The sequence below is a fragment of the Glycine max genome, chromosome 16, assembly GCF_000004515.6.
Source record: "Glycine max cultivar Williams 82 chromosome 16, Glycine_max_v4.0, whole genome shotgun sequence".
Taxonomy (NCBI): domain Eukaryota; kingdom Viridiplantae; phylum Streptophyta; class Magnoliopsida; order Fabales; family Fabaceae; genus Glycine; species Glycine max.
The window spans coordinates 4,200,554-4,264,667 of record NC_038252.2 but is presented as its reverse complement, the minus strand read 5'-3'; the positions used below and the strand labels follow the sequence as shown (position 1 = coordinate 4,264,667).

Genomic DNA, 64,114 nt, shown 5'->3' with positions numbered 1-64,114 from the left:
GAGTTTAATTTTTATGTCAATATTAATATTCTTATACTATCAAGTATCAACTAATTAAAAATTACAATAAGTATAATTTTTACACACACAATAATGATAATTTTTACACGCAAAAAAAAAAAATACTATACAAGACTATATGTGATTGGATTGTAATGTAAAAAATCTGTTATTTTATCACTGCATTCTAATTAAATTCATGAGTTTATTTTTCTTTGTATCGTACACATAATATTACACTATTAATCAATAGAAAATTATGGTAGATATAATTTTTATGATTATTATTATAAAAGTTAACTTTCTGATTCATTCAGTATTATCAATCTATTTTTTTTTCTTGGGTCAAAGATTACAAATATTATTTAATTTATTGGGTCAGAAATTAATCTCACTCACAAGTGATTGTCATTATTTACTTTAAATACATTAAACAAACTCTTTTTATTATTTTTTGACAAACTGAAATATGCATAATGTGACGTTCTTATAGTTACCTATATATAAAATATATGAAATGAAAATAAAAATAAAAGAGCAAACCAAAACACGCTTTCACCCCCTTTTTAGAATTTTCTAATGCGAAGTTTGGCCCCGCCTTACATAGGAAATGATTTGAAATGTAAGATTGATTTGGCCACCCTAATAGGAAGTTAAGCGATGATAATGCCCTAAAAGTTAAAGAAACAAAAGAAAAGAGCATGCACGGGCCATTGCACCAAAACCAACAGACACTTGGTCCCAATCCCATCTGGTATTCTTCTTAAAAACTATATTTATTATTTTATTTGCCAAATGCATGTTCACAATTAATAAGAGTTTGTTTCTACGTCCAATTTCGATTTTGAAGTCCATTGTCTTGTAAATCCAAGCAAATCAGAAGATGAATACAAATTTACGGTTGTTTTTAGATAGTGCGTTGCAAATGTGGTCTCTTTCTGACATTGGCTCCTTATTCAATGGATGAGAGTCCTAAATTTCTTGAGACTTCAAGTATGATGAATTTTTCAATACAGTCCTGTTACTCATGTTTTCCTTATCCTCATAGCATATGCTTATTACTCTGTTATCTTATAGTTAATTAAAGGGTGATACGATTTTTTTAGAGATATAATCCAATAATCTTTATAGAAGGTGTGTAATGTTTTTTTTTTTGGAGAGAGAAGGTGTGTAATGTTGTGGTAATAAAACATGTGGCTTACATTACTCTCTTATTTATTTTACTTATTTATGTTAATTAACAAATTTAACAAACTTTTAATGAGTTAGAAGCAATATTTAAGATAATAAATTATTGAAATAATTACCATAAAAAACGTAAATCAATTAACAAAATTATTTTAACTTAATATGTGATTTCAAAGTTCAAAATTTAAGTCTTAAGCATACATTTAAGTTTAATATTGAGAGGGGTAACATTGTAGCCTATAATGATCATATTTGACTTGAATAAGATTATTTTTAATGAAAGATAGTTATGATCTTAATAAATCCTAAAAAAGATATTTACATAATTAAATAATTTATAAATTTGCATAATTAAACAAAAATATTTGATAAAAAATTTAACAACTTAATACTTTTTCATATAATAAATATAAGGTTTAATTGATTTTTTGTCCCCCAAAATTTTACACTCTTGCAAATTTTGCCTCCAATTTTATTTTTCAAATTGTTTTGCCCCCACATAAAAAAAATCATCACAATTCATAAATTTTGTGACGATTTTATCTTTAAACTATCACAATTAAGATAATTCTGTGACAATTATGTGAGGGCAAAACTCACTAAAAGAATTTTAGGAAACAAAATTCCCGAGATTGTAAAACTTTGGGAGCAAAAGGTGAAATTAGCCTAAATATAAATAAACGTACTCAGTTTCTTTGGCATATCATTCCCATCCATTTTCTTTCCAAGTCTCTATTTTTTTTCCATGGCATCACTTATACTATATTATTTATTTTATAATTATAATAATTATATTACTTTGAAGTTAAAATAATAAAAAAATTTATTAAATAAAAATTAAATTCACATAATAATCGTATTTAGAGAACTAAAATTGAAATTAACCCACGAAGTAATGGTATACAATATACATAATATATTTTTTATACTATAAAACTAAGGGTTTTGCGAATCAATACTCTTAAAAATATTGATTAATAAATTAAAAGGAAAAAATATTTATTGTAAAAATCACAAAAGAAGATAACAAAAATCATGAAAAACACAATTGTGTGCATCTAATAAAAACTTTTAATTTCTTAATCAGTGTTTTAACACCGATTAACATTTATCTACAATTAAGCACCCAACATGACTTAGTGACTTTGATAATAAAATAATTTAAGAGAAAGGTTGAAAGATAGGTTTAAACCCATGACCTCTACTTTTCTTATTACCACCAAAGTCACTAAAACCATTTAACTTATTTAGTATATAATATATAAAAAATAGATATTATACATACGATTACTACACGAGTTAATTACACATTTAGTTCTCAAGAATGATCATAAAGGAATTTATTTTTTATTTAATATTAAAGCTTTATTATCATATTTTATTTATTTAAAATAATTTTAATATTAAAATATTAAATAATAATATAGTATAAGTAATCTAATGAAAAATAAATAGAGAGATGTTTGTAAAATGAGGTGGAAAATGATATGAAATAAAATGTGAGTGCATATTTATATTCTTTGTAAGAAAAATATTAAAAGTTATTATGATAAATTTAATTATATACTTTGTTTCTTTAACTATATAAAATTATTTATTAAGTTATATAAACAATTTTTCATCTTAAATATTGCACCTAATTAAAAGTTTATTAAGTTTTTATAACTAAAATAAATAAATTAAATATTTAATGAATAAATAAACATAATTAATATTATATGTTATTATTTTCGTTAATATTTTAGTGTCATGTACATTACATCAATGGTTTTAAAATGTCTCATCAAAATCAACGATCTCATATCAAACTTACTTAATAAGTAAAATAATGAATGATCAACTAATAGATGAATTCAAATCGTTTATTCTTGAAAATTGAGAGACAAAACATATTAAATTAAAAATATATAGACTAAAATCATAAAATAAAAATTATAGAAAGATAAAAAAAAATATAATTAAGTGTAATTTTTTTCTTAAAAATATATTTTTTATACACATAAATATCAAGATGAAATTCATACTCACATGTATAAGAAACTGAAATTCACTTCACTTAAATCAATACACTTTTTTTTAATTCATTTTTTAATTCAATTGTGTATGTTTTCGTTTTAAAAATAATAAGAATACAAATTCGCTCTCTTACGGTCTTACTTTATACTTGTTAATTTTAACTATTAATAAAATGTCTACACTGCATGAGACAGTCCAATTCAGGTAAGAAATGATCGATACCTAATAATGAAGATAAATAGTATACGATCATGACCAATATCTGTTACTTCTAACTTTCTAATATCCCAATAATGAAGATAAGTAGTATACGATTATGACCAAGAAAGATAAATGTTTAGGAAATTAGAGGAGTGAAGAGTCAAACTTCCAAGGCAGGGTCTTGCATGTGTCTATATATATCCCATTGTAGCTACGAAGACTTGCACAACATCTTCAGCTTTTCCCTCGTTGAAATGAAAATGGGTTCTTCTTTGTGGACTTTGTGTCTAATTTTGGCTTCACTAGCCTCTTCTGCATTCTGTGCCTTTCCACGGAGGCCAGTGGATGTTCCATTCGGCAGAAACTACGTTCCCACTTGGGCTTTTGATCACATCAAATACTTCAATGGAGGTTCTGAGATTCAACTTCATCTTGACAAGTACACTGGTACGTAATATATTACCTCTTCTCCACATCACACCACATACATGTAGAATACAACAAACAAGTTTATGAAAACATCCCTTATTATATATTTAGTTGTTAACTTGGGTATGTTAATTTTTCATGTTTCATACAATTTTCATTAGGTACTGGCTTCCAGTCCAAAGGGTCATACTTGTTTGGTCACTTCAGCATGAACATAAAGATGGTTCCTGGCGATTCAGCTGGCACAGTCACTGCTTTTTATGTATGCACAATTTCTTTCTATTTTAATACATTGCATACTCTAAATATAATTTTTTTAAATAATTATTACAAAAGTGATCAATTTTATCACAGGCGACAATTCATAATTAGACAATAGTATAAAAACTTTATACTATTAATAATATTCTAATTAAATTATATATACTAGTTTTCAAATTTTTGCTTCAACCTTGTTTATTTGCTATGATTGGAATCCTATAGTTATCTTCTCAAAATGCGGAGCACGATGAGATAGATTTTGAGTTCTTGGGGAACAGAACAGGACAACCTTACATTTTGCAAACAAATGTGTTCACCGGAGGCAAGGGTGACAGAGAGCAAAGAATCTTTCTCTGGTTTGATCCCACAAAAGCATACCACAGATACTCTGTGCTGTGGAACATGTATCAAATTGTGTAAGTAGTCCCCTCAAAACCCCACATCTTGTCAATGAGTACTATACTATGCTTAATAACATAATAAACTAACAAAAGTGATAGAGTTGATAAGGGTTGTACTCAAATTCCACAAGAACGTGAGTTGAAATCTCATTGTCAATTTTAAGAATCTTATTATTAAATAATTTATAAGTATCTTTGTAAAGGTTGGTTGAGCTTAAAGTCCTGTTTTGATCCTGATGAATATTGAGGTTCACCTTATCTAAATTTTATTATTGTTATCAACCAAAAAAATAACATCATAATAAATCAAATTGTGGTTTGCACACAGGTTCCTAGTGGATAACATCCCAATAAGGGTGTTCAAAAACCTAAAGGGCTTGGGAGTGAAGTTCCCCTTTGACCAACCCATGAAGGTGTACAACAGCTTGTGGAATGCTGATGACTGGGCCACAAGGGGTGGTTTGGAGAAAACAGATTGGTCCAAAGCACCCTTCATAGCAGAATACAAAGGGTTCCACGTTGATGGGTGTGAAGCTTCAGTGAATGCAAAGTTCTGTGCTACACAAGGCAAGAGGTGGTGGGATCAAGCACAGTATCATGATCTTGATGCTTCTCAATGGAGATGGCTCAGGTGGGTGCGCAGGAAATACACCATCTACAACTACTGCACTGACAGAAGCCGCTACCCTCAGCTTCCACCTGAATGTAGAAGAAACCGTGACATTTAAATTCACATGTAGTACTATGTTTATGGTTGCTACCATAAGTTTCTTATTGTATTATTGATTCATCATTTACCATATACTTTATTCCTACCATTATTTATTATCATTGTATTGTTTGAGCTGTGTAATTGAGGAGTGAGGTTTGAATACAGAGCAGAGCCTCTATAATAAAATTATATATGTTGTGTAATTCTACTTTACTCATTCTTAATCTTAGCCTTGGCACCACCAATCCAATATTGAATTCTTAAAATTATACTCAGTGCATGTTCTATTCCTTAATGGTAACAACAACAGCTAGTTGCTGCATCTATTTCCGATCTCGAGGTCCATTAATTAATTCCTCGTTATTTTAATTTGCTCCTTTTAGTATAAAGTGAATATCCATTTAGATTAATAAAAACGCTGGGTTTACTTCAATTGATTCATGAAAGAAAGAATCAAAATGGATAAATTAAAATGACAAAACCGGTGCAATTAAAGAGAAACTGTTACTCTTGACTTAGAGAGAGAGGAGATTTTGGAGATATAACAATATTCTAATAAAACTTATTTGTCAATGTGAAATAAAATGTCCAGAGATTTTATGATAGATGTGTAACTTGTAGACAAGTTAAACCTAAAGTTCATCTTAATATTTTTTTAATCAGCAAATATTAATGATTAATTATTAGTTGTTTATTAACAGGAAAATTGAATTCATGTTCTTTTTCTCTTTTCATTTTTCTTTTATTATCCAACCAATCTTATAATTAGTCCCCTAATGATTTATATAACCCTCTCTTAAAACATAGTGAATCTTGGATCATTATATGAACTTTGTTTTAGGTTTACTAATATCCAAACGAGGGAGAGATTCAATATTTATGTTTATGGGTGAACTTTTTATGATGATCTATTTCATTCCATACTAATAAGAGAAAATAAACGTTATGTATGAGTGTAAAACGTTTTACATAATCATCCAATCACAATTTATCATGTATGATAAGTTTGTTGACTTTTAAAATAATTATCTTAAAGTAATTTAAATGATAATTTATGATTGAATGACGATATAAAACTGTTTTACACTTTTGCATGAACATTAAACTTTAATAATAATACTTCCGATATTGTATACTTGTATATTAGGTTTTCAAAAAAATTGAGACACTAAATGATATACTCAGGACTCTTTTATTTTTTTTATAGAGATACAAGTATTTAAACTACTTTTTGAAAAAGTATAGGCTAGATTAGGAATTAGTTATTATTTTCGATTACTTGTCATCCTTAAAAGAGATGGTCAATTGTGAATAGGATTTTCTACACTTTTTTGTAGATAATAATGTGAAAGAACATTAAAATTTAGAGGAATTTTTTTGTCACATATTAAATTTATAATTAGTATGTTTGCTCTTCCACTTAGTTCTCACTATTTGATTTTTTTATTATTATCTTAATCTTTTAACTCCACTATATTTAACATCAGTTAAATGGGTTAATTTAAATGTCAGGATTGAAATATATCAAAATTTAAGTTTTTTAAATGCTTCTAGATCATCATCATTGTGCATATTACAATCATGGTGAATATATATGTTAGGAGTCAACTTACTTAATTTCTAGTCCTATATTATAATCCTATTATCTCTCTTTTACTTTTCCTATTATGATTGTTGTTTATATTTATTTGGCTCTAAATAAATTAAAGGAAGAACTTCAACATATTGAATTTCTAAAGTAAAGTGGGAATACGGAATACATGATGAGTGTTTGTGCTAACATAGTAAATTATTAGAATAGTGAAAATTTCTCTCAAAACAAGAAAATTAAAACACAAACACAAGTTGTTAACATCAATTTGTATAAATTGTATGGATATATAGTAAATAGAGATATGAAGAAACTAAGTAATCACAAGAAAAAACATACAAAAAAATGTTGACTTTAAATATAGCACATATGATGCTAATTACAAACTATCTTAAACACAGTAAGGTAGAATTAAGCAAGAAGAGGAAGCACTTTTTTTTCCAAGGTAAAATAATGAAAGCTCAAATAATGAAGGTACTAAAGAACCTACATGTGTTCAATTTTAAGAAGAAAAAAAAAATGTAAATGTAAATCTAAAGCAATAGCGAATAAAAGAAACTTACAATGAGTATTTAGACATTAATAATTGACACTATGATATGCAATGAGTATTAAGACATTCATAATTAACTTACAAAGAATAATTGGCTCTTCCATGTAAACCATTATCCCCTATGGTTAAAAAAAAAACTGATCATTTATTTCTGTACCAAAAACCTCATCATTCATTTTTGTCTCTAAATCTTATCTCAATATTTTTCCCATTAAAAATTATGTTAAATATAATAAAAAAAATTATAATTGGAGTAAATAATCATCAAGTGTCGGGAAACAATTATTCGAAGTGATCTAAAAAATAGCCTAAAATGCATGCGAAAATGTATTATTATTGTAAATAAATAACAATTCTCTAATATGAAAATGATTGATGATTAGGCAGATTAGCTAGCAGTCAATTAAAATAAACGCGTAATAGTGTCTCAATATTAGTTGTTTCCAACACTAAATCCTAACTAAAGCAAAATGCAGGATTCTCTGTCCTCCCCCAACTCTCTCATCCTGATATAACCCCTCTCTCACCCTGATATAAAAAACAAATCTTAAATATATTGTTAATCATTATACTATAAAATTGATTTTTTTTTTTCAAATGATGCACCATGTATTTACATAAATTTAAATTATATTTAAAAGGATACAGAGTAGAGAGGGAAAGAGAGAGGAACAAGGGTTTTAGGGCAGGGTCTAGTGCTTATAAATACCCTGCATTAGCCACTAGATTTCACAAACTGAGGCACACAGAAAAAATGGGTTCTTCTTCTTCTATGTGGACGGTGTGTGTGATTTTGGCATCACTGGCCTCTGCAGCACTCTGTGCCAACCCACGCAGGCCAGTGGATGTACAATTTGGCCGAAACTACGTGCCCACATGGGCCTTTGATCACATCAAATATTTCAATGGTGGTTCTGACATTCAGCTTCATCTTGACAAGTACACTGGTGCGTATAACTTCTTCATTCCTATGTAGATGGCTTTAGAAATTTCATGAGTGATATGAGTATATGACCAAAATAGTGAAGACTAACTCTCACGAGTCGAGTTATGTTCAAACTTAAATTCTATCATTCTGTTTGGATACAGGCTAGAAATACTTTTGAGAGTTTTTTTAACTGGAAATATAAAACTTTTCCTGGTAGAAAAACTCTCAAAAGCACTTACTTAAAGTTTTGTATCCAGACAAAGTTCAAGACGACATTATTTTGGTCATGTCACTAGTAAACACGAGATTTTGATCTTGTAACAAAGTTAAGGTTAACTATCCCTTTATTGCTCATGTTCTATACAACTTTGTACAGGTACTGGCTTCCAGTCCAAAGGGTCTTACTTGTTTGGTCACTTCAGCATGTACATAAAGATGGTTCCTGGAGATTCTGCTGGCACAGTCACTGCTTTCTATGTATGCACAAAATGAAAAAAAAAAAAGTTTCTATTTTTATTTGCTTCAGTCATTGTGTAGTATGTGAACGTGACCTTTGTTTTGTTATGGTTGGAACTGTGCAGTTATCTTCCCAAAACGCGGAGCATGATGAGATAGACTTTGAGTTCTTGGGGAACAGAACAGGACAACCTTACATTCTGCAAACAAATGTGTTCACCGGAGGCAAGGGTGATAGAGAGCAAAGAATCTATCTCTGGTTTGATCCCACGAAAGAATACCACAGATACTCCATTCTCTGGAACTTGTATCAGATTGTGTAAGCACACTTCACTCAAACTCTTTCATACCCTTTTTTCATTTTTCACCCTTTCTTGGAAATCCCAGTCTTATACTTAAAAATAATGTATATAAATGGAGAACAAACACATTCTAAAATGAGTTAGTGTTGTAGTTAAATTCAACCTAAATCTAAACTTTAAAATGGAATCAGAACCTATAACAGTTGTTTGCAGGACATTCCGGCTTGCAAATTTTAAACTTTATGTTGAAACTTGGAAATGCTCACTCCTCCTCCATCTGCCAATGATGGGACCAAAATAACAAAGTGAAATTTTTTAAGATTAGACTTTAAAATCTAAGTAAAAACTTGCAGATATATGATTAACATTGATGGTTGGAAAGGAAAGGTTCAAATCTTTACTACTGATATTTTTACTAAAACTAGAAGAATAATATTTATTGGTTAAAAGGAAATAAAAAAAAGAACTTGTGAGATGTTTAAGGAGAAAGATTTGATGTTGGGGATGTGCAGGTTCTTTGTGGACGAGGTGCCAATCAGGGTGTTCAAGAACAGCAAGGACTTGGGAGTGAAATTCCCATTCGACCAGCCAATGAAGATCTACAACAGTTTGTGGAACGCTGATGACTGGGCAACGAGGGGTGGTTTGGAGAAAACGGATTGGTCGAAAGCACCCTTCATAGCAGCGTACAAGGGGTTTCACATCGACGGGTGCGAGGCTTCGGTGAACGCCAAGTTCTGCGACACGCAGGGCAAGAGGTGGTGGGACCAGCCTGAGTTCCGTGACCTTGACGCCGCCCAGTGGCGTAGGCTCAGATGGGTGCGCCAGAAATACACCATCTACAACTACTGCACTGACACTAAACGCTATCCTCATATCTCTCCTCCTGAGTGCAAAAGAGACCGTGACATTTAAATTTCGAGTGAATAGATATTTTAGTCCGTGATATTTAAATTTCTCATTCACTTTATTATTGTTGCTTCTCTTTTCATTTTTATCACCCTGCCACACATTCACATTTCCACTTCCTATGTACAATTTTATATAATTATATCCTATCATGTCAGTTTCTCCTTGAATTATTAATTATTTAATATGACCAAAATAATTATTCATCATCATGTTTATCCTTTCAAGCCGAGCCACATGCTACTATTGTTCTGTTGCTTTTGTTCTATAGGTTGAAGAGCCAGTTGTATTTTGCGAGATATCTATGTTCTTTCTGTATTTTGGGGGGAATCATAGATCTGCCATATGATGATCCTCTGGTCCCGGAAATGACAAAGTAGAAAGTGGTGGTGATTGAATTGAATATTGTTGCGGAAAAGACACTGGACCCGAAACGTGGCCCCACTGGGCACTCCCCATGTGAACGGGCATAAAAGATCAGTTTTTGCAGTAAATAATTTTTTAACTATAGAGTTTTTAAGTTGGCTCAATTCTCCTCTCTCTATGACAGTTCAAATCTTAAATGAATCTATATAGTATGTTGAAGAATTAGTCTCTAACTTTTAGATGAAATATATCTTGGACACATAATAAAAAAATGATTTTAATTTAAAATTATTTTTTTCTTCTGTATTGTTAGTAAAAATTTATTAACTCTCTCTACAACTAATTTGTGTTGAAAACTCATGTGCCAAGTTTAGAAGGAGGAATAATGCTTGTTTGATTCATGCTAAAGTTTTTTTATATTTAAATTATTTTTTATTTTATATAAATCATGTATTTTTATTTTTTTTTATCAAGTGGATTGAACCTCCAACCATACAAACTAGTGATCTTACTTTGAGTTAAATAGAATTATTATGATTGATAAAAGATTCTTTTAATTATTTAACAGTTATATAAGAAGTATTTAAACTCAAAATCACTAAAGAATAATACTACTTTCATAAGAATCATGTCAAAAGTTATATTTATCAATATTAGTTATTGGCAATGCATAAAATGTTGATATTTTGAAAGATTATTTCTGAATAATTTATGTTTGTTTCTTTCTAAGGAAATGAGTCGAGATTCTGCATAATGCTAAAATTAAAAAATGCTTCATTTTCAATTCTTTAACTGTTTAACAGGGATACCGATTAATACTAGTTTTGACTAAATTCAAAGGCTGTCTAGAAGAGCATCGTTATTCGATGTTTAACGTGGTTTCCTTGCACTTTGGCACGTGGGCATATATATTTTAAGGTGCATAATGACTTTTTTATTCCTTAAGATGTGCATAATGACTGAAGCATTAGCTAGGACAAAAAAATATTAAATTGTTATTGTAGCTTTGGAAACTTCAATTATTTTAATATGGGAAATATTATCCACGAAGATGGTGGGTGTAGTTGTAACTGGTAAATGTTATCCGTTATCGAATTACAATTTTATTTCAAAAAAAAAAGTGCAATTGCAATTTTGGTAAACAGTGTGACTCTAACGAGTTGGACTCTTCTTCAGTGACTCTTCTACCGATAATTTCCAGTATTGAATAGATTTTTTTTCCAACTTAACTCGTTTCAACTTTGACTGATAGATCAGAATAGCAATGTTAGCTGGTGACAATGTAAAATGATGATACAGTGCCTATGATGTCTGACATTGCTTGAAGCCCAGACGAACGGTTTAATGAAGAGATAAAAAGAAAGTGTAATTATAGTGTGTATGATTTATTGTTGGAAAAACTCCAAATAAAGGTTGAATAAAAAATTAAGAATTTTTATATTTCATAAAATATACATGAAAATGTGTATTTATTTGAGTTTTATAAAGGAAAAAAATAATTAGATTTTTTTTTTTACTATGAATTAGAACTTTTAACAAAACCAATCATTAATAAAATTAATAGATATTTTATTATGATATATGGTAATCCAAAAAATAACATCAAATAATCAAGGTTCTTTTCTTTTTTTATCCTTACCTGAAGCGTGTAAACATGAAAGTTATGTTTTGCAAATAAAACAAACCACCACGTGATTGCAGAGTTTTGTTGTTAATTTGGAAGTTTGAATATTGGTGGACATCCATTGCTGTGGACTATGGAGGACTTGTCTGCCACCTTACACCTATTTGATGGTCAAAAATCAAACGTGGTGGACCATCGTTTACCTACACAATCTAGGCGCCCATGACTTTTTTTGACGTTTCATAAAAAGTTGTTAGTAAACAACGTAAAAAAAGGAACAATGTTATGCAGCATGGGTTCAATTTACAATTATTGTGCAATCTGATTCTAATGTCAAATTATTTCACTTTGTCGGTGCGTTTGGATGTTAAGAGGAAAATTTGTTTTACTTTTGTGGAAGATTGTTTAATGGTTTGAAAATTCAAATTAAGAAGTTCGATCTACAGTCTGTTTATACATTTTTTTTTTATCTGTAATCTGTTTAAAATTTGAATATATAGAATATCAATTCTCCTTCTTTTCTTTTATTTTTTGTGATGAAAATATACATCAAACAAAATGGAGTTCTGCATTTTATCTCTAACGTAGTTCTGTACTCCTCCAAGGTGGCTGTAATGCAGGGTTTGCGAGAGGGGAAATTGGTCAATTTGGGTTGGGTCTATGTCATCTTCGGACTTAGATTACGTAAAAGATTAAGGGAGAAAATTGTGTGGCTAATTAGTTACAAGGCTTCTTGCTTCCAATGGGCTTAGGGCCTTATCTCTTGGATTTATCTCCTGTTGAATGTAGCTATGTTTCTTGCGATATAGTTTACCAAATAAAAAGGAAACTAGTATTGATTTAGTTTACACAATTTGTTAATTAATTCCTACATACGATTAGTATTTAATTACATTTTATGCACGGTGATAAAATAGCAGACATAATTAAATTGGCCAAACAGTGATAAGCTAGCCAACAACAAGTCTAACTGTCAAAGGGGCTAGCTAGGAAACTCAGCTTCCACTAAAGTGAGGACAAGAACACGTTAGTTCTTGATGAGGTGTAAACAAAGTGCAGTGTATCAGTTTTGGACAATCCAATTGTGACAAGAAAACTATGACCTCAGATTCAATGTTGTTATTACCCAGATATTTTACAAGAAGAGAGATAGAAAAATGTAGAAATAAGATGAGCAATGTAATGAAAAAAAAAATTAAAAAATGTTGTAAAAAATTATTGTAAGCACAATGTTCTTGTTTTTTTTTATCTTACTATTATAAAATGATTTTTATTTATAATTTAATGGAAAAGTTTTTTACAATAATTTTTATTTTAAAAATTAAACCAAAATATGTTATTTCTTAATCCAAGTAACTTTCTTTGTCACATGATGTATGTATAATAGGAAAGAAAATAGTTTATGCGAACAAGGATCACATATGTACTTTTTTTTAGGGTGACCATATATGTACTTCTCTCATCGGTTATTCTTATTTTAGTATTGAAACTTATCTAAAATGACAGAAAAAACTGAAATTTTAATTAACAATTAATATCAGTCTTAACAAATAAAGTATATATACATTATAAAATGAAAAACAATGATAAAAAATGGCCCGAAGAAAATATTAATTTTTTTAAGAGAAAGAAAATATTAGTTAATGCTTCCAACGTTCTATTTTTATAAATATCTTAAAATTAAACACATCGTGTAATATTAGTAGTCAGACATTGAGTAAAATAAATTATTTGATGTGCTACTTAAGTCTTGAGATTTTTCTACCTAATGAATGAACTAGTCTTTTGGGTTGAATTCTCCTCTCGTACTTAAGTCCTAACAATTTGTGTTTTCATTGAGAGTTAGGTCACAGAAAGAATTATCAATAGGATAAACTAAGGTGCAAATCGAATATCGATAGATGAGTGAAGTCGTCCATGAAAAAAAGACTATTATTGGTCAATGTTGATAGAGTGAAAGTTGACCCTCAAAGGGGGTAACAATGTTAAGAGTCCTACATTGAGTAGAATAAACTACTTGATATGGTATTTAGGCCTTAAGCCTTAGGCTCTTCCACCTAATGAACCAATCTTTTGGGTTGAGCTATCCTCTTGTGTGTTGGATCAGGCCGAGAATCTAGAAGGGAGGTTGAATAGATTCTTTCAAAATCTTTACTAAATCATTCTTAATACCGATTAAAAACAATCTTTCAAATCAATCAAAGTTTTCTCAAAAGATCTTTAGAAAATAAAAACTTTTATGATGGCCCTTTGAAATTGATTCCACTCCTAAGATGATTGCAAAACACATAGTTATAGAGAATAAGAGAATCACACAAGAGTTTATACTAGTTCAATCCAATCCGGACCTACATCCAGTTTGTTCCAAGTCTTCTTAAAACATCCACTATGTAGAGAACACTGGTACAAGCACTATGCTCATATAATTCTCTAATAGAAACAATCTTTCTCTTGAACCCTACAAGAAAAGATCTAGAAATAAAACCTATCAATTCTTCAACATCCCTAGTAATTCTAACCAAGAACAACACTTTAAAAAGATTAAAAAATAAGGATTGAATACACCCTAAAATGTGTAACCCTTTGATCTTCAATATTTCTTCACAAGTTGATCAATACATGATTGAAAAATGAGTGATTCTTTGATCAACTTCAATCTTCAAACTATTGCAGTCTTATTCTTCTTTAAGACTGTGTTGAAATGTTTTTCACAAATTCCAAACTAATCAAAAGTCTCTTTAAAAAAGAAAACACATAGGAATATTTATAAGTTTTAATAGTTAAAACAGATCTAATTGATTATAGAAACAAGTAATCGATTAATTTGTCAAAATCCCCTTTGTTTTGCAATTTCGAAAACTAGTCAATCGATTATCAAAAAGGGTAATCAATTAATTTATTTCAATATGAGAATATCATTTCCTTCTATGCTGACTGGATAATCGATTATCATGTCTGATAATCGATTATAGATTTAGACATAGAGATTCTCTTTGTTTCTAGGAGCTGAGTAATCAATTATCCTAAACTGCAAAACCTTCTTTCTTCTGAAACCGGCTTGAACAATTGATTACCAAGTGAGACAATCGATTAATTCAATGTTGCTAACCAAATTTCAAGTAGAAGTGAATTTTTAAGAAACTTAGAGACAAAAAATTATTCATCTATTTCATAACTGATCAAACTCAAGGCATGAAAAAGATTAAAAAAAAGAAAAGAAACTAAAACACACAAATGTCTATACTAAAAACAATCAATACAAATGTCTCACCTATCAAAATGGGTTAGACATTGTAAACTTATCAAACCAAAAACTAAACTAGGAGTTTCATACTCTTCAAGCTTTGTTCTAACATTGTGCTTAAGTCCTAACGCTACCTCTTATAAATCAACTCCTAAAGTTTACTTTTTCTATCCAACGCCAATGTTTTGTGAGGTTGTCATTCTATTGAACGTGTATTTGAAATGTGAGATTTTGGTGAAAGTGTGAAACAAATACTCAAGCTTGTGGATCAAAGTATTATTCAGTTATTTCAACTTGATCAATGATTTTGAATTTGAATCCTAAATATTATTTGCAGACCATAATGATTAATTGTCTCTCATGGATGATACCTATAATCTAAACAAATAAAATAAACAACCATGAAAGATCATGTTTAACTATTTTTATAAGAAATAGACAAAGTAGTTCATTAAAGTCTAAATCCAATTCACATTTTTTTAAAACACACGTAGGGTTGTTACTTTCTGCACTTTCAAGTTGTTTTATGCATCCTTTTTCGGCTTCTAGAATGACTAATCCAAAATATAAAATTATGTTCATGCACCTCGTTTTTGGCTTTTGGAATGACTAATAAAAAGGTAAAAAATCATTTTGGAAAAGGTATAGGAAGCAACAATCCAAATGTAGTATTAAATTTCTCATTTCTAATTTTATAATGGTTGTTGCTTCCTATACTTCCATTATTATTTCCTACACTTTTCCATTGCATCATGAAAAGTCCATTTTCCGTGTAGGAGTAATGGAAATGCAAGAAGTTTTACCCTTTTATAATTATATAAAATAACTAAAAGACTAGTCCAACCCATCATGAGCTAGCCAATTTAGCAAAATAAAAAGATGGGCTAATCCTGAACCAAAATATTTTCGAGTTTAGATTTTTAAGGCTCAACACTAAAACTTCCTACGCATCCAATTATTGCTTCGTGCACCCAATTACATTTTGAAAAACTCAATCCAACATGTAAATTATATTCTGGATTGGTTTTTCTAGAATACAATAAAACGCAACAAGCAATAATTGGAGGTACATGAAGCAACAACCTCAACTCAAAAAATGCATCAAGTCAATTGGACATTTGGACCAATCCATCTTACCAAACTCATTTTCACACCCCTAATTACATTTTCCCAAGCCTTTTTAGCATAAGATCACATGAATCTAACAACAGCTAGCTACTTACTACTACTTGCATAGTTGCATGTAGCATGTCTTGAAACATGATATCCTCCCTCCCCTTTATTTTGGCAATTGCTTATTGCCCCCTTTTTTGTCTTCTTGATTGGTCAATCTAAAATGTAAAAGTACATTCTGGATTAGTTAAGCGTTTTATATTCTGGATTTATCAATATGGAAGATAAAAAAAATGAAAAAATAAACATTCCAGAAAGGTGCAGAAGGCAATTTTTGGGGTGCATGAAGCACTTGCCTTATTTTTTTAAAGAAACTTGGTTATTTTTTGAATGACAAAGACAAAATTAACTGTTTAGAACCCAGTCGGGTCTGAAACTAAAAATTAGCTTAATAAAAAGAATGAAAAAATAACATGATGATAAAAAAATGAAATATTATAACATTCTACTATTTTTTTTCTCAAAAAATTCCAAATGCCATGACTAGTTTAGGCCTGAGGTCTCTCTCAAACCATTTAAGCCCAATATCTATATGAAAATTTATTGGTGTGACTGGCGCCAATGTGTGGGCCTTTTAACCAATAAATCTTCAGGAATAAAGCAATGTTTTAACTTTATAAAACAAACGATAAACTATATATTTCATCCTCATAAATATCAAAATATTTGAAGTCTATGTAAAAATTTTAATATATTTTTTTCTTATAAAATTAAAATATATTACTTTTAATCACAACATAGTTTTGGATGACTTTTTACACCAGTTATACATATAACCGTTATAAATGTGATATTTTTTATATTGATTGTGGATATAATTGATGTAAAATGTGATATTTTTTTTAATATAATTGATGTAAAAAGTCATCTGGGTAGGTTCGAATATTTAACCCAAAAATCAATGTATTTTAATTTTGTGAAAATAAAAAATATATTGAATTTTTTTGAAGAATTTTAAATATTTTTATATTTATGAGGATGAAAAATATATTTTAGCTAAAAATAAATTTAATCGTTAGGGTGAACTAGTTAAATGTAACTAACTTATATTTTTAGTTTAAATATCATTTATATTAAAACTGTTTAAATATAATTAATTGGGGCAGGCTAACTATGACTCAATTTTTATAAATTTAATCATTATTAAGTTTGATTATTAAAACATAACGCTAAAAGATAAAATACAGTTTTCCTTTTAAGTTTGGAGTCACTTTTTTTTTAACAATATAAAATAAACTTTTGAAACTCAGTTTGTTACGTAAAAGATCAATTACAACACTAAGGTATTATTATTAAAAATAACTTAATTTTTATCTTAATTAATTTAGTCATCGTGTTTCAAGGATTTTGTTATGATTAAACTTTTGATAACTACAACAGTCGTCATTCTATATGATTTTTTTTAATAACAGGAATACAAAAAGAAAGTTTTAATGGAGAAGAAAATCTCTGTGCCGTCCTTCTAAAGGCCTTCAAAATGCTGTCTCTAAAAAATTATATAGAAACTATTAATTATTTATCTATTAGGGGCACATTTTTTTTAAAGTTAAATAAAATAATTTAAATCTTTAAAAGTAATTAAGATGTGTATTCAAATTAATCTCAATTAAATTTTTTATATTAAAACATATAACTGTAGAAAGTAATTAATTATGTGTATTTTCTAAAGAGACGCTCAAGTTCTTATATATATAAAGAAGAGACACTCAAGTATTGATAAATTTTTGTTTTTCTCTCTTATTCGTTTGATAGAATTAGACTAACGTCGAAGGATTAGTCATTTATATTCAGTTAGATGTATCTTATACTTAAAAAAAAAAAATACTAATTTCGTCTTTGAAAATGTAATGGGATGTGAATTTAGTTATTCAAAAAGTATTTTTTTTAAATAATGTCTCCGAAAGTTCTTATACTGTTATTATTTTAGTTCTTAATTTTAATTATTTATTGTCATTTTAGTTATTAATATTTTTTTTCTCTACCCAAGAGATATTTGATACTTCTTAGATAATATCTAACTAATTTTCTTCTCATTGGATCGATACATTTTGGGATAAAATGATCAAAAGTATATTAATAATATTATTATTATTTAAGTCATACAATTTTTTTAATTTTGGATTAGAATGAGAGATGATTTACACTTTCAGAAATCTATTTAGAATTTTATTATTTTTGGGAACTAAATTGATAATGCCTCACTTTTAGGGTCATTTATCCTTTGATTTTAATTGATATATACTTTTTAATGTAAATTTTTTTATAGATTGTTAATCAGTTAAAAAATAGGTTTTGTATGATTTTAGAGTAGTTAACAAACTTAACAATAACATACTAGTTTGGAATTGAATGGTAGGAAACATTTTATACATATTATATTTTCTTATTAATTTTTAACATAATGACCTTTTAAGAAAACTAAACCTTAGACCAAAAGTTAATTTAGATCAATCTCGTAGTAGATTTATCTAAGCTCTATTATATTTATCTATACCACGAGGCAATTATACACTGGTCGTATCCAAGCTCTGTTATATTTTTCTATACCATTTCTCCATTTTCCATTTTTAATTAATTTCATTTTTTGCCTAAAGCAAACCGCAACCCCAAAAATATAGTAACTTACAGTAGTATAATTTACGTTAAACCAAATAGCCTTTGGTAAGTTTCAGAAAAAAATTAATTAATGAAGGTAAAGTTGGCTATTTATTTTATTATAAAAAATAAAGAGTTTAGAAGTAGTGTAAAAAAAATAGTGCAAGAAATATATGTTTGCATATTTAGGTAGTATTTAGTCAGAATAAAAATTAAGAATATTCAAATAATAAAAGTTTGGACACAATAAAGCATAAATATGCTGGCATTTTTCAACTAATTGTTTTCGCACTGATTAGTACTTTTGAGAGAATGTACGTTGATCTTCTCATATATGATATTTGCTTAAACATGCAATCATTATCCATCTTGTTCGTGACCCCAAGGCCTAGAATCATAATCAACATTCAGATTTCAAGGTAAGAATTTTATTGCACAATGAGAAGGCAGAGAAAATTGATGGTTCTGTTTCTCAGTACAAGTTTTAGAATGAAAAATGAAGCAACAAGTGTTTGTAGTGGTAGTAGTAGTAGTAGTAAGCATACAAAACTACAATGGCATGGTACATACATATAATAATTGAATTACCAATTCAGAATTTGATGGCTCTCACTTCCACTTGTTGGCAACAATGTCAGCCAAATCCACAACCCTTTGGGAGTAGCCCCACTCATTGTCATACCAAGCAATCACCTTAACCATGTCATCTCCCATGACCATGGTCAACGATGAGTCAACGGTTGAGGACACATCAGTGCACCTGAAGTCAACAGACACAAGTGGCTCATCACACACAGAGAGGATTCCCTGGAGCTCATTGTCTGCACTCTCTCTGAATGCTGCATTCACTTCTTCTGCAAAGGTCTTCTTTGAGACCTGAACAACGAGGTCCACCACTGAGACGTTTGGTGTTGGCACACGGAGTGCAATGCCATTGAGTTTGCCCTTGAGGGTTGGGAGGACAAGGGCCACTGCCTTTGCTGCTCCTGTTGAAGTGGGGACAATGTTGAGAGCTGCCGCCCTGGCGCGCCTCAGGTCACGGTGGCTCGCGTCGAGAAGCCTTTGGTCGCCGGTGTAGGAGTGAGTGGTGGTCATGGTGCCCTTGATGATACCTGTCATGGATTGTGTGAGTTTCTATTGGCATGCATAGTAGAGAATAATATGATCTTTAAAACATGTAAACCTTCACTTTAGTCTCTAATATTGTATTCCTATAGGTCTTTTTTTTTTTTTTTTTTAAATCCGAAACAAGGGTATTCTCTAGGGTCGAATGACTAATTATTCAAGGTATTGAGATTTATTTGACTATTGGCCTCAAAATATACCCTTGTTTCGAAACATGGATATTCTGTAAAGACTAACGTCTCTCAACAATTGTTATTCTATGCATATGGACCAAGAGATCGAATCCTGATCATATACTCAACAAACATGGTTATCTGTTAATCATACTACACCATGTTGATTCATTTTAGTTTTTAATTTCACTAAAAGTTTACTTTAATCTGTGACTTAAAAAAATGTCATTCATGTTATGTCCTTTTTACTCCCTTTTCCACCACCAGAAACAAGGATTAATTAAAGTGAGTGACATTTTTTAAAGTAAAGTTTTAGTTATTAAAGTGAGATTTTACTTGTTTTGTTTCATTTGAAGCACTCTTCAATTTCATGGATGGGGCAACTTGATAGAGAAAAAAAAATGTGGTTGTGACAAGGCACATTACCGAATTTCTGATCAAGGACCTTGACAAAGGGTGCAAGGCAGTTAGTGGTGCAAGATGCATTGCTGATGATGGGTTCATCAGGGCTGTAATCATACTCATTGACACCAACCACATATGTGGGGATGTCTCCTTTACCAGGAGCAGTAATGAGCACCTTCTTAGCTCCTGCTTGAATGTGTTTCCCTGCACCTTCTCTGTCTACAAACACCCCAGTTCCTTCAATCACCAAGTCTATCCCCAAATCCCTGCAACAATAGCACATAGTCACACCACTTTCTTCAAAAAATTGAGTTAACTAGTTGGCATGGAAATGAAAAAGAGGCTTACTTCGGAAATGTATGGTTGATCTAGTAGTTGTAGGGAGAAAGGAAGAGGGGAGAAGTCGCGGGTTCGAATTCCCCCGCTAACAAAAACTAACAACTAATATTTGTGGTTTTGTGGATGATAAAAAAAAAGAGGCTTACTTCCAAGGAAGGTTGGCAGGGTTGCGGTCAGAGACAACTTTGATTTCCTTTCCATCGACAGAGATGATGTCGCTGCCAACAGGCTTGACATCAGCATCGAAGGTTCCGAGGATCGAATCGTACTTGAGAAGGTGAGAGGCTTGTTTCACGCCACCGGTGTCGTTGATGGCAATGACATCAAGAGGGGAGTCTTTGCGACCGTGCCAGCACCTCAAGAAGTTCCTTCCAATCCTTCCAAATCCGTTTATGGCAACCTTCAGTTTTGCTTCTGTCACACCCTTCTTGTATCCTCCACTGCTTCCAACCTTCAAAAGTACATGTAATTGCAGCATTGTTAAAACACAGCACATTTTTACTTTTCTAATTAACTTTTTGGATACCATCATGTTTAATTAACAATTCATAGGTTCACCCTTTTGCTGTTTACTTTCCTTGTTTCATTCTATATTTATTCAAAAGAAAGGCCTAGATCAAACTCTGATCTATCTAGTTCCTAGACATGAAAGCAAGAACATGTACAAAATGATGATCACGAATTGAGGTATGCATTCTTGATGCAAACACATTAATGTGGTCTAATAACTTCTAGAAAAGTCAAAATATGAATCTAAAGGACCTTTTTTTATGAAAGTATGATGAAAACCATGGTTTTAAGATCATCTGGAAAAAAAGGTGTTGTTACATTAATGTGTTGAAAATTTTGGTCTTGTTACAAATTTCTGGATGTATATCTATATGATATATGATAACTTCTTGTATATCTATATTCACTAAATTAGTATTTTTATTTTACAATAAAATTAGGCACTCATTAATGGAAGCAATAACTTACTGCATAGGTCTGGAAGGCAATGACAGAATGGAAATCCTCTGAAGATTTTCTAGAAAAGGGAAGGAAGCCTGATGAGCTGCGGAGGCCAGAGAATTCAGAGAAGCCTTTCCCATTTGCCTGAATAAACCAAGGAATGAAAAAAAAAACACTATTATAAAAAGTTACCTTAACTTTTGCACAATATGGCACTGCTAAATGCTAATAGTACAACTTTCTGATGATGCATGTTATTAATGAAAGTTGAAACATGGAAAAGTGAATGAATGAGTAGCATGTTGAACCTGAAGGGCTGGTTTGGCTACAGAGAGAGTAGCCGAAGCCATGTATCACCACTGAATTTTCTAGAGCAGAAGGTGAAGCAGTAGAGTAGAGCCTTGTAAGAAACTAGATTTTCAGGTTCCATGTTATGTTATGGCTCGTAAAGTTTAATAGGGAAGCAAGAGGAGGCAACGTGGATGTGTGGCTGTGACTCATGAGCCTAAGTGAGGATGAGATTATGGATAGCCTCTCATTCAATGAATGGCTGTGATTGGTGTTTTGTTTTTGTGTGCTTCTAACTTCTAAGTTCAATAATCTCACTCTTTTTTTTTTTCTTTTTGATCTTAAATATGTTTTTCATTCTTTAAGTTTGTATTATTTAATTTTGATTGCTATCAAATTGTTTGTTTATTTTTAATTTTCATAAGTTTGTATTTTTTAAAATTTTATTTATGGTAAGATATTTTGTTAATTTTTAATTTTTGAAGTTTTTTTATTCCAATTTTGACTCATGTAATTATAAATTTATGAAAATTATAGATGAAAAAATTAAAATTTTAAAGGGATTAAAATTGAAAAAATACAAAATTACAAAAATTTAAAATGAAAAAATAAATTATAAGGACCAAAATTAGAAAAGCTTCAACTTATACAAACTAAAACTAAAAAAGTAAACTTACAACCAAAAAAAATGCTAATTTATGGGGACAAAAATATATTTATACTTTTTTCTCCGTATGTTGAGGGTTGGATCTGAACCTTGAGACCCTAACTGGGCCAGGTTATGGGCTTGCCACTTGCAGTGGAGAATAAAATTCACTGAGATTCTACCCTTCTCTTTTTTCTTGAAAGAAATTTGAATTTGTTTTTTAGAGAGTATCATGAAACACACATACAGAGAGATACGACAGATACAAATATGTGACAGGGGATACGAGTGGATAAATGAAGTCTATGGCCATTCTTCACTTGGGTTCATCTGCTTTTTATTGTTCAATACTTGACAGCAATTTAGATCCAACTTAGTTATTGAACACGGTTTATTTTCTGCGGAGGAATTATGTTTATAAAATATATTTATATAATATTTTATAACAAAGACATAAAAATAATAAAAATAAATGCATGACAAGATGATTGGTATGATTAGAAGATATTGAAAAGATTGGTGTAAAAGAGTGTTGTTTAAATAATAATTTTTTTAATTCGAAATATCTTTTGATAAAAAATTAAGAATTAATCTCTTGGGATACTAAAATTTATCTTGAGATTAATCTCTCAATTTTTTGTAAAAGAGGTATAACACGAGTTTGAGTCTAATCTCCTTTTAAGTATATGGACGGATTATTTAACCTATTTATTTGTCAATTTTTTTAAAAGATTTGAGTTTGAACTACATGAAAACTTAGTTTGACTTCTTTTTTTAAGAAACTTAATCTAACTTATAAACATATTTAATAGCTTATTTTATGATAATTTAACACCAATATAAAAGTGAAAATATACATGTTAAACTATATGGAAATCAAATTTATTTTGTTTGTACCATATAAACATAATTTGAAGAGTTTATTATAAATCATGATAACTGACAGAAAAAAAATATTTTGTAAATAAGACTTGTAAATAAGACATAAATTTGTCTTTTAATAAAATTAATTATAAGCTTTTGTTTGACTTTTTATTTAAATCTACATTTTTAATATTTGAATTGACAAAATAAATGTAAGATTTAATGTAATAAAATAATAATAATAATAAATACTTTTTTAGAAGAATAATAAATACTTGTTTATATTTTTTAAAAAAATAGGTTGATCTATTCGACCTAAATGACATGAATAACTTAAGATCTAACATTTTCAACTAAATAAGCTTTAATAAAAAGTTTTTACCTCATTTATTTTCTGAAAAAGCTTGACTATTCCCAATTTTTACCCTTATATATTTTTTGATTAACAACTAGTGTATTCATTGGGTTTGAGACTTAGTTACACTTAAGGTTTTTAACATCTCTCCAATAATATATTTTGCAGGGATCAAATTTAGATTTTTCTTTACAAAAATTCTTTTTCACAAATTCAATGTATGTTGTCAACTAAGTTGCACCAATTAGATGGTTTTCACTCCTATATATAATTGATTTCGGTGGTATATGCTTATTTTTTATGAATAAAATATTAAAATATGCTTATTTATTTTTAAACAAATCTCATGGTTGAGTTAATAATAATAATATACAATGTTTTAGTTGTACACGCGCTAAAATTTTATGCAAATTTCTCCTGTATATTCCCATTTGTTTCATCTTAGTCGTTGATGATTTTTCTAATTCAATGATTAATATATATGTTTTTCCTTTTCTACTTAAAAAATACTACATTTTTTTTATTGAACTTACTAGTATAGAAAAAAATCAATCTCATCATACTATGAATAATTTTTTATTTTATTTTGTTAAAAACAAGATATTCATATAGCTGAAAGTCATAGACTAACTCTCCAGACCGAAAAATCATCAAAGTCAGTTTTGCTTCTTTCAATAAAGTCTCTTTCCTAAGCACGATAAGGAAATCAAGTCTCTTCTCGGCATGTTTAAAAAACTTAACTATCTATCAAGTTTATTAAACCTTATTAATGTGATATTTTTAGTTTACTTCTTATGCAAAATATATGTGATTTTAAATAAAACAAAAAATTTGTGGGCCATATTAATGATTTTTTTATTTTCACTATTTTGATGAAATTTTATTATATTATTAATTTAGTATCTAACTTATTTATTATTCAAATGATTTTCTTCTCTTAGTTCACACAGTATATAGCCTGCTCTTTCAGGTCTCTAATTTTAAAAGTTTTAAATTCAATTTAAATTTAGAGAAAAAGCTCATATATAGATAGTGTAAAGATTTTTTACACAACCATCCAATAAAAAATTATCATGTACAATAAATTTATTACTTTTACAAAAATTACTTAAAAATCATACTTATCATAATTTGTGATTGATTGATAATATAATTCAATTTGAGTTTGATGGTCATGTACGGATAGTGTAAGACATTTTTATATCATCAATTAATTTTAATTTTTTTGTTTAACTAGAGATACATGTTATTTCTTATTTGACACTCAACTAATTCTTTTTCATCGGGTCAGTCAATTTTGAAGATAAAGTAATACCACTAGTTATGACAGTACGTTTAAGCCAAAGATTGAATCTGAGACCTTAACTAAAGAACTCAAGTATTAAACTACTTGTACTAAAAACTTTGGGTCTAAACCATCAATTAGTTATAAATTATCATTGGTATGACTTTTAAGAAAATTATTATAAAAGTTAACAAACTTATCATAGATGGTGATGGTTAATCAAAATTATGTTTAATGATAACTAGTTGTATAAAATGTTGATCCAAAAAGTTTAATAATAACTAATTCAAAATCTAAATAAATCAGTGGTTATGGTTAATCAAAATGTTGATTAGGTATTGATAGAAACTCAACAAAATAATCTTTAGGGCATAATATGTAGAACGTGCATAATATATGCAAAACATACAAAATATGTAAAATAAATTATCAAAGTATGCAAAATATCACCAACATTGTTAAGCAAGTCTTCAACATATATGGGTTCACAATAGGATACTTCAACCAACCTTATTAGAAAGATCCTATCTTTCAAGAATCGAATGGCAGATTCAGTTTGCTCACTCTTACAGGGAAGCCAGCATGTGTGTGGACTGGCTGGCAAAGCTTGGATCACCTTGTTTGATCGTGCCCTCCTTCAATATTGCCTCTATGCTGTGTTTGATTTAGAAGATAGAAATTGAAGAAAAATATTTATGTTAAAATGGAGTATAAAAGGTGCGAAATCCATATAAAATCAACATTATTTTTCTCCTATTTCTTCTCCCCTCCCCTACAACAAACAAAGCCTTAGTCTTAGCTAATGATGATGCTTTCGGCTTTTCTTATTTGAGACAGTAGTATGTTCTTTCATGTTTTATTCTTTTATATTCATAAAAAAAAAAAAAAAATCCTTATTTCATATACGCATCTTCAAATTATGTTTTTACCAAGAGGGTTGGAAATGCTATTTTTTTAAGTTTGCTGATGAAATAGGGAAATCAATTGTAAAACATTTGGCTAGATATCTAATATAATGTAGCAATTTCAGGATAGCAATTAATACTTAAAAATGAAATATTTTTCAATTTCGTAAACCAAAAACGCGTTTACATCGTTCACAACTTCTCCACTATGTTAGATTTTCACCTTAACTCAATTGGAAAAACATTTCCAAATGATCCCTCCTTACTTCATGCAGAAGTGAATGTCATGGTTCATCCTAGCAATGCAGCTACAAGATAATACAGCCATCCCATGTATTGTTACATTGCCCAGCTTTGTGCAGTTGTAGTTCTATTCCCCCTATTAAGTAACACCTTCACATAATTAAAATGCTATCAAGCACCAACACCTCTTTTATTTTAAGTGTTGTCGTATCGGACATATTTTCGACATCAACACATAGTGATACTTATTCAACACTTCCTATTAAATTTCTAATTTAAAAATAACTTTTTGTTGGTTTGAATACTTAAGTGGATATCTTTACACTTAAAAAGATGAATATATTATCAATTTAAATACTTTAGTCTATGCTATTCGTATTTCAATTCAAAAGATGAATATATTATCAATTTATGTATATTTGTGATGTGCCTGTCTGTTATATTTTAGACATTAGGTATTGAAGTACTCGTGTCTGTATCATGTCTGATATTCATGTATTTCATAGTTAAATGGAAGAGAAACCAAACGATTCCAAAATTACTAGTTAATTTATTCCTCCTTAGCAGTGAAATATAAGTATATATACCCCCTCAATACTTCTAGTGACTGTGAGGACCCTTTCAAGTATGTTCATATTTCAACGGTAGGGAAAAAAACTGGTAGGTTGATTTAGTTTGTCATCCAATAAATTACGGAGTATATAAAGGGCACATATACTCATGTGCACAAGCAACGTCATTCTACATTTTGTGGACAAGAAAAGAGATACGTGTCTGCTTAACTGGGCTACAATCATGTACTATATTATCATCCAGAAGCATATATATCATTTAAAAAATTTGCATCACACCTGGTTTGTGGAAAGCAACAAGTGATCAACTACAATAATCAGAATGGTCAAAACTGAGCCTCTCCAAGTTCGTGGCTATTAATAAGTTCACTGCCACTAAGATGGTTTAGATGGAGCCCATCATTGAATTCTATAATTTGACCAGTCTAATAGATATATAAAAAATTGGTAGTGGATTGATGTACTTGAACCAAGATATTCGATATAATACTAAACTAATTGTAATTGCAGGTCTCTAATTGGCTACATCCATAAATCCTTCCTTTCACATCCCTCTGAGAAGATTTATTGTTTGTCGCTATGATTTAGTTAAATGCTGTTGCAGGCAAAGACAGATAGATGCTTATACCAGCACAATTCCTTCAATTCTTCTGGCCAGGGAGCCACCATTCACCAAAAGATTATTTTCCAGATATACGGGTTAGCGAAAAAAAAATGATAGAAAATAACGTTTGAAAATCTAACAGCCGTTTTATATGGCTCATCTAGGGATCAAATGCTCTGCTCAAATTGACTTTTACTGGTTCAGTTTAGCACAAAGTTTGAAAATCTAAAAGCTATCACCATGAAGTTCACCCAAAGAGGAAATGATCTGGTATTCAGACAGAATGCTTAAACGAAGGGAAAAATCATCATTTCAAGTACAAGGCAACTCACCAGTTGAATTATTTAACATGATTTACAACAATCAAATTCTGCAGCATGCTTTTTATATTTTCATGAAAACAATTACAATATATAAGAATAATTTCTAGAACTTCAAAGAGAAGACATTTCCAGGGAAATCTTCCTGTGACCACCGATTGAGTGCCCAAATCCAACAGAGGTTTTATTAACTCCAATTTTTTCCCACTGCAAACAGCTTTCAAATCATCTGTCTTATGTATCAGTAGTTGCAAACAATCACAGTTTACTTGGTGCCAACTTAAAGAGAATAACAAGGAATATATTGTCCATATATATGGGAAGAGGTAGGTGTGTTCTTTACCTGTACCCGTAGGGAAAAGTAGTTAATTGGTTTAAATGCTTTCTTTCTTTGCAATAACAACAGTGGAAACCAAAAATCATTTGGAAAGAAATATAATTAATCAGGCAGGCATTGTTCTTAGGGCTAATCTTAAGTTGGAGGGTTTATCACATCAGTGCTTGAAACTCTTAAATTAGAGGGTCTTAAATGGGTCTAATGTTATTCAGTGTGCTTCTCTAAAGTCTAAAACTTTACCTTCGATAACCTTTAGTCTAGGGAGAAAAAGAAAAAGGTAGGAATCCAATAACAGAACCCTTTATCTTTATATTGTGCCATGTTGGTTTCTCTTAATCAGGGCCCCGAAAGATTAAATAATTAAGATATCAGAACATCCACACACACACGCGCAAATGCATCCATCATCCAAACAAACCAACACCAAACAGCTTAAGCACCAAACACCAACAAGAACCAAACCTTTTTCCCACTAGGTGGAGTCAGCTACAATGAATCTTTGTCATAACATTCAATCACCAGACAACAAGCAAAAGCCATCAAAACCCAAACCACAATTAGATGGCGTCAAACACACAGCGCAGCCCTTGCAGCACATAATAAGTGAATTTCTTTGAGTTAACGAGACACAGCAGAAACATAGACAAAAGTGACAACATTTACATACAAGCCCATTTCCTATTAAACAAGAATGCGACAAAAGCGACAAATAACATCAAGGTTTTAGACAGCATCACGTCAAACACAAAACATAACCCTTGTGGACAGTTGTGGTCATCACAAGTGAATTTCTTTGGTGTTAAAGAGTCACAGGTGGAAACATGGACAACACTGAAGTGAAAACATTTACATACAAGGTCATTTCATTTCCTAGTAAACAAGAATGCGACAAAAACATCAAGGTTTTAGACTCTCTAAAGCCCTATTTGTCCACAATTTCCTGCAATTATAACAATCGCAACAAAACTGCAAAATTTGCAGTCGCAGTTTCGCCTCAATCCTTGAAAATGCAGAAAATTATGGAAAAATGCGGCCACAGACAGTTTAAAAACCTTGATATCAAGGCCGAAATTGATAATGTCACAGACAATTTCTTTAAAATACTTGCAGACTAACTAACTTGGCAGAAACAAACTAAGGCTAGTTTAACACCCTAAACCCTAAACAAAACCACCATCGTCCCAAAGCCAGAAATCACGAAGGGGTTAGCATTAGTTTCAACAATAAAAAGAAACAACAATACAACTGTGTTTTGTTTTCAAATCTAAAGTATCCCCAATTTTCGTTTGCACATACAGGGAAACAGAAGTTTCAGAGAAATCAAATTTCAAACCCTAAGAATCTGAAGCTTGGTGGAGAAAGCAATAGCGACCCAATCAGGCTGCGAAGACGACCACTGAAGCTGCTCAATCTCCGCTCCGGCAGTGTACGCAAGAATAGGGTCAAGCCCACCCTCCACGGGTTGACCCATGGAAGAAAGGTCCCAAATCAGCGCCTGCGAATCATCCCCGGCCGTGCATATATGGCACGAGCTATGTGGGGCCCACGCAATCGCGTTCACACTCGCCTGGTGTCGCTGCAGCTCCACCACAGGGAGCGTGGGAAAACGAATATCCAACACCACCACCTTTGCACTGTCCATGATTATCGTCGCCATGTAGCGTGGGTCCTGCTTGTTCCACCCGAGCCGCACCAGAGGCGTGTCCGGCTCCGAGCTCTCGTAGATGATGGTGGAGTGTTCCTTGTCGCGGAGATCGAAAACCCTAACGGAACCGTCAGCGGAGACGGAGGCGAAGACTCCGACGCCACCCCATGCGATATCATAAACCTCTTTATCATGAGCGATTAGTTGAGTATCGACGGTTTCCTTCTCGATATCCCAGATAGTGCAGGTGGTATCGATGCTGGAGGTGCCTATGCGTCTGGGCTCGGCCTCGTTCCAGTCGAAGGAGGTGAGGGGCCCACAGTACTCGCTGTTCTTGTTGCCGTTGAGGAGGGACTTGAGTTCGACGGCGGATTCGGAGATGTGCCAGACGCGGAGGAAGTCAGAGGAGGTGGCGAGGAGATCGGGGCGGTGGCAGTCCTTGTCGGGGATGAAGATGGCCTTGGTGGGAGGGTAAGGGTGCTCGAAGGAGAGGGAGGGGTCGGAACGGATCTCGCCGTTGGAGTCGTCGAGCTGGACAATCTCCACGCGGTTAGGGTACTGCTCTAAGAGGGAGGCGATGGCGAGGCGATACTTCTTGTCGCGGCGGACGCTCCAGTTCATGGCGTAGATGTGCCAGGGGGCCTCGTAGGTGTAGATCTCCGAACGCTTCTGCTGCTCGTCGGAACCGTCTTGGGTGGGGTCGCTGCTCGCGCCCATCGTCGCTCTCACTCACTCACTCACACACACTGTCACAACGACTGAGGAAGGAACAAACAAACGCTGCTCGCTCGATCAGTAGTAATGTATGCGGAATGGATCACTTTTTATTTATTAAGGACTGTTCTTATTTATATTATTCTATCCTTAGTGGATAACTTAAACAACAAATATATATTAGGGTTCACCGATTAAAGAGTATAGCTTAGTTGTATAATTTGTTCTAAACTTTGGACTTTAATTTCCACCCATAAAAAAAATCAGGATTTAGTGGAGGGAATTAGTATCTCATAGTTAGGAATAAAATGAGTCAGGTGGCCTATCAAGAGCCTTTGATCTCATTCTGACTTGTTTATTATAGAGATTAGATTCAAGTTAAAAAAAAAAAAAAACCTATTAGGCTTGTGAGGCTGACAAATTTATTATTATTATTATTATTATATATTAAAACTTTTAAAAATAAATCAAATAAAATATTAAGAATAGATTATTAAATTATTTTGTTTGCAACATTTTGTTGAATACTTAAAGTGCATAATTATAATTTTTATTTGGGTCACGGTAATTAGTGAATTCTAATTTTATATTAGAGTGTTCAAATTAATTTTAACTTATTTTTTCTTTTCACACACAAATTAAAAGAAAAGTATGTTAAATTTTTAAAAATACTATAGGAATTCTCAAAATTCCATTATATAGTCATTAGACATGGCAATGAGACAGGGCGGGTACGAGTATTGTCTCCCCAATCCCTTACCCTGACTCTCCAACATATCTTCATACCTATATCCGATAACCGATGAGTTTAAGTTTATTATCTCATCCCCATACCCGTCGGGTACCCGTTGGATATCGGGTATCCCCGACCCCGTCCCATACCCAATCCAAATTAGAAAAATATTTTTTTTGTAAAAAAAATATTAAAATTTTGATTTTAGAAAAAATAAATTGATTGTTAAACATTTATTTTTAACTATTTATATATCAATAAATTTATTATAGCGCATGTGTCTACAAAAATCGTTAAGAAAATAATATTAAATTATGTAAAAATTCTAAAATAAAATTAACTAGTAATAAAAATTCTCTGTCTTTTGATTAAATTATGTAAAAATTCTAAAGATTTTAAGTGGCGGGGCACGTTTGGGACGGATCTAGTAATCCCATACCCGTATCCGTACCTGACTTTTGGTTATCGGGGAAAATTCGAACCCGAACTCATACCCGGTCAACTCGGATATTACCCATCAAAGTCGGAACGGATTAGGGCGAATACCCACGGGTACGAATTTTCTTGCCATGTTTAATAGTCATCATATTCCCTTTGTATATAATATTTATTGTAAAATAGGCATTTTAGTAGGCTCTTAGGCCAAGCCAGACTTTCAAATAGGTCATACCAAGCCTAAAAAAAAAGCCTATGATAGGTAAAAAGGCCAAGTCAAGCTTTATATTTTTAAGGGTAAATAGTTATTTTCGTCCCTAAATGTATAGAACGCTAACAAATTCGTCTCTTGAAAGATGAAAATTTAAATTTTAGTCCCTAAAAGAGAAAAAGTGTGACAAATTCATCCATCTGTTAACTCTTTCGTCTATTACTGTTAATGAAAGAGCCTATGTGATGTGTTCAGGAACAAATTTGTTAGCGCTCTACACATTCAGGGACAAAAATGATTATTTATCTAAAATATAATTTAATTTTAATCTTCTTCCCTTTTTTAATTGTTGCAAACATAAAATTACAATAAATACTTAAAAAAATAGGAAAACAAACATAAGTTAAAACAAACATAATAATAAATATAATATTGATTAATAAGCATCATTTGTTTAAGTGTAAAGCAAGATAAAAATTAAATTATATTTTGGGTAAATAGTCATTTTTGTTCCTAAATGTATAGAGCGTTGACAAATTTGTCCATAAATATACCATATAGGCTCTTGCATTAACAATAACAAACGAAAATTATCAGATTGATAGATTTGTCACACCTTTTTTACTTTCCAGGGTTAAAATTTGAATTTTTATCTTTTAGAAACGAATTTGTCAGCGTTTTACACATTTAAAAAAGAAAATGATTAGTTATCCTATTTTTCATTCAAGCCAAGGTCAGGCCTAGCTTGACCTGTTTCCATCCCTACTCAGAACATGACAAATCAAGGATTCACATTTACATGGAAAGAGATGTTCGCATTTAGTGTCCAACCATATTTCAAAGGGAATTTACTCTAAAAGAGACTTGTGAGAAAAAAAAAAACACAACAAAGGTATAAAAAATTGTTTATTACATAAAATGTTTACAAATAATTTAAAAAGATAAGACTAAAATATATTTTTTGTCTCCTATTTTCTCAAATTTGAGATTTTAGTCACTTCATTTTTTTATTGAGACATTTTGTTTCTCACTTTTAAAAAATTCACGATTTCAATTTCACATTTTTTAATTAAGACATACGTTCCCTGCTTTTACAAAACTCACAATTTTAGTTCTTGTGGCAAATTTTAGACGTGTTGATCTATGTTTTCCGTAAATGTTGATTGGCATATGTTTATTTATTATCCACATGACAAATATTTTTTTTAATTATTTAAATGTTAACAAACTTAATTTATTAAAAAAAGGAATTCAAAAAGTACACCGCAAAGTATGAAATTAATCAACGGGACTAAAATAATATATTTGTTAAAAGTAGGGAGATAAAATGTATCAATTAATAAATAGAGGAAAAAATAATAAATTTTTTAAAAGCGTGAGATAAACTGTCTCAATTAAAAAATAAAAAAGACTAAAATTGTAGATTTAAAAAAATAGGAGGACGAAAATTATATTTTAGACAAAAGATAAATACTAGTAAAAAAAATTAAATACATGCATTATTGTTGAATGTCGACTAAAATTTATTTAAAAATAAATAAATTTTGGTGAGTCTCACCTTTTAATTTAATTGATTTTTCTTAATTTTGTAGTTTTAAATAAATTATTTAATAATACAATGTGCAACTTGGGATGACGCGCGGCTTCAGGTTTTTTATTGTTTGTGAATCAGATTTAAGGATGGCTTTGGAATTAGTTCAGGACAACACAGATAAATTTCACCCTTACTTTCCTTTAATCAAGATGATTCATGATAGGCTAGCTCTTGACTGGGAGGTATGTTTGAGGAGGCACATTCTTCGTGAAGCTAATTCTTGAGAGATTGGCTTGCTAAATTCGAATCAATCATGACTTTGTCCTCCTCCTTTAACCTCCCTTATTCTCTCTTATGTAATGGGAGTTGTGCACCTTAAGTGTTAGTTTTCTGCTTTTATATTTCTGATGTATCGAAATGGAAAGAATGTCATATTGAGTATATTGCAATAAATCATTAAGGTCGACCACTGATGGAGTTTAGATGATAAGCATGTAATGAGATATGTTATGGAGATGTCTCTCCCTTAAATCTTGAGTCAATATTGCTTGCATTCCACTAAGACTGATTTGGGAGGAACTGCTATGGACAGTATCTTGACTACAACACTCTAGATAAGATAACAAATAAACTTGATCACAATTCTAAGTTGTTCACTAAATAATAGACTTAAGAAATATTTGATCACATGGCAACATGGTGCTTCGGGAAAATGGACTCCAATGGATTTTCCCGCCAATAATATCTATATATAAATGTTTCTTCTGACAAGTAAGTAACTCGAGTCTCAACATATATTTTCCTAATACTCTTTTTTACTCATTGTTAGAGTTCCTACTTGTGAAAATCACTTCAGTGTCAGCAGTGATGAATCTAAGTAGAGAGTAATGGGCAATTGCGCTCCCATAAAGAATTTTTTTTTACTTTAATATATTAAATAAATATGTTTTTTGTCCCATAAAAAATAATTGTTCTTATAAGATAATTTTTCTAAAAAAATTAATGTAAAAAATTGTAAAAGATGAAAGAAAAAATAAATTGATATTAATTTTAGTCATTTTATCTTTTTAACTTTAGGGTGTATTCATTTTTTCTAATATTTTCATAAAACTTATTTTTCATATGAGAAAATAATTTTTTATTTTTTGCCTCCATTAAAAAAATATGGATCTGCCACTGTAGTTGTGGAATCCTTCGGCCACCGTAGCACCATCGCCCCGTTAATCCTTCTTCCGACGCATCACAACAAATCATAGATTTCAATCTCAAAAGTAAAAATAAAAATAAAAATGATCAATCAGAAAGAAAAAGAAAAGAATCTATTGCTATCAATGTCTCTGAAGGGAAAAAAATGCATTTGACGTTCTTTAATTTATATATTTGATGGATGAGACCTTAAAAAAAAAGCAGATATTGATGGATGAGATAGGAAGGCCCTTTTAATATTTTGAAGGGTAAAACAACTAAAAAAGAACGAGTCTTGCTTGTTGAGAAATTCCTTATTTAATCCTGAATTGGAACGTTTTATTTTATTGCTAAATTCGTGGACTTGTTCGTTGTTTTATGATGCGTACAGCGTATGTATCATTTGTCTTTTATGAGCGTATTTTGCACCTAAAAAGAAAGGGGTGAAGGCGGGGGGTGGTCACCAAATTAACATAATTTACAATAATCAAATTCAGCACCATGCTTTTTAATTTTATTTTATCTTTTCATGTAAACAATTATAATTATATAAGAATAATTTCTAGAATTTCAAAGAGAAGACATTTTCAAGGAGTATAGGAAATACTCCTAACCACTGCTTGAGTGCAAATCCAACAGAGGTTTATTAAGTGTTTTTTTCCACTGTAAGGTGTAAACAGCTTCCAAACACATTGCTCACTTATGTCAGTAGTTACAAACACCCAACATTTTACTTGGTGCCAACTGAAAGAGGAACAAAACATGGATTTGGATGTGTTCTTTACGCACAGGAAAAGTATTATTTGGTTGGTTTGAATCACGGATTCAATTTCCTCTGTTAACAAAAACTAATATTTGTCAGTAAAAAAAAAAATCGGAAAAACCAAAATCATGTGGGAAGAACATAACTTTGTGTTGATCTCGTCTTAATCAGGCAAACATTGTTCTTAGAGCAATCAATGTGGCTATCTCAAGTTGGAGGGTTTTATCATATCAGTGCTTTTAACCTCATAAATTAGAGGGTCTTAAATAGGTCTAATGTTATTTAGTGTGCTTCTCTAAATTCACCGTCAATAACCTTAAGTCTAGGGAGAAAAAAAAGAAGCTAAGAATTCAATAACAGAACCCTGGTCAGTTGAAAAGAAACCAACATAGCACAATGTAAAGATAAAAGAAAAAGGAATCGGTACCATAGTCCACTATGTACTCCAATGACACCACTCATGGATCAGCTGCCCCCCCTAGAAAGATTAAACAATTAAGATAGCAAGCCATTACACACACACAAAGTCACAAATGCACCCATCATCCCACACCAGACATTTTAAGCAGCAACAACTTTTCCCTCGGCTACCACGAATCTCAAGTCATGTATTCAATCACCAAACAGCTCAGGCAAAAGTATCAAAACCCAAACCATAAATAGTTAGTGTCAAACACATAGCACAAACATTGTGCACATCATAAGTGAATTTCTTTGAAATAAGGAGTCACAGTGGAAACACGGACAAAACTTAAGTGAAAACAATTATATACTAGCCCATTTCCTAGTAAACAAGAATGCGACAAAGAAAGTACATTTATTTTCTTTTCTCTTTTTTTTATCCCTGTCTTTCTTATAAAATGTTATATAAATTTATTTATACAATAGCTAAGTGGGATCTAAATTGCAAGCAAGTTTTGATCAAAGCACATGAATTCAAGTAAAGAATGGCCATAAACATCACCATTCGCATCTCCTGTCACATATTTCTTTCTGTCGTTTCTGACAGTGTGGGTGTCGCATGTTGATGTTGCCCACAAATTCAATATTTTTCTTTGGAGGTTTTAAACTCTAAAAAACTCAATTTTCTTTCAACAAAAAAGAGAGCCTACAATTTTAATGAAGTTTTACGGGATAAATAATCAATTTCGTTTTTCAAAGTGTGAAATGTTGAAAAATTAGTTACTTGAAGATAAAAAAAATTCAAATTGAGTTAATTTTTATATAAAAAATATGACAAATTAATCATATAGATAATTTAATGATAGATTAATTCTTAAATTTTATAAGTTAATGTGAAATTGATTCTTAAAAAATATAATTTATTTTTAAATTAATTCTTAAACATTACAATTTAATGATAAAATAATCTTATAAATTTAGCAACAAAATTAATTTGAGAATTTATCCGTGCACCATACATTTTGAGGATGAATTTAATTATTTCCTCCAATTTTTTTCTCCACCCATGCAAGTGGAAAGCCCATAATCTGGCCCACTTAGGGACTCTAGGTTCAGATCCAACCATCAATATAGAGTAGAAACAATAAAGCACCTATCACAGCCATTCATTGAATGAGAAACTATCCATGATCTCATCCTCACTTGGTTCCTATTAAACTTTACGAGCCATAATAACATGTAACCTGAAAATTTAGTTTCCTACAAGGCTTCACCTTCTGCTTAAGAAAATTCAGTGCTGAAACATGGCTTCAGCTACACTCTCTGCAGCCAAACCAGCTCTTCAGGTTCAACAAGTTAAGAAAATTCATTTACTTTTCCAAATCCAATTTTTTGTCTGTATTCAGTGTCAAATAGTCTAGAATATACCTATTTTATTCTAAGGTTGTTATTGGTACCACGTCCAATGTTTTTGTCTCCATTCGCAATGTTATGCTGAAGCGGAGTGTCCTTTGATTTTCCAAAATTATTGATATATGTAACCTTATCCAAAGAGCACAACCATCTTCCAATCGTGCGGTGGAGCACAACGATCTCATATAACATTATCCTTAAGATTTCTTTGGTCATGAGTTTGTTTTTTGTGTCCTCAGGTTACCCCAATTGGCACTGACAACTTCAACATAGCCAATAGCTTGAACAAAAATTGGAATTGGGCATGCCATGAAGGTGGCATGTTGTAGCCCAGACATTATTAATGCTCCCTACTTGGGAACCCCAAGAACAAGGTTTGGTTCTGAGGAAGCCCTTGTCTTGCTTCAAAAATGTAGCAACTTCAAACAACTCAAGCAAGTCCATGGCAAAATAATCCGTTTTGGTCTTACCTATGACCAATTGCTTATGAGGAAACTAATTCAGCTCTCTTCCTCTTATGGCAAAATGAAATATGCCACTTTGGTATTTGATCAACTCAATGCCCCAGATGTCTTCACTTGGAATGTCATGATTAGAGCTTTTACCATTGGTGGTTCTCCTAAAATGGCCCTTCTTTTGTTCAAGGCCATGCTATGCCAGGGCTTTGCACCTGACAAGTTTACATACCCTTTTGTGATCAATGCTTGCATGGCCTCTAGTGCCCTTGATCTTGGAATAGTAGCCCATGCTTTGGCCATCAAAATGGGATTTTGGGGTGACCTGTATGTGCAAAACACCATGATGAATCTCTACTTCAAGTGTGAGAATGTGGATGATGGACGGAAGGTGTTTGATAAAATGCGTGTGCGCAATGTGTTCGCGTGGACCACCGTGATTTCTGGGCTTGTTGCCTGTGGGAAATTGGACACTGCCAGGGAGCTATTTGAGCAGATGCCTTCCAAGAATGTTGTTTCATGGACTGCAATGATTGATGGGTATGTGAAACACAAGCAGCCCATTGAAGCCTTCAATCTGTTTGAAAGAATGCAGCAGGTTGATAATGTGAGGCCAAATGAGTACACTTTGGTGAGCCTGGTCAGAGCATGTACTGAGATGGGTAGCCTCAAGTTGGGTAGAAGGGTTCATGATTTTGCTCTCAAGAATGGTTTTGAGCTTGAGCCATTCTTGGGTACCGCGCTTATAGACATGTACAGCAAGTGTGGCTATTTAGATGATGCGAGGACAGTGTTTGATATGATGCAGGTGAGAACCTTGGCTACTTGGAATACCATGATCACTAGCTTGGGTGTGCACGGGTATAGAGATGAAGCCTTATCCCTTTTTGATGAAATGGAGAAGGCAAATGAGGTTCCTGATGCTATCACTTTTGTTGGTGTTCTGAGTGCTTGCGTTTATATGAATGACCTGGAACTAGCTCAGAAGTATTTCAATCTTATGACAGATCATTATGGTATAACACCTATCTTGGAACACTATACATGCATGGTTGAAATCTATACTCGTGCTATTGAGTTGGATGAGAATTACACATCAGGGAACACCATGGAAGCTAATCATGATGTTGCAGAATTGCTCCACAAGAACAAACTCACTAGTTTCGACGACATTAAAAAACTTATACACAAGCAATACGGGGATTTGGATTTCTCAGAACTAGTTTTGGACCATTCCTCCACGAGCTCTCCACCTCAAGTCCCGAGCTCAAGGGGGATGCAGATTGATATCAGCAAAACAAGTTGATAAATTGTGACTTCTGTCGCCCAATGATAAAGATTCATGCCAAGATGTCTTCTGTGGAGCTTTAATGAGAAGTCTATATACACATATAGCCAAACAGATGCCTCTAATTTGTGCTTAAACATGTTGCATAGTTTGTCTTATAAACTAAAGAAATATTCATTGAAAAAAAGAGGGGGGGAGGGGGAGTTGAAGCTTACAATTTATATGACACTTATTATAGATCTTAGAATTCTGTCAAATATTCAGTCTAGACATTCACTTTGAAGGGTAAGGTGAGCTCATATTTATGGATAAATATTTTAATGGGTGAAATTTATACATGTCAATATAATTTTTTATTTTATTAAGTTTTTTAAAGTTAACAAGAAAGCTACAAGTTCATGATCATTCTTCCTCCCATGTACCCTGCAACTGTTTGTTCTCCTCATCGTATGGCCAGGATGCAACACCAGCAAACCACAGCGCACCTGCAACTGTGATCATAAACAAGACTGCGCTAGTAACATAAACACAGCATAAAAAGTTATATGTGATGGTAGAAATTTTTTTTATAAGGACGAAATTCTAAGAAATTGAGAAAAAAAATCTAGTGAAGAATACTAATAAAAAATGATTTTTTTGTTGTGAATTTTATGTTTTTTTTGGTGAATAAATGATTATTTTTTCTTCATATGATCACTAGCTTGGGTTTTTTTTTTTTTAAACCGCTTCCGCCCGAAACAACCCATAAAATCCATTTTGAACTTACCCGATACCCTTACAGACCCGTCTGAATCACTTTTTTTGAACTGGAATATTTGGGTTGCGGGCTGGTTGAGTAATTATGCTTACCCCGATTTGTCATTGCATACGAAATAACAAAGTCCAAATTTTTCATATGAAAATAAACCTGTAAAAACGTCCAACTAAAAGCAGAAGTTTTTTTAATATAGAAAAAAGTAGTTTGTTTTGGGAGTAAAAGTGAGGAGAAAAGAAAAAATTGACATTTCGTTGGACAAAATTTATTTATTTTAATTAAATTTAATTTCAAATTAATATAATTCTGTTATATTATTTATTTATTTTTAATCACTCTTTTATTCATCTATATAAATAAAAAGATTTATTCGGCAATTAGAATTAACTTAGTAATGGGATGACTGAGGTAGATGCACGAAGACTTAAGTTCGATTTTTATTCTTTTCATTGTAATTTTTTTTTACAATACGTCTTCTTTTTTATCCATTTAAGTAACATATTGTTTATTTTGTTTTTTCTTTTATTTATCTCTCTCTTCGGTCCCTTTATTTCTTTTCTAATTCAAAGGGAACATGTGCTAGTGTATGTGTGTCTAAACGAGAAGAAAAAAAATGGTAATCTCCGTCGAATGAGTAAGGGTGTGATAATGTGTGAGTAATTAAGGAGGAAAAATGATACATGTGTGATAGATAAAGCCAAAATTGTCCTAACTCCCAAGTAAACAAGACAGTTTTGTTGCCATTGCTGTGGGCACATTATGCTATACTGAGGAAGGAAGGTAAACAGGGAAGACAAACACAAAATGGCTTCTAACCTTTCCCAAAATTGGATCACTCCTTTTTTTTTTAATTTTTTTTTAAGAGTCATCTCTCCCTCTCTTTTCTTTTCTTTTTCTCCCTTTTTTGGTTTGTTTGTTTTTATTTTGTTTCCATTTTCTTTTTCAGAATTATTTATTTATTGGTGTTATTTTATTAATATTTTTACCATTTATTATTGATGCTCCTTTTTATTTTTAAATTAATAAAGCTAAATTTTACTGATTTTTTAAAAAGCTAAAAATAGGCAAAAGAGAGAAAAAAATTAAGATAAAATTAGATATATTCACAAATCACTTTATCCTTTACACAATACACTATTCTTCGCAACAAAATAAGTTATATATTATTTTATATAAGAACAAAAAAGTTTTATATCAAATACTATATTTTTGCTTTTTTATATTTAATCAAGCAATTAATGAAGTCTTTTATATTTCCCTACTTCTTCTTTTTTCTTTCTATTAATTCCAACAACCAAAACATCTTCTCAATTTTAGCTTCCTTCTCCTGTACTTTTTTTCCATCCTCATATTTTATCTTGCGTTTTCTTTAAAATTTACAATATATAAACATTTAAAGTTTTGGTTTAATTGTATTTTTTTATTTTCTTTTATCGTGATTTTGTGGATTTGATCTCTCGTTTTTTCATGAATTTGATTTTACTTTTAAAATTAAGTAATTTTAATTCATTCATTAATTGGACATACAATATTTAATAAAAATACAAATGAGATAATAATACAATAAAGTGTCAAACGTTGACATAAATGTACTAATGTGACAATATAATAAAGTACCATGTCAATATTTTCATTAACGTACAAATAAAAAAATATATAGTTCACGTAAAAAAATGATATAAAATTAAAATTATGGGGACCAAATTCTTTTAGAAAAAAATACACCATATCTGCAAAATAAAAAAAAATACAATTAAACTTTAAATTTTGCTAGTATGAAAAATGAAATTTCTCCTCTGAAAGTAAAAAAAACATATTTTAGAAAATAATAATAATAATTGAGGTTTAATTATCTATTTAGTTTCTATAATTTTCAAACTTAATTATTTTAGTCTATACAATTAATAAATGAATTTTGTGGTTCATGAAATTTATATTTTAATTCTCAAAAGGTATCTGTGGTTAAAATTCTTTAATTGCTTAGTTAAAAAAATTTAATTTGAAAATTAAAATATAAAATTTAGGAACTACAAAATTTACTTAGTAACTATAGAAACTAAAATGATTAAGTTTGAAAAATATAGAAATTAAATGGGTAATTAAAACAATAATTAATTAATTAAAAAATCAACTATTGAAATTATAATTAATTTTAATATATATATATATATATATATATATATATATATGATTTTATTATATTTTTTATTATTGATATTTTAATCAACAAATAGTGAATTCACTTTATCCTCCAAAATGCATCTTCACTTTAGAAGAATCCAAATCATTAAAAAAGAAAGAATAGATTACCTTGAGGTTTCATGAATCTGTATAAATTTCTCTTATTTTTTTAACAATTACATCAACCTCCCTTACACAGGTACAATATAATATTTTTAAAATAATTAAAAAGATTAATGTAATGTATTTTTTTTTTTGTACAAAGAAAATAAAAGCTAGACAAAAGAACTAAGAAGCATGTGCTAAATTATTTTTGACAATGTATAAAAGATGTTAATGTAATGTTTAGGATTTATTGATCGTGCATTAAGGATTTAAAATAATTTTATATAATTATCTAATTTTTAAATTATCTATTAATATAATTTTTAAGATAATTATTATAAAAGTCAATAAATTTATACTATATATAATTAGTATAAGAATAAAAAAATAAAAAAAGTGTAATTTCATAAAATTTCAAAAAGAATGTAATTCACTCTATTTTTTTTATAAAAAAAAATACTCATGCAGCCTGAAATTTGAGACTATCTGGAAACAAATTTGCTATTCTCACGGACAAGATCGTTTCAAACTTATCAACTTGCTATTTTACATGCCATCTGTCATTCATTCCGGCATTCATCATGAAAACAAGTTCAATGTTGATAATCCCCGAAAAATGACACTGAAAGCAATACAGAAGAAAAAGCAAAATTTGCTAGTCCATTGGAGCTGAAATACCATAGATAGAGAAACTGGGGATGGCAATATGCTTTGTAACTTGCAAGAAATAACCAGGAAACTAAACAACCGGCAAGCCAGCAAGGTGCTGCTGATACCACAATCCAATCAAAATTCACATCACAAACTAATCATCGAAGCATCAAGAAAGTATAATTCAGTTCATTGAATAAGGCACGAAAATATTATAAATTTTTTGGTAACATTTTTTATTTGAAAAACTAATAACCAAAGCACCATGTTGTCATGAAGAGACCTATTTAACCCAATCATTTGAGAGGTCAATTCCAAACCCTGCCAACAGCTTCTCTCTCTCTCTCTCTCTCCCACCTTATATTGCCTTGCCACATTTCTTACTTCTCAGTCTTTTGTGGGAATTGAGTTCATTCAAGTTAGTCTCTTCTTCTTTTCTTTCCTTTGAATTGAAATCTTTTCCATTGCCAGCAATAGCCGGAAACATTATCTTTTGGTTCATTATTTTTCTTAAGAAAAAGTCAATCTCATGTGCACAACGATGTCTTATTATTATTATTTTTTTTTATAAAAAAGTATATTATCTTTTTGAACCTGCTGGCTGCTGATTCCTTTCTTTGATTTTCTGTCACAAAATAAGTTACCTTTTTTTTTTATTTCTTCACTTAACCACGTTACCTACCAGTCTCTGTGCCGCCTCTCTGACCACTTGGGATCATAACAAAATGGTATTGTTATTATCATTTTTAGTTGTTGACCCTAACAAAAAGTCCTTCACCCCAAAAAAAAGTGGAGTGCAAATTTTTTCCAATGAAGACTATGACTAGTTGCATTTTGGAAGAAAAGACAACTTTTACGTATTTATTTTTGTTTTATTATAGTCATATGATTTTGACCATCATTTTCTTATAATTATTATAATTAAGATTTTTAGTTTTCCGATTCCCACCCCACTTAGGTTAGAAAATGAGAATAATATCAACAGTTTTTTTTAAAGTGATCACAATAACAATGCTGTATTAAAAAAATATGAAATATTTATCAATTTTATTAATAATTAATATTTATTAGAAATATGTTTCCTTCTAACCAAGTTGATTTTTTGTGAAAATATCTAGTTGAATTGACTAAATATGATACGTAGCTTGTTGTAAATTTTTAACACCTCTTGAATTCTCTAGTATAAAAAAAATTCCATTTATGCATAAAAAACACTTAAATTCCATGTCCCAAAAATAAAAATATATTATTATTTTTCTATTATGCGTCTGTTCAGGATTTGTTTTATTAATTAAAATTTTTATATACATGTTTACAACTATGTCAAGATGATTCCTCTGTCCCATAACTCAGTCTCTGTTCACCTGGGTGGAGTACCCTGTGACCCTCTTCACCCAATTGCGTTCGATCCCACTCTGAACAAGCCTTGTTCTTCCACCTCTCTGTTTTGGAACTGCAAGAGGAGAAGGAAGAGGAAAAACTCCATTATCATGGCCTCTAATCTCAGGACCAACAATTTCCTGCGCCATGTGGAATCAATGAAGCTTCTTCCATCAGGTGCTGGCCACATTTCGCACCTGAACGCTGTGATACTTGGTGAATCTCTCGCCACTGAAGAGGATGATTTCGTTCTTCCAAGTGAGGACTTTGCTGGCCAAGCCAATGTTCAGTCCCCAGAACAGGTTTCAGAGTATTTACATTGATCGGTGTTGAAGTTTTGAATTTGATCGCAGCTTCATGAATGCTTTCTGGGGTTCGATGATTTTGACTTGTTAACATATATGAAGAAAAAAATTGTTTTTTTCTTTCTGGGTTCCAGTCTTTGTACGAGATTCTGTAATTCTTTTTTTTTTAATCTTTTAGTGATGTGTGCGTATGATTTGTGATCTATCAGTATCTGAAGATGTATAAGAGATCGATTGAGGACCCTGCTGGATTCTGGTCTGAGATTGCCTCAGAGTTCTATTGGAAACAGAGATGGGGTGACAAAGTGTGTGATGAAAATTTTGATGTAAGGAAAGGGAATATAAAGATTGAGGTAATTGATTTGTTTTCACTGTCCCATTTGGATCTCGCTTTTTTATTTTTGTTTTCCTTCTGATAGTGTTTGTTCAGAGACTGAGTGTGGTTGACCTTGTGTGTCTGTGTTCATTTGTTGTTGCATTGCTTTAGTGGTTCAAGGGTGGCATCACCAACATCTGTTATAATTGCTTGGATAGAAATGTTGAAGCTGGACTTGGTGACAAGGTCGCCGTTTACTGGGAAGGCAATGAGCCTGGTTTGGATGGTACTTTGACATACACTCAGCTTCTCCAGCAAGTTTGCCAGGTTAGTTTCTGACTTTCCTCTCTGTCTGCATGCAATATAAAGTGGATATTCAATATGAAGTTTCTCAAGTTTGGGTGCACTAATATGTTTTGTTTTTCTCGCGCGTGAAAACACAATGGAGATTGGCAGGATGATTGAATTTTTTTCTTGTTTCAGCTTGCAAACTACCTTAAAGATATTGGCGTGAAGAAGGGAGATGCTGTAATTATTTATTTGCCCATGCTTATGGAGCTTCCCATCGCAATGCTTGCCTGTGCCCGGATTGGTGCTGTTCATTCGGTATCACTCAAGAACCTAAAATTATTTTCCTTGCCACCATTTCTTGTTTAGTCATGTCAAAATTGCTTGATATATTTCACTTGCCTTTTGAGTTAACACTGTTAGTTTTTTCTTTTTTCTTTTTTTTTTTGTTTAGGTTGTATTTGCTGGTTTTTCTGCAGAAGCTCTTTCCCAGAGAATCATTGATTGTAAACCAAAAGTTGTAATTACTTGCAATGCTGTTAAAAGGGGCTCTAAGCCTATCTATCTGAAAGATATTGTTGATGCTGCAATCAATGATTCATCCCAAAATGGGGTTTCTATAGGTGGGAATACCATTGATTTGTCTAAAGTTTGAGTGATATAATCTCTTCAATAAATATTGTGCAATTATGGTTTGCTGATTAAAAGTCAAACATAAGTGCATACATACACAAACACTGAGAGGGAGACAGAGAGATCAATATATCAACTATCATGTACCACTACAAAGTTTATGATAGGTGACAAAACTGGAGCTTACTAGCATGTAGATACTAGATAGGTCAAACCCTTCAAATAAAATGAGTACTGTATCTTGACTTTTCTTTTGGGTAAAGTATGTTTTTGGTTCCTTTAAATTCGGTTTTAGTCCTCTAAATTTTTGTTCTATATTTGTTCCCCTTAGTTGGAAATACTCCATTTTTGGTCCTTAAAGTGTATTTTCTGGTGGTTTATAGCAGCCTTTAAATGTTAATTATGACCACTTTAAGGACCAAAAATGAAGTATTTCCAAATTAGAGGGACGAAAATACAAAAAACTTTTGGAGAACTAAAACCGAATTTGACAAACTTTAGAGGGACCAAAAACATACTTTACCCAGTTTTTTTTTTTGTTTGTTAGTAACCTTCATAACCTTGAGGGTGTTGTTCATGTCTCTTGCATTTTTCTTATATTTTGTGAGATATTAAGTATGTGACATAGGAGCAAGTCCCATATCAGCTAGGCGTGAGACACAAATAATAATTAAAGTAGATGCTCTCCCCTCTTAGCAGCCTGGGTTTTTGGAGTAGGCTTTCCTCTACATCATTAAGTTTGTTGGATAGTTTGAGAATGCCATAAGAGGAAAATCTAGCACTCATAAATCAGTGACAATTTGTAATTTCTTTTACAATCATTAATCCAAACTGACTTCAGTAATATTGATATTGACTAATAGAGTAGACTCAGATGTTATAAAACTTCTCCATTGATGGTTGTGGATGAGATCCTAAGGTCTGAAATTGCTTAGGTATATGAGAAAAAAGGGTAATAGGAAAGAGTAAAAGGGTCAGCACATTGGATCAGGTCCAGGGAGGAGAGATGGAAGGCGCATGAACAACAGGGAGGAAAGGTATATACATAGGAAGTTAGGAGTGGAGAGAGGGGGTAGGGATTTTTGGTTAGAACTTGGGAGAGTCTGAGCCTCTCAAATTGCCTAGGGATTTTCTTCTTTATTGTATGCAACTCTCTAAACACAGGATCTGAATTCATTTGGTTCAGATCCATTATCAATACAAAAACAGTTAACTCACCTTTTCCTGCACATTTATGTCTGGTACCTATTAGTGTTGTCGTCCCCATTTGACCTGTTTTACTCTGTAACAGACATTTACAACTGAACTGAGCAATAGAATTACCTTTAGTGTTTGTGAAGATGTACATGCTACATCTAATTTAATGTCTAATTTATTGTGTTCCCTTTATTATCTTCTCTGATATATTTATTTTGTTTCTTTTCCCTGTCTTAACAGATAAATGCCTAGTTTATGAAAACCCATTAGCAATGAAGAGGGTAGATACCAAATGGAAGGAAGGGCGTGATATATGGTGGCAGGTTGGTATATAAAAGTTTTCACCCCATTGCATTTAATATATAATCTCACATGGTTAAGCTAAGTGTAGAATCATGAATTCTATTTATTTTCTGTACTCTGCAAAATGTTTACGTGCCATGAATAAGAATTAGTTACATAATTGTTTCAGTCTGAATTTCTTCAGTTATTTGAAACAGATTTTGTTTGTGTCTGATGATAAATAAGGTTTGCTGTGAATCTTGAATCTGTCTAGTGGTGCTAAATATGTTTATAATGTTCATGGTTACCTATAATTATGATAAAATTCTACACTTCTTTAAACCTTTTTTTGCTATCATGTTACTCTTTTTGTAGGATGTCATTCATCAATATCCAACTACTTGTCCAGTGGAGTGGGTTGATGCAGAGGATCCACTTTTTCTACTCTATACAAGTGGGAGTACAGGAAAACCAAAGGTATCTGTGTGCTGTTACTGCTGTACTTTGATTGATGTTTCCTTTTTCTTCCTTTCTTTATTTGAGGCTGCTGCTTTTCTAATATAAATGTTCCTAAAAGGGTGTCCTCCATACAACTGGTGGTTACATGGTGTACACTGCAACAACATTCAAGTATGCATTTGACTACAAGCCGCATGACATCTACTGGTATGCTTGAAAGTTTATCTTCTATCTTTTTTATCTTTGACATGTTCTTGATGAAAATTGGTTCACTATTATTTAACTTTTTTATACCCTGATTACTTACAGGTGTACTGCTGATTGTGGTTGGATTACTGGGCACAGCTATGTCACTTATGGACCCATGCTCAATGGTGCATCTGTCATCGTGTATGAAGGGGTAATAAATTTGAACTTGAAACATTGTGATCATCATTTATATGCATAATGCATGGAAGAGCTAGTGAAAATGAATCCAATTGACATGTTATTAGTGGAACCAAAAAGACAAATTCAACCATAAGTTCATATTTCTAGTTTTCTACAATTTAGTGATTCTAAAAGCTGATTTGACCATGTGAGAAGAAGAATGATTTGAGATTTTTTTTTTGAGCTCATAGAATATTTACTGAGCAGCCAAAAAAAAAATTAACTGCTAAAATGCTTTTTAAAGTGATATACTTCATGTATTAATAGTTGATGGAAAGAAGTTTAAGGCCCTCATTAAGAAGAGGTCAATTATTAATTGCCTGATCAGTTGGTTGCCTAGGCAGTGGTTACATACATGGTTATTTTGATTCCCTCATACTGAGCTTTAGAGATACACAAATTGTCTCGGCTACATATTTTAACAAAAGTTTATGTACGTGGTTTATAAATAAAGGTACCTTGATTTCCAGCAACATCATAATATTGGTTCATTGAGTTCATAGATAGAAAATTATGAGAGTCAAGGAATTGCTAAGAAATACTTTACTTCAAATCTGATATCAAGATGAATGCAGGCTCCTAATTATCCTGATGCTGGGAGATGTTGGGACATTGTTGACAAATATAAGGTGACAATATTCTACACTGCTCCTACATTGGTGCGGTCCCTCATGCGTGATGGTGACACGGTAAGATACATCTATAACATGTTTTAGTATCTCTATGAAAAATCGTTTGACTTTGAATAAATGCTTCTGTGTACACACACAAGCCAGCATGCCTCATCTCCTTTGGCTTTCATCTGGTCATTAATCATATCACAAATTAGTCTCAGTTTGAAGATTGGAGAATTTAATATTGCTCCAATTTTCAAAGAAGTGAACTCTTATTATATTGAGAACATATTGTTTACACTGTCTCCTATACAAATCTTATAGAACAAAAACAAAATGAAAACAGTATGATATTTTTTTGTTATTCATGAAAACAGGAAATGAAAACAAAAAATGTTTTCTCAAACCAAATAGGCCATTAATTATTCGGATAATTTATTATAAATCTTTAACCAAAAGAAGCTTAAATGCATCCTCATGTAAAATTGATAATATCTTTGCACATCATATAGGAATATAACTTGTACTCTATATTGACATTTTGAATAAAGTTCCAACAGGAATATCTGAACGTAGTGATAGAGCAAGGGAACTTTCTGATGCAAGATTGTAGAGTTCCATTTATTCTTAATTTAATTATTGTTCATTCAAATCATTGTAATTCGTGCAGTTTGTTACTCGCTACTCAAGGAAATCTTTACGAGTCCTAGGAAGTGTAGGCGAGCCCATAAATCCAAGTGCATGGAGGTGGTTTTACAATGTAGTTGGAGATTCAAGGTGCCCTATCTCTGACACTTGGTGGCAAACAGAAACGGGTGGCTTCATGGTATTGTAGCTTCCAATGATTATCTGTATTAAATTTGGTTTGGTTCTAGTGGCTAGAACTGAACATGTTAGATAGCTTCATTCCATTAGTCACATTTAATCTGTTGTGTACCACATGTGCACAGCTCAAGTGGTAATGGAGTGTTTGTTTTGTATAGTAGTCTTAGGCTCAATCTCCTCACCATATACACACACATATGAGAGAGAGAGAAGCTTATCATGTTTGTGCATTTCTGTCTTTGGTTCAATTTTTTTTTTTTGCTTGCAGATAACTCCACTACCAGGTGCTTGGCCCCAGAAACCTGGTTCTGCAACTCTCCCTTTCTTTGGAGTTCAGGTTTTTATGCCGACCTTATATGTTCATTTTATAATTTAATATAAATTTGTTTTTACCTCTATGTCACTATTTCACTTTGCCTTCATCACTGACTAATTAATTTGTAATTGTAGCCAGTCATTGTGGATGAGAAAGGTGTTGAAATAGAAGGAGAGTGCAATGGATATTTGTGTGTGAAGAAATCATGGCCCGGGGCATTCAGAACTCTGTATGGTGATCATGAAAGATATGAAACAACATATTTCAAGCCATTTTCCGGATACTATTTCAGTGGTGATGGTTGCAGCAGGTTAGTATTTTACTAACATTAGATGCTCATACATAATGATCTTTGTATTTTAGTTTAACCTTAGGGAATTACATTTCTGTAGTTTTACCTAAAACAGGAAACACCAGAACATGAAACAGTGTGGGATAATTATAATATACTCATTCAACTTTGTTTTAGGGATAAAGATGGATACCATTGGCTCACTGGAAGAGTTGATGATGTTATCAATGTTAGGTATTCTTTAAATTTCTAATGCTCTTTTTGATAATTCCTTGATCTTATAATTTCTTGCTTTATACTTTATATATCTAAGCATTTAAACATGAATGTGTTCCATGCAGTTCTATTCTATTTGATGTTCAAGTCTGATATAGTTCCTGTTATATGCAGTGGGCATCGAATTGGCACAGCAGAAGTGGAATCAGCTTTAGTTTCACATCCGCAATGTGCAGAGGCTGCTGTGGTTGGTGTGGAGCATGAGGTATGACTGTATACTATTCTCTCTACGTGAGAATCATAAGTATGTTGTTATTGTATGAAAGAAATTAAGTACAGTTTCTGTATAGCATCGCTAAATGATTGCTGCCTGTATTTGGATCAACTACCATTACTAGCATCGCAAAATGATTGCTACCTGTATCTGAATCAACTACCATTACTACTGTAGGTCAAAGGACAGGGCATCTATGCATTTGTTACAGTTGTGGATGGTGTTCCTTACAGTGAAGAACTGCGGAAGGACCTTGTACTCACAGTTCGAAAGCAGGTCTGTACTTCAAACTTCAAAGCCAACAACAAGGAACTACTGTGCCTTGATAAACTCTCAGGATGATTACTTTGTTGATCTATTTTTATTTTGTTTCCTAACTTTATTTATAAATTAATTTTCATGTTCTTTTCTTTAACATTTCAGATAGGAGCCTTTGCAGCGCCTGACAAAATTCATTGGGCACCTGGCCTTCCAAAAACAAGGAGTGGAAAGATAATGCGAAGAATTCTGAGAAAAATTGCTTCCCGGCAGCTGGATGAACTTGGAGATACAAGTACCCTTTCAGATCCAAATGTGGTCAATCAACTTATAGAACTTGCAGATTCTTGAAGCCCCAAACTTTGTATTATTATAGGTATGAGAAATGCTAGTAACATACTCTAGCATACTTTTTTTAACACACTTTTCATTATTAGTTAAAGTTTATTGGAAATTGCAATAATTTATGGATCATCACTACTTATTTAATGATCCGTATTCGTGATCTTGTAGTTTCTTATAAATTTTAATCAATAGTAGAGAGTGAATAAGAAAGAGTATGTTAGAGAAAGTGTTGTTAGTATTCCTTGTAAAGGTATATTAGCCCATGAGAAACGAGGACAAATTTTGCCTTGTGTATCTGTAATTTTTATGGGAATCTTAGTTCATGTGATAAATAATAAATCAATCTTCCATCTCTTCTTAAAAGTATATTAACCAATGAGAAGTGACAGGGCAAATTTTGCCTTGTACATCTGTATTTTTATGGAATCTTAGTGCATGTGATGAATAATAAATAAATCATCCATATCTCTTATTATTGTCTTCTCTCTATTTCTTTTTCACAGTTCCAACATGCAATTTTTTTTTCTCTTGCCACAAACTTACTATGCATTATTTTTTTCTTGGTAAGAAAAAATTATTAGTGAGATCACGAGGTATACAAGAAGCCTTGTTTTCCAAACTATGCCAATATTTTATTAGTGGGATGAGATCACATGGTATACAGTTACCAAGAAGTGATGTTTTCCAAGCTATGCCAATATTTTATTAGTGAAATAAGATCACCTATAGTTTACCAGGAAGTCTTGTTATCCAAGTTATGCCATTATTTTATTTTTCCTTTGCAGTGTGTGATTTGCAAATTGCAACATACAATAGTGCCTTTGCCCCTATCTAAACATAAAGAAAAAAAAGGTAGATTTAAGTTAGTCTCTTGAAAAATTATATACTCAAATCTCTCTGTTAATAGAGCTCTGTTTAATTTAGCGGAAGTGTCTGTGCAATTTAAGCATTACATGGCCCTTGAATTTTTTTTTTCTCAAAATAAAAGCACCTTAAAACTTTTACTGTGCAAAGTGTTTTTCAAAAACCTTTTTTCCCACAAGAGAATACAATTTGATCCCTCTAAGATTTTTCAATCGAATTTGGTTCCTAACGGACTATTTGTTTCAAAGGAGGGGAGGGGAGAGATTTTAATGAAGGGATGGAAAGGGGAAGGAATTTTGATTAGACCTTATGCTTGGATGAGAGGAAGGAAAGAGGAATTTTAACGAAGAAAAGGAAAAGTAATCATTTTCTTATTTGGTTCACAAGGGAGTGAAAGAGTTTTAAAAATTTATTTATTTTTGTATTCTTGTAATTTTTTATTGGCTTGAATAACCTTTTAGTCCATGTAAAATAGGAGTTTTTATTTTAGTTCTTTAAATAATTTTTTTATTGTAATCCCTATAATTTATTTATTTTTGTTTTAGTTCTGTTGTTTAGTAATAACATTAATGTAACATTGTAGTATGTAATTTTTTTGTAAGTTGTTTTTAAATTCTCATATGATTAAGACCGTTTGATTATGTTAGACTAGTTGATGAGGATTTAAAAATACAGTTTATCAAAATTTGTTAAAATTTTGCATATCTCAACAATTTGTAAAAATATGCAACAAAAATACATTTCCATTATGCATCATGAAAATTCTTGTTTAGAAATACAATAAAAATATGTTTCAATTATGTATTTTGTCAAGATACATAGATGAAACATATTATCATGTGTATCTAGACATATTTTGTCTAGGTACACAATGAAAAAATATTTTTTTGTATGTTTTGACAAAATTTTTATCGAGATATGCAATGAAAATAGATTCTATTAAGGTATCTTTCTAAAAAATAAGTGAAAAGTTTGGACGAACTTAGCAAAATCTGAGTGGGAATAGGAAAGCCTCACAAATCGATGTCTAGAACTGGATTCAGAACCAGCGTACAGGCCCAAACCGATAAACTGCTTGCAGACCGGACCGTTGTATTCAAACTGGTTTCTATACTTTCGCCGTGACCTAAGAGCATAAACAACTTGTCCACGGAGCTAATAATGCATGCTTATATATTGTACGTGCTTTATTTACATGAATGTTAAGAATGAGATATTGAAGTAGGTTGATCTCTCATCTTTCTGTAATAATGCACACTAAATATTGTATGTTTGATCATTTCCGTCCAATTAAATCTGATGTTGCTTGGATTATGAATTATAATGATTTTTGTTTATGAATAGTAACGGTTTTTTAATCGTTACTAGATTTATTTGTTAAATAAAAGGATTCTAGTTCTGCGTTTTCATGACTGACATTTGACTGTACCCAACGATTCAACCGAAGATCAAAGTTCTTTGGAGTTTTTGCTTTGGTTACGGTTCTACTTGGACAATTACGTATGACTTCACTTCGATAATCACTCCGGAAGACGTGTTGGAGTCGTTGATGAACGACGGCACAGTTGATGCCCTCAGATTGAAGATCATCAACCAGCTCAAAGCCAATGTATGTAGTTTCTTCCCTCCCTTTTCAATTTCTTTGTTAATTGAGTTTCATATTTCATTTTCTAAGTTACTAATAGCATCTTTATATATTTAATTTTCTTCACTTTGCTTTGACCATTACTCTGATCGGTTTGTGGTGTTTTGATGTTTTCTTTTGCAGGAGGAATTGAAAAATACTACTATAAAGATGACCGAGCAGAATAAGATTTTGAACACCCCTGCGGCTGAGAAACAGACCAAAAGAGACGAGAGCTCTTTGAGGCGCTTAGGCAAGAACTACTCACTCTGCTAAAAAATGTAAGAGAAAAAAAAAATTTCTTGATCTCAAATATAATTTTTTTAAACTAACTTTATGTTATTTAATGCTCTATCTTATCTCTACAATATCCTTCATTTGATTGAGATGTTAGTTTCAGTGACTTTTTCTTTTCTTTGATATTATGAATTAAGTTGGAAAAAAAAATATGTTTTAATTAAAATCAATACAATTAAATGTGATTATCTAGTTAATATGTCATGTTTTTTTTTTATATTTAAGATCAAAAGGTGTATGCATTTTGTTCTAGGATAAAATAAACAAGAGAACAAAAAAATTGTAAACTTCGATTCTTCATCCGAAAACAAATTATCACATGCTACACCACAATATAGTACTCGAGAGAATAACAATCATCAAGCAGGTGATGAAAATAATATCATCACACAATGTAGATGCCACCGCCCTTAAGACATTGAAACATTCATATCTTTGAAATGAAGAATGACTTCCCCGGGCTGTATTAACTATTAAGCATACAATAAATAACCAAACGAAGTTAATAATACATCACACAATGTAGATGCCACCGCCCTTAAGACATTGAAACATTCATATCTTTGAAATGAAGAATGACTTCCCCGGGCTGTATTAACTATTAAGCATACAATAAATAACCAAACGAAGTTAATAATACATAATTGATGAATGTAAAAACAAAGGACTAAGTCTTGGTACCATAAAATTCAAGGAATATCTAGGACTTTTTTTGGCAATGGAGGTTAGAATGCTTCATTCTATTATTCAAAAACTCCGATGAAAAGAGTATAAACAGATGCTTAATCGGAATCCTCATACACTTCTCCATCATCAGATAACTCATCAAACGATCTGATATCGAGCTGGTAGCGAAGGGTACCTCCAATACCACCAAACCCTCTGCAAAATTGTGATCCTTCTTGAGATTTGTTGGTCACGAATTCCAGCGAGCAACCAAATTTTTTGTACTCGCTTGCAAACCACTCAAGCAAGGGCATCTTCTCCTGAACCTCTAACTCTGCAGAGGTGGCTGAATCTCTGAAGTTGCTCTGATTAGCCTCTTGGTACTTGTTCAAGTGCTTTATGACAATCTCGCCAGTAGAACTATTTTTCAGTACATATCTATTAATATCCAAATTTTCCCACACAATAAGTGTTTCCACAGCACCCATCTCCAATGCCTTCAACGTGTCTTCAACTCCAAAGACGTATTTCCCAGTGTCCTGGCTGATCTCTTCGAAGTATTTTCCGATCAAGCGTTTCTCCTGAATGAACTTTACATTAGATAACATCTCCGCCGATAACTCAATAGCTTGGTTAAAGCCATTTTCCCCACCATAGGAAACATCAACCACATTCAATATTTTTGCTTGCAAACGAGGATCAAACATATCTGACTGGCTCAGCTCAGTCTTGAAGTCAGCTGAACCAGCAAGTATAAGTCCAGAAACATTAGGTTGACTCGTAGCAGGATTGATGAAAAACTGAGTAGCAAGTTCTGCAGTCTTCCTTACATAGTTGTGCCACTTTTCCATGCGAAGACGAGCAAAACGCAATGCTGACTGCCCTCCTCGGCCATGCTTCTTTGGGAGATCAACAGTAAATTTATGAAGCACCTCACGAGTGTTTCCGGTCAATGTCCCAAAAAGGGTGCCGTTTCCATCCATAATAATAAAACCAAACTTGTCATCCGATTCTAAAAGTTCATTTAGAGCTTCTGTGTGAAACTTGTTGTCACAGAGGTAAAGTGATGCATTGATAGGCTTGAAAGGTTCGAAATCAATTGTCACCTTTTTTTCCTTGCCATCTTCAGTGATAATGGTGCCAGTATAAAGAACCAAACCATTTGGAGGAACCTTATTATACAGTCTCAACCTCTGTTGAGTAGAAGTAATGGCACCCAACACTGCCGGTTCACCCTGCTTTTGATATTTGAAGCAGTTCCAAACTCATCTCCCAGCATCTTATTGCCCAGAGGCTCTTCGCTATGCGAAGGTATGGGGGAGGGATGTTGTACGCAGCCTTACCCTTGCATATGCAAAGAGGCTGTTTCCGGATTCGAACCCATGACCAACAAGTCACCAAGGCGCAGCTTTACCGCTGCACCAGGGCTCGCCCTCACTCAAAAGCACTTACAAAATCAAAAATATTTTAATACATTTGCACTGTATTATTGAACAATATCAATACAATTATGAAGGAATATTATGTATATCTGCTACATATGCACATGCATGTATAGAGATAAAGGCCGAGAGAATCAAACACCGGTAAATTACAGACTCAACAATAAGTCATTAGCAGCGAAGAACTAAAGTTATGAGGATGATAGTACAGTTACTAGAACAGTAGTGTCTCAACCCCAGATCAAACAGAACTCTAGGCTCAAGGTGCGATATAAAAAATGAATGTCTAGCTAAAGCTTACAATCAAAATAACTTCTTATCATTCATGCTAAAGGTCCTAACCTATGCAGCAGTGTACGATAGTGACAACTTACAACCAAAAATATCTAGCTAAAGCTTACACATTATAATTTATAAATGGTGTACAACATCATAGCTTGAAGAACAATTAGATAAGTCGCTGTATTGTACTAAACACCCTGGTATGTGGTACCCATACAAATGGAATAATATTCTTCCCACACTTAATAAACAATCACAGAACTGGATCCAAGGAGGGTAAGTAGGGGCATTGCCCCCTCCCTTAAGATCCTTTATGTATATATGAAAAAAAAAAGAAAAATTAAAATTAAAAACATACTAATAAAAGAAAATGTAAACATTAAATTATATATGCTTAGTTTTCTTCCAGTAGTAAATTATATATCTAGTTTTGCACATAAAATCAATAATAAACATTTTTGTTAAACTTATTATTTATTATAAGTTAGATATTTAAATAATTATGTAAAAAAAATTGATCCCTCTTTAATACATTCCTGGATCCGTCCATGAACATAACATAGTAATACCTGAAAGCTAACATGCTTTATAACTGGTAAAGGAAACAAAAATTACAACAACAAAAAAACAGTGGTCCCACAAGTAGCAAACACATGAATAAAACATGCAACAGACAGAGTAGGCGGGTAAAAAATTTGAACCCAAAAACAAGAAAACATATTGCACAAACAGCAATCCATAAGTAGATAGCCACTTTTATTGAACCCTTTAAAAAAAGTTAACTGCAAGCAAAGAAATTTGATGAGTATTGGTGTCAAAGCCTGAAGCCCATGAACTCCATCTCAATCTATCAAAGTTCATGTTTTTTCCTCCTTCCTTCTCCATTTTCTTTCAAAAGACCCAAAATTAGTTAGACCATCTTCAGTATTTTCATTCTCCTCAGTTAACAAAATAAAAATAAAATAAAAAAGGGGTCAAATTTTCTAGTCAAAGCAGGGTATAAATTCAAGTCAAACTGCAACCCCAGATGCAAATGCTTCCACTGCTACCACTAACAACGGTACCCATAAACAAAACAAATCAAAGGAGCAAACTTTGCTTTTAAAAAAACAAAAGATTGAGGTGAAGCAAATATGATAACAAATAAAAGGAACAGTTATTATAGTTGAAAGACTGAGGTGAAGTGTATGTACTCACCTCTGTGTATGTTTGGGGTGAAAGAATGAGACTCTCTCACACGGCCGAGGGTTTTCGCGTGAGCTTCTGTAGCAAAGATGGTGGAGAGGAACGAGAAATTTTCTATTGGATTTGGGATTTGGGATTTGAGATTTGAGAAAGATTAGAGTATTATTAGTCTTTGTTTTGTTTAAAGATAGATTAGAGTCTTATTAGTCTTTGGCTCTTTGTTTTGCTAAATAAGCTAATAATAAACACTTTCATTTTCCATTCTTTTAATCACAGTTTGGAATGTAGCAGGTGAAAAAAATTTATGATGAGACAGGTGTAAATGAAAGGGGTCACAAATGATTTATGCAAATGATCAATGATCAAAATAAGAGATAAAGCATAGTTATAATATAATTTAAATGATGAACGTGATAAAATGAAGATAAAAGTACGTGAGATAAGGATTGAAGGCAAAGAGATAAGATAAGGATTACGTTAATAGTTTACATGTAGAAATTTAATTGAAAATTTAAAAATATTTTTAATGATTAAAATGATAGTAAATGGTTTAATTGAGAATAAAATACTAATAAGTGATTAATTTCAGAAATTAAATAGAAAAATAAATCTTTAACATGTAAATGACACAAGAATAACACATGTCAAAACAGTAATGGATTTAATTTAATGATATGATTAAATTATTGTATTTTTACACTTTTAAGGATTATTTCATAATTTTTTATTTTTCAGGGACTAAATTATCCGTGTTTCATACTTTCAGCTATCAAAATAAGTATTCACTCTTTTTTTAATTGAATTCTTAAATTTGTATTATTTTTAGTTGGATTGTATACTACCACCAAAAATTAATCACATGAACATAATTAGTTCTTGAATATAATATTGTCACGTATTCTCATTTTTTTAGGTTAACATTCTCACATTAAAAAAAAAAGGTTAACATTCTCACTCAATTGTAAGAAGAAAAAATAGTCCCAAATCCTCATTAAAAATTACCAAGTAATTCAGAAACTTACGGTGTAATTTAATTTTTTTTTTCTCAATAGTTGTTATCCTTAGGATGTAATTAGATGTAAAACATTTTTTAACTTTTCTTTAACAAACTTTATAACCTTCTTAAGAAAAAACACTTTATTCCTAAAAAAAACACTTTATCTCCTCCAAAAAAAAAAGAAAAAAAACTTTATAACCTACTAGAATTAGTTTAGTTGTGAGATAAAAAAGAAAAGATGCTATAACACATGTCCCGAGTAATATGAAAATACGAATTAAATATATAAATAACTACGTGATTTTTTTATAATTTATTATAAATAATATTTTAAAGATAATATACGTATGTGTTTTGTTTAAGATTAATAACATAAATTATCAATTATTTTTAATGGAGTTATGAGTGAAAAATAAGATATATTAAATATGAGACGTGATATACATACAACAAGATTTATATAATATTTATTTTATGAATTATTGAACAAATAACATTTAATCACAATATGATATGTTTGTTAACTTTTATAATATTTATCTTAAAAACAATATTAATGATAATTTTTTATTAGATGATAGTGTAAAAAATTGCTTAATTCACTTTTGGTCCCTATAGATTTATAATGGGACAATTTGGTCCTTCAAAAAATTATTGCACATTTGGTTCTCCATTTTTTTAAAATTTAGCAATTTCGGTCCCCTGTCGATCATGGTCTATTGTAATTGAAAATACAAAAATCACAAGAAGATGGATTAATTTGTCATTTATAAAATTTCCATGAAAACCTTTTTTCATAAACAATGTATAAGCAACATAGTCTGAAGAAAACTTAGAAGAGACCAACAAACAATAGTTTTCACAAAGGATTTTCTAAACCATTTTTATGAACATGTTTCACAATTCAAAGGCTAGTTAAAAGAATAGAAAAAAACAATAAAGACACAAGGATTTATACTTATTCGTCTCTACCAGATTATGTCTAATCCTTAGCAACCCACCAAGTTTTCACTACCTTTTACAAAGATAAAAGTGTTGTTTATACAAGTCACTCCTAGCTTCACCCAAGTAGTTTTTACATTAGTCTCTCCAAGCTAATATCCCAACTATTGTTTAAGATAAGGTGCACACTAACTAAGCTAACATCTTAGAGATAGATATACAAGATATACTTGAGAGTCTTTACTCCCAAGATAAACAAAATGTTTTGAGAACTTTTGAATCACTTAGATACTATTACAAGAGGTGAAGGCTTGAGAGAGATATGATCATTCCGAGTTCATAACTTCAAAACTTCTAGTATTTATAGAGCCTTTTGTGAAAGTAACCGGTGCCTCTAAACGACCTTCTTTTTTTGCATGTTCTTCATCTGTTGAAGAAGATGTTCGTTGGAGTATTAACTACAACATTAAATGTATGTCACCAACTTGTTGACACAATGATAACGCGCTCTGTTTGAAGGGTAATCTAGATTCAGTGTTAAAGAGCAAATAATCTTTTGTACTATGAAGTACACTGTTATACTGCTCTAGGCACATCTTTTGATGGAATAAGTAGCTTTATCTTTTGATTTTTCTCTTTTTTTATTCTTTTCTTCAGATCCTAAGAAGAGATTATTCCCTGCATAGAGGATCAAAAGCACAAGGCATTAACTGATCATTAAATATCACAGACTCAACTTTTGTTTGCTATTGTATGATCCATCAGATGCAAACTCAACATATTTTCATTTGTATGTGTTTCAATGACAAATTTGAAACTTGATATTTATTTGCATCTAATCAAAATAATTAAGGGTTTTGATTTGTCTTATGACTCAACAACAATTTTTAACCAAAATTACCAACATGGCATCTAGTCATGACGTGACATTGACACACTGACATGATAGATAATGTGACAATATGACATTAGCTAACATGACATTGATAGTCCAAATTTTGGTCCATATTGTCACATCAATGCTCTATCAGAGCTACTTTGACCAAAATATTGGACTATCAGTCATTTTGTCACGTCAATATATCAATGTGATATCATGTCAACAATTTTTGTTAAAACATGGCAGGCAAACTATTGCTAGATCAAAAGTGAGTTTAAGTTTTTTTTTTTACACTAACAATGTATAACCAGTGAATTCAAAATTTAACTAGGTATGGTTTGATTGAGTGGAGTGGAATGACATGTGATGAAAAAAAAGAACATATATTTGAATTAAAATTAAGTCAAGAATGTGTGAAACCCACACTAAATAAGGATTTATTTCCCTTTAATTTCTCACCCTTTCTTAGAACCAAACTCACTCTTAGAAATGATGTCATTGTGACATAATGACAATGCATAAAACCCACACTAAATAGGGATTTATTCCCCTTCAATTTCTCGCCTTTTCTTAGAACCAAACTCACCCTTAGAAATGATGTCATTGTGACATAATGACAATGCATAGAAACCAAAAGTGAGTTTAGTCCCTATCATTAGTGGATTTTGTTAAGTGCTTAAGTGGCTAATAGTGATGATGGCACCATGACATCATGAAAATGTCATTACCGTGTCATATCATCAATTGATGATATCATTATTATGCCATGTCAACAAATGGTGATGTATAACCACTAAGTTTAAGGTATTTTTTTTACACGACAATGTATAACCACTTAATTCAAAAGTTAACTATGTATGGTTTGGTTCAGTGGAGTGATAAAAAAAATTGGCTAGTCAGCAAATGATGTCCTCATGAAACCTGTCACGTCATTATGATGAAGCCATCAAAGACAAATAAAAAGTGACATTTTGAGGGACTAAAATAAAAAAGTGCCATTTTTAGGGATTAAAATTAAAAAGATGACATATTTGCAAAGACGAAAAACAAAAAGGTACAAAGACTAAAACAACAAATGATATAAAAACTTCGTACCCCATTACCCAGAGAAAACAACAAATGATATATTTACAAAAAAATGTTTAAACATTAAACTAACACTTAATTGATAGCTAACAATTGATGACCAATATTCAACAACTTTTGGCCAAAGATTGATAAGTAATTGTTGATAAAGTAATCTTGATTTTGGAATCAAAGACAAAAGACACTTTGATAATGGGATTGAAAAATACAAATGCAAGATTTAAGGATTGGTTTAGTCATTTTCTAAATGATTGATTGGGCCTCAATATAGATAGACCTAAGGTAGCTTACAACCAGGATCAATCTAGAAGTTGAAGCAAACAAACAAAGTCTAAACATGGGATATAATTTAAAATAATTTTTCAAGTCAAATTGTCATAGTGTAATGAGATTAAAAAGAGGAACAGTGAATAGTTGTCATATAAAAAATGATTGATGTCAATTGTACCATATAAATAAATAAAAAATGTAATGTAAACAAGATTTCAATAGAATCTATCTCTTTTAAGTTATTTTTTTATTTATCAATCAAATTTAGCTTGAAGCTTAAATATCTTTTTGTAAATGTCACTTTTTGCTCTAGTTACACTTTTTTTTTAAAAAAAATCCTTGTAAACTTATCATTTCTTGTTTTTAGTCCATGATGATGACATAACACTTTTGATGACGCATAATTTGCTAATTAGATTTTTTTTTGTGACATCATTAAGTTATGATGACAATGGCCTAGGATAATGATAGCAATGATGACATCATCAACATTAGTCACATCAACACTTAAGAAACCCTCTAGTGGTTGGACCAAAAAATATTTAAACTAAAATTTAAAATTATTGGTTCATGTAAATTTAGAGATTCAATCATAAGGAAAAAAAACAATTTTAAAGAGTATATTGTCTTATTAATAAAAACTGCCTTACTATTTTTAGAAAAGGTTAAATTGATTTAAAAGTTCATGAACTATTTGTCAAATTTTAATTAGATCCTTAAACTACTTTTTTTTCCAATTGTGTCCCTCAACGGGGACCTAATTAAAAAATAAATATAAATAAGAATTTAATTGACATCTTTTTTTTTTATCATAGTTCAGGAACTTGTTTAAAAATTGTCATGGATCAAGGAAAAGTATAAGTCATATTGAAATGGAAAAATCTTCTTTTTAATATTTTCTTACCTACTGATAACATAACTTGCAAACAAATTCAAGTTTGAAAGACTTCTAACTATAAAATAAAGAGTTTGAGTGTGTAAAAAAGATGGATAATTGTAAAATAATTGGATATGAACGCATTTGAAATAAACTTCACAACACATATTCAAATAGTCATGAAGGATAATTTGAGTAACCAACATTCTTAGATTTTTGTAAACTTCAGCATAGTGAAATAAAGCTTCTCAACATCTCATGTATGCAAAACTATTCTCTTGCCAATAATAGTTTCATCTATAGTAATTCAAGCCATTTCATGTGGTACAACGAAAATGACTATAGAATATAATGTCATTAATTTACTTTCCTTCAAAATCTCTAAATTCCATATGCGGATGATCCTTCATGGATATCCTGTACAATTTGATAAAAAGGGGGCATCTATCCTAACCTTTTGAGGGCCAAAATTGTGGGCATATACTGTACAGATGGCAAAAATACAGAAAAATAATAGTAATGGAAATTGGTGAGGCATTTTAAATAGGGCACCACAGTTGACAATACGCGCATCTATACATATCTCATCAATTTACAACAAATAATACAGGTACCGTTAGGAAAGACCAAAGGTGCCTCGTGAACTCTTGAACCTGCATGTGGAAGCGCATTGGTTAATTAATAAACAAAAATGTCCATTCAGTGCTCAAGTTAGATTTGGAATATTGCGGTGAGAATCAGCAAATTCCCGAACCAGCCGTTTTAAAACTCGGCCACCCTTTCCTTGCATATGCCCAAAATCACTCTTTAATCCATCAGAGTTCTTGCTCTCAAGATAATCAGAGGCTGCATCAGCTAGAGCCTTGGACCAAAGTGGCACTATGGCCTCTGCTTCTCCATGGTTAAGGTACTCAGAAGGAAGAGCCTGAACCTGAAAACTTAAATTGTCAATCAAACTGAGCACAATAAGTAGAATGGTTGCAAAGACATGAAGCCCATAAACTCATAAGATCACAATGGCAAAATAGACAGTAAAGTTCATTAATTTTTAAAACATTAAAATTACTAAAAAAGATGTATCTGATAACAGGCACAAACCATGGAGCAGATTGCTACATTTCCATATCCATGCACATCAACACAAGCATCCGTTAGAACATACTAACCTATCTTGATCCCCAGTTCCCTGCCCATGTTTATGTATTTAAAACTAAAAAAATCAATACATCTTGAGCCAGAACAAAACTTGTCTCGTACCAGACATTCTATGAAGAGTCCTTTCACTGATTAAATTACCAGTTATTTATAACTGATTGCCTCATCTTAACTGATCTATACATGCCTTACTGTTTACAGCCTAATCAACTGACTGCAACCAGATGCACCTGGCTATCTTGACCATAAGCCACTAGAGAATTTCACAGCCAACTTAAGTCAGATCAA

The 64,114-nt window shown here is 31.5% G+C and overlaps 8 protein-coding genes across 9 annotated transcripts in view; 4 read left to right on the top strand and 4 right to left on the bottom strand.

The window, feature by feature from the left end:
- Positions 1-3,628: 3,628 nt before the first annotated feature.
- LOC100779122 (xyloglucan endotransglucosylase/hydrolase protein B-like) lies at positions 3,629-5,446 on the top strand. Its single transcript, NM_001253317.3, has 4 exons — positions 3,629-3,852; positions 3,996-4,096; positions 4,318-4,511; positions 4,825-5,446. Exons 1-4 carry the CDS (start codon positions 3,660-3,662, stop codon positions 5,222-5,224), a joined length of 888 nt encoding a protein of 295 aa, NP_001240246.1. The 5' UTR covers positions 3,629-3,659; the 3' UTR covers positions 5,225-5,446.
- Positions 5,447-8,076: 2,630 nt separating this feature from the next.
- XTH1 (endo-xyloglucan transferase) lies at positions 8,077-10,171 on the top strand. Its single transcript, NM_001255726.3, has 4 exons — positions 8,077-8,299; positions 8,657-8,757; positions 8,862-9,055; positions 9,551-10,171. The coding sequence occupies exons 1-4, from the start codon at positions 8,107-8,109 to the stop codon at positions 9,951-9,953; spliced, it is 891 nt and encodes a 296-aa protein (NP_001242655.2). The 5' UTR covers positions 8,077-8,106; the 3' UTR covers positions 9,954-10,171.
- A 9,147-nt stretch (positions 10,172-19,318) lies between these two features.
- On the bottom strand, positions 19,319-22,455 carry LOC100815649 (glyceraldehyde-3-phosphate dehydrogenase A, chloroplastic). The gene is made up of 5 exons (NM_001360368.1): positions 22,251-22,455; positions 21,970-22,086; positions 21,138-21,442; positions 20,674-20,918; positions 19,319-20,061 (listed from the first exon to the last, which is right to left on the bottom strand). Exons 1-5 carry the CDS (start codon positions 22,290-22,292, stop codon positions 19,559-19,561), a joined length of 1,212 nt encoding a protein of 403 aa, NP_001347297.1. The 5' UTR covers positions 22,293-22,455; the 3' UTR covers positions 19,319-19,558.
- Positions 22,456-29,555: 7,100 nt separating this feature from the next.
- LOC100818850 (WD repeat-containing protein LWD1) lies at positions 29,556-30,925 on the bottom strand. The gene has a single exon (XM_014769045.3). It carries the CDS (start codon positions 30,721-30,723, stop codon positions 29,689-29,691), a length of 1,035 nt encoding a protein of 344 aa, XP_014624531.1. The 5' UTR covers positions 30,724-30,925; the 3' UTR covers positions 29,556-29,688.
- Positions 30,926-37,187: 6,262 nt separating this feature from the next.
- LOC100789790 (pentatricopeptide repeat-containing protein At3g26630, chloroplastic) lies at positions 37,188-39,469 on the top strand. Its single transcript, XM_003548435.5, has 2 exons — positions 37,188-37,338; positions 37,636-39,469. Exon 2 carries the CDS (start codon positions 37,706-37,708, stop codon positions 39,155-39,157), a length of 1,452 nt encoding a protein of 483 aa, XP_003548483.1. The 5' UTR covers positions 37,188-37,338; positions 37,636-37,705; the 3' UTR covers positions 39,158-39,469.
- Positions 39,470-44,141: 4,672 nt separating this feature from the next.
- LOC100789257 (acetyl-coenzyme A synthetase, chloroplastic/glyoxysomal) lies at positions 44,142-51,591 on the top strand. Its single transcript, XM_014769085.3, has 17 exons — positions 44,142-44,512; positions 44,725-44,868; positions 45,003-45,158; positions 45,315-45,437; positions 45,574-45,742; positions 47,190-47,272; positions 47,607-47,708; positions 47,809-47,897; positions 48,000-48,090; positions 48,695-48,808; positions 49,404-49,559; positions 49,827-49,895; positions 50,009-50,184; positions 50,344-50,400; positions 50,557-50,647; positions 50,834-50,932; positions 51,080-51,591. Exons 1-17 carry the CDS (start codon positions 44,159-44,161, stop codon positions 51,263-51,265), a joined length of 2,259 nt encoding a protein of 752 aa, XP_014624571.1. The 5' UTR covers positions 44,142-44,158; the 3' UTR covers positions 51,266-51,591.
- Positions 51,592-54,439: 2,848 nt separating this feature from the next.
- LOC106796341 (eukaryotic peptide chain release factor subunit 1-3) lies at positions 54,440-57,920 on the bottom strand. Its single transcript, XM_014768453.3, is given in 2 exon segments — positions 54,440-55,932; positions 55,935-57,920. Coding segments are annotated over 2 exon segments (1,161 nt in total). The 5' UTR covers positions 55,990-57,920; the 3' UTR covers positions 54,440-54,826.
- Positions 57,921-63,007: 5,087 nt separating this feature from the next.
- LOC100808691 (transportin MOS14) overlaps positions 63,008-64,114 on the bottom strand; it is an 18,844-nt gene continuing 17,737 nt past the window's right edge. Inside the window, exon 24 of one of the 2 annotated variants that reach the window (XM_026126230.2) lies at positions 63,008-63,596. In XM_026126230.2, the coding sequence (XP_025982015.1) occupies positions 63,378-63,596 (219 nt within the window). In that variant the 3' untranslated portion in view covers positions 63,008-63,377. Of the gene's footprint in view, positions 63,603-64,114 lie in introns of both variants that reach the window. The other variant, XM_003548751.5, reaches the window with a different exon arrangement.

Excerpts from the sequence above, each read along its gene's own strand:
- LOC100779122 (NM_001253317.3), top strand. The coding sequence starts at position 3,660 with ATGAAAATGGGTTCTTCTTTGTGGACTTTGTGTCTAATTTTGGCTTCA. Across the intron at positions 3,853-3,995 it reads TCATCTTGACAAGTACACTG|GTACTGGCTTCCAGTCCAAA; the intron begins GTACGTAATATA and ends AATTTTCATTAG. Across the intron at positions 4,097-4,317 it reads GCACAGTCACTGCTTTTTAT|TTATCTTCTCAAAATGCGGA; the intron begins GTATGCACAATT and ends GGAATCCTATAG.
- XTH1 (NM_001255726.3), top strand. The coding sequence starts at position 8,107 with ATGGGTTCTTCTTCTTCTATGTGGACGGTGTGTGTGATTTTGGCATCA. Across the intron at positions 8,300-8,656 it reads TCATCTTGACAAGTACACTG|GTACTGGCTTCCAGTCCAAA; the intron begins GTGCGTATAACT and ends AACTTTGTACAG. Across the intron at positions 9,056-9,550 it reads TGGAACTTGTATCAGATTGT|GTTCTTTGTGGACGAGGTGC; the intron begins GTAAGCACACTT and ends GGGGATGTGCAG.
- LOC100815649 (NM_001360368.1), bottom strand. The coding sequence starts at position 22,292 with ATGGCTTCGGCTACTCTCTCTGTAGCCAAACCAGCCCTTCAG. Across the intron at positions 22,087-22,250 it reads TAGCCAAACCAGCCCTTCAG|GCAAATGGGAAAGGCTTCTC; the intron begins GTTCAACATGCT and ends TGGTTTATTCAG. Across the intron at positions 20,919-21,137 it reads CCTGCCAACCTTCCTTGGAA|GGATTTGGGGATAGACTTGG; the intron begins GTAAGCCTCTTT and ends CTATTGTTGCAG.
- LOC100818850 (XM_014769045.3), bottom strand. The coding sequence starts at position 30,723 with ATGGGCGCGAGCAGCGACCCCACCCAAGACGGTTCCGACGAGCAGCAG.
- LOC100789790 (XM_003548435.5), top strand. The coding sequence starts at position 37,706 with ATGAAGGTGGCATGTTGTAGCCCAGACATTATTAATGCTCCCTACTTG.
- LOC100789257 (XM_014769085.3), top strand. The coding sequence starts at position 44,159 with ATGATTCCTCTGTCCCATAACTCAGTCTCTGTTCACCTGGGTGGAGTA. Across the intron at positions 48,809-49,403 it reads TCATGCGTGATGGTGACACG|TTTGTTACTCGCTACTCAAG; the intron begins GTAAGATACATC and ends TAATTCGTGCAG. Across the intron at positions 50,648-50,833 it reads TGGTTGGTGTGGAGCATGAG|GTCAAAGGACAGGGCATCTA; the intron begins GTATGACTGTAT and ends TTACTACTGTAG.